General features: G+C 39.6%; 3 protein-coding genes across 6 annotated transcripts in view; all 3 read left to right on the top strand.

The window, feature by feature from the left end:
- ssuh2rs1 (ssu-2 homolog, related sequence 1) overlaps window positions 1-6,011 on the top strand; it is a 9,903-nt gene extending 3,892 nt beyond the window's left edge. For all 4 annotated transcript variants that reach the window (XM_016676564.1, XM_007562235.2, XM_007562236.2 and 1 more), the window contains 10 exons: window positions 1,049-1,124; window positions 1,246-1,375; window positions 1,504-1,564; window positions 1,946-2,067; window positions 2,620-2,682; window positions 2,776-2,858; window positions 2,959-3,051; window positions 3,305-3,410; window positions 4,747-4,854; window positions 4,953-6,011. In XM_016676564.1, coding sequence (XP_016532050.1) covers window positions 1,049-1,124; window positions 1,246-1,375; window positions 1,504-1,564; window positions 1,946-2,067; window positions 2,620-2,682; window positions 2,776-2,858; window positions 2,959-3,051; window positions 3,305-3,410; window positions 4,747-4,854; window positions 4,953-5,093 — 983 coding nt within the window. In that variant the 3' untranslated portion in view covers window positions 5,094-6,011. The remainder of the gene's footprint in view (window positions 1-1,048; window positions 1,125-1,245; window positions 1,376-1,503; window positions 1,565-1,945; window positions 2,068-2,619; window positions 2,683-2,775; window positions 2,859-2,958; window positions 3,052-3,304; window positions 3,411-4,746; window positions 4,855-4,952) is intronic.
- Window positions 6,012-6,488: 477 nt separating this feature from the next.
- dcaf1 (ddb1 and cul4 associated factor 1) lies at window positions 6,489-22,224 on the top strand. Its single transcript, XM_007562233.2, has 25 exons — window positions 6,489-6,715; window positions 8,098-8,221; window positions 8,324-8,400; window positions 8,494-8,567; window positions 8,676-8,789; window positions 10,360-10,497; window positions 10,652-11,248; window positions 11,663-11,764; window positions 11,850-12,008; window positions 12,381-12,560; window positions 12,720-12,929; window positions 13,051-13,220; window positions 13,297-13,421; window positions 13,678-13,913; window positions 14,469-15,553; window positions 15,631-15,829; window positions 16,958-17,040; window positions 17,465-17,549; window positions 17,657-17,890; window positions 18,585-18,678; window positions 19,109-19,213; window positions 19,423-19,496; window positions 19,581-19,676; window positions 19,765-20,056; window positions 21,172-22,224. The coding sequence occupies exons 2-25, from the start codon at window positions 8,109-8,111 to the stop codon at window positions 21,225-21,227; spliced, it is 4,698 nt and encodes a 1,565-aa protein (XP_007562295.1). The 5' UTR covers window positions 6,489-6,715; window positions 8,098-8,108; the 3' UTR covers window positions 21,228-22,224.
- Window positions 22,225-25,346: 3,122 nt separating this feature from the next.
- Window positions 25,347-70,307, top strand: LOC103145106 (dedicator of cytokinesis protein 3-like). Its single transcript, XM_007562383.2, has 40 exons — window positions 25,347-26,100; window positions 34,367-34,450; window positions 37,626-37,666; window positions 39,713-39,768; window positions 42,663-42,759; window positions 45,070-45,218; window positions 46,093-46,177; window positions 47,451-47,492; window positions 49,356-49,510; window positions 49,690-49,771; window positions 50,408-50,468; window positions 50,555-50,702; window positions 51,706-51,794; window positions 52,807-52,932; window positions 54,864-54,988; window positions 55,087-55,249; window positions 55,362-55,468; window positions 56,640-56,811; window positions 56,894-56,991; window positions 58,044-58,127; window positions 58,230-58,330; window positions 58,449-58,530; window positions 58,958-59,128; window positions 60,433-60,625; window positions 60,743-60,870; window positions 61,656-61,802; window positions 61,919-62,017; window positions 62,160-62,254; window positions 62,431-62,506; window positions 62,635-62,735; window positions 62,860-62,918; window positions 63,608-63,756; window positions 63,860-63,945; window positions 64,052-64,078; window positions 64,172-64,267; window positions 64,341-64,401; window positions 64,496-64,589; window positions 67,984-68,132; window positions 69,766-69,852; window positions 70,116-70,307. The coding sequence occupies exons 1-40, from the start codon at window positions 26,064-26,066 to the stop codon at window positions 70,290-70,292; spliced, it is 4,179 nt and encodes a 1,392-aa protein (XP_007562445.2). The 5' UTR covers window positions 25,347-26,063; the 3' UTR covers window positions 70,293-70,307.
- The last annotated feature ends 718 nt before the right edge of the window (window positions 70,308-71,025 follow it).

Raw genomic sequence — 71,025 nt, 5'->3', positions numbered from 1 at the left:
GTCAAATAAGAGTAATGCTGTTTGGCTTTGCTGTTTTGTTACTGCGACAGAGTACAACTGTGTCGGCATTAGACAAGATGAGACCCTAACCATCCATGCATACCATTGCTCAAGATTAAGATGCTTTAATTCTTTTTCTGGAGGTTAATGCCAACACTTTTTACTTAAGTTAAGGTACAATTATTTATTAGTCTCCCAAAGGAGAAATTTGTTTAGGAAGCAATGGCTAAACTGCAATACGACAATGAAAACAGCACACCCAAAAAGGACAATAGTCATAAATACATAAAAACAAACAAACAAAAAACAACAACAACAAAACAAACACACAAAAAAAGAAAAAAAACAACAACATAAAAACACAAATGTCAGATTGGCAGTACATCCCCATCACCATCTAATTTCCATTCACAATACAATACATTTTTTACAAGAAGATCTATTATCTATTATCTTTATCTTATCCTATCTTATCTTATCCCCCCCTCCTTATCTCTCCTTAAGATAAGATAAAGACAGTAGCAACTGTTTGTAACTGTATGCACACTGGAGGGAGCAGTCCAAAACTTTCTTGATGAATACCATGGAGGAACTGAGGCTTATCCTGCCAACTTCACACATTAATAATTGCAAAAAAAAAAAAAAAATAAATAAATAAAAAAATAGGATATGTTACTGCTTTTTCAACTGTTTGCCTTTTTGGTGGTGACTCATAAAAAATAAGCAATCTGCAGACAGTCTATTAATACAATGTGACCCGATTATTGAATTTACTGGTAGTTAAATGTATTCAGCAATGAAAGTCTTAGATATTACTTGAAGTGAAATAACACCAAAGAGTAATGGTTGATTCACAATTATGTGAATAAGCATATCCGTTTATGCTTATTCACAAACACTTTTGGAGATTTAGAAACAGTAATACAGTCCAGGTAGATGAAAACTGTTCCTTTACAAGAGGCTTTGGACAATAACATCTGAGATCAAATATTCTTTTCCCGAATAAAGTAAGAAACCTCACTGAAAGGACTTTTAATTTTTGTTACAGGTGGGTTTCTTCCACCTCCCATGCCTTCTCAACCAGTCCCCCAGCCTTCACCTGGACCTGAACAACCACACTGGAAGTAATGCTGACACCATGCCCCTTCTTTTAATTAGGATTAGGATATTTAAGACAGCTGTTAGTTAATTTGTAGATATTCCAATATGTGTGACATGTTGCATATTATTGCTTCTTGCTTGCAGTATCCCGTCTATAAGTGAAGATACTGCCAGGGATGCCTTTAGCCTGTATGTTTCCAGCAAATGTTGCTACAGTTCTGCGCCAGTAAAGGACGGTGTTATCATCAACATGGAGTCATTCAATACTTACAGGGTAAGAGAGTTTGTGATTTAGAAATGTTTTGAAAAAAGCTGTGAGAACTGAATAAAAGTGAACGGTTGTGGCTCATTAGATTGATTTTTCCTACTCTTTTTTTTATTTTTTATTTTTTTTTATTGCAGTATCGCCTGGAAACATTTACTGAATCCAGGTCTACAGAGTGGAGCCATGAGCCATTCCACGGTGTGTTTCTGCTAATGTCTAATGTCTTCAAAAAAAATAATAGGGTGACTGTGACAGTTGGACCAACGGCCTACACCTAAACCACCACCACCACACAAACTCAACACAAAAGTGGTACACGTACACAGGAAACAGGAAGAAGCCTTTTTGCCCAACCACACGTGGTCAACCACAAGTTTCCATTGGAGCTCTGGGGAATGCATAGATGCTTGTCACTATTCCTGCTGTGGGTTCTTGCAGCTCACAATGTGGCATTCTGCCATGTTAATGTAATAAGTGTAAAAGTGTACAGATTATTAATTAAATACTCGGGGCTGTTTATTTTGTTAATTCATAATGTTTTGACCCATATGACAGTTTATATTTGTTAATATTGATCAGGCCAGCCAGTGGACGCCTATGTTCAGCAACCTCCAGGACCGTGGGACCTTCCGGCCAAAGTACCCACTTTTTTTGTGGACGGCGAACAGAAAATGAAGGTTCCCTACACCTCTTCTATGAAGGTAAGCTACACAAATCATGCATGATGGGGGGAAAAAAAAAGTTTTCCCTGTAAACATCATTACACATGTATTTTTATACAATTCTTTATGTTTGGATTCTTTCTTTAGTCTTATGGTAACGAAGGCTTCAGTTTTTTTTTTTTTTTCTTCTTTAGCAAAACTTCTTTGAACTGGGTTTTGGCTGAGGGCAATAGGTATTCCTTTGTAAGAAGCCTGAGAAAAAGATTCCCTGAGATGAGGGGGCTGGATCAGAGCTGCTGTGTATGTGACTGAAGAAGATATTAAAGAGAATTGTGTTAAGTTTAACTTCTTCCTCTCCTTCCTTCCCTAAACTCTCTCTAGCCTGCTCTCTGAGGATACATGATTTTGCTGTTAATCTGATTGTCTAAATAAATACCTAACAGACAAATGCACGTTTCTCTGATTGACTCGGTGTTTCACTAATTATCAAAAGAATATTTTATTACACAACCTAGCTTCATTCTGAATATACTCTACCTGGTGTATGTTTCTAAATGACAAACAAGTGTGTTGCTTATTCTGTTGTTCTAGCCTTGCCATGATTGTGTAGGAATGGGGAGGAAACCATGCAAAGACTGTGCAGGCTCTGGTAATGTAAGTATTTTCTACTCAGTTAGGAAATATTGGAAGTTCTTTAGTGTGATAAAATCAAAAGTGTCTCTCTTCCCTTTTTTTTTTCTTCAACAGAAAGTGTGTTGGGTGTGTAATGGATCTGGTTTTCGTCATGGAGATGATCGATGCCATCACTGCAGCGGAAGAGGGAGGGAAAAGTATGCATTTTATTCCTAAAGACTTTACGACAATGGGGAATATTTAAAGAACTCTGCTGAATGCTGTATTTGTATTTTGAAAGTTTCTCTTTTGTTTCAGTTGTGCACAATGTCATGGGCAAGGATCAACGCAATGTACCACATGTCGAGGAAAACAGCAGCTTTTGGTCTTCATCTGCCTCACTGTGAAATGGTAGAGTATTGTTAACCATGTTTATCTACCAAAGCTCTTGATTTCCTGATCCATTTTTATTCTAACCCTCACAGGGAGCAGGGAGCAGAACCAAAAACATGAGATTCTATGTAGAAGCTGCTTTGTAAGGTGACCAAGCTCAGCCTTGGTGATGGGGGCCGACAGAATGCTCCTCTATATTAAAAGGAGTTTGCTGAGGTGGTTCCAGTGTCTGAAGATGCTGTAAAATGATCAGTTGTGTTTGTGCTTGCAGGACAAACAACTCTGACAATTATGTTGTTGAACAATCGAGCGGTCTTCAGGTGTCAAACCTTAGTCAAGTGTCAGGCAAGGAGCTCTTCAGGGACTCTCAGTACTTGGTAAATTCTCCTTTTTATTTTGTTTTTGTAAAAAAAAAAATATGGCAACATTATATATTTAGGTCTTTAGAAAGAGGTGAAATTGTTGCCTGATATAAATGAATCTTTTCATGGATGGATGTTGTTATAGTACTATTAAAACGTATTAATTCCCTGTGCTTTCAAGACAATTTAACTTTCCCTCTATACAAGATTAACTACCATTATTAGCATTTGTTTACTTTTATCTGTCTGTCTGTTTGTCTATCTATTTTCCTGGAGGTCCCCTCTGTTTCTCTTTCCTTGTTACATGCTTGTGTACATAACTAACTCGATGGAAATGGCAATACTGACATGGTTAAGTTGGTTAAAGTTGAAAAGCATGTAGTGGTTATTTTATCTTATTTACTATATATATATACATATACACACACATATATATTCACCTCTGAATGGCTAAAAGAAAATTGATGTTTTAGAGTGGCCTAGTCCAAGTCCAGACTTATTTCCAATTGTGTTTCTGTGACATGACCTTACAGTTTGCTCATCCTCAAAAATCCTGCAAAAACTGGCTAAATGAAAATAGTTCTACATTAATGGGTGTGTCAAAATGCCTTCGCAGCAATGTAAAATAAATACAAATGCATTGCAGCAATTGTGCATTTTGTATTTTCTCTTTTTTTGTTTTTGTTTTTACTGATAACATTAGTTTGCTCTAGTACAGGGGTGGGCAATCCTGGTCCTCGAGGGCCTGTGTCCTGCAACTCTTAGATGTCTCCCTGGTCCAATGCACTTGAATCCAACTGCTGAATCACCTCCTAAGTGCAGTCCAGTTCTCCAGAGTCCTGCTAACAACCTCATTATTTGACTCAGGTGTGTTGAAGTAGAGACACATCTAAAAGTTAAAGGTGTCCGGCCTTCGAGGCCTGGAGTTGCCCATCCCTGCTCTAGAACCTGGAAGTCTGTTAACAGGCAAAAGCAGAATAAACAAAGTGAGGCAAATACGTTTTTCACTGTAGACACCACAGTGCACTATTTATTTTTATCTTAACCATATGTCTATAGGGTAAACCAACAAAATTTTAAATATTAGACACAGACTGTACCCTTTTAGAGCTAAGGCCATGTAAGTCACGTATTTTTTACATGCAGCAATTGTGCCAAAACTGTGAAAAACAAGTTGTCAAACAGCTTCTCGCAACGAGACTGACTGCATCCTGTGTGAGAGAGATGGAAACCACCAGGAGCTCTTGAAGCATAACTGAATGCATTTCCTTCACTTACATTGACAAATGTCTGTGCATGCCCCTTAAACAGTGACACCACTTCAAAAATATTTATTTAATACCCTCTACAGGTGTATCCAGTCATGGGCTTCCCAGACCCTATGATAGTGCAGGCTGCACAGCGCCTTGTTGGGGATCATCAGGGCAAGTTCTCACGGACATCACGTATTCTACAACAGGTATTCAAAGATGTTATCACATAATGGAGGTTTGTTGCCATACAAAAGGTTCACATTTGTTTTTTTGTTTTGTTTTGTTTTTTCTTTTTTGTCTGCAGCGTCAAACCATTGAATTGATCCCCGTCACAAAGGTCACCTACACATGGAAAGGAAAAACATATGTCTACTTTGTGTACGGAAATGAGTTCAAAGTTCATACGGATGACTATCCTGCTACCTGCTGCTGCTCTGTAATGTAACTGAGATGAACATAGCATTCTGATTATATAAACAAAAATAAGAAATCAACTATTTACAAAATCTTTTAAAACGTAGATGAGACATTTTTGAATAGGGAGTCAAATTACTGTTGTCAACTAAATAATTTGGAAAAAGAGTCAACTGAGGCAGCAGTTGTGGACCAGCTGCATCACCTCGTCAAAGTTTATCAAAGTTGAAATTAGGCAATCTGGTCATTTAACAAGTCCATAATTTTGTGTCTTTGTTAGAAATTGACAAAATATATTTGCTTCCAGGTTAAAGGGACCATTTTGTTATCTGCGCACCATGCAGAAGACAGTATTAATGTTGATACAAATGTGTGATGACACTATTACTCTTAATGATATCTACGAGTTTAAAGGTTTTGAAACCACCTGCGCTGACATTACAAAGTGAGGCAATTTAAGAAAAAGACCACTATGAAGTGCACTGACACAATTTAAAAACTAAAGACTGGGAAAGTATCTGTTTTGTCTTTTTTTCCACCCCAGCAAAGTACAAATTCATGGAGATATTACATGTTAATCTTTATGTTGTCCGTGTTTTGTTGTTTGGATGGATTTAACAGATTGTCTTCTACTTTTGTTTATGATAGAATTTGTTGTAAAATAAATGAAGAACACCGCTTTATTGGAGAAAAAATAAGATTTAATCTGCATTACTTTGCATTTATGTAAATCGATGGATCTTTATGAAGCAATTCACATATAATATCCATTTCAATTTAGTCTGTAACAGTAACTGGCACATGTATTCTAAATGTAGAGATTTCCATTAAACATTATGCAAGTATTTTACAACAATGTATTTCATGTAACATGAAAATTCTGTTTGTAAGAAAATATTGTGACGCTTATATTAAAATTCTTGCATTAAAATAAAGGCTATTTTTGCAACATTGTGTCGACATTAGTGATGGGGTCGGTCGTGAACGTTTCGGCTATTAGAGCCGGCTCTTCACTGAGAGCCGTTATTCATTATGAGGGGCGGGGTTGCAAACACACCAGTGCAATGAACAGCACACCATAGGCGAAGTGGAGAGAGAGAATGAAAGAGAAAAAAATAATGTTACTATTATGGGTCTTTGGTAGATGTGTTTGCAATGTTCATTTGTTTTTGATTAAAATATACCAAAGTAATAATGTGTACTTTTGTAGCAGAACAAATGCATAATATCAAGGAAGTATAAGGCTTCATTGAATGTAAAAAGGATTTGTCATGCAAAACATCTCTATTTCCCAAGTTATACTGAAATACGAGGCTGGCGATGATAAAGAGCCGTTTGGGAGCCGAAAGAACACCCGGTCTTCTTTGGGAGACGAGCCACTAGAGCCGGCTCTCGGAAAAGAGCAGAAATTCCCATCACTATTCGTCATTAACGGTGGACAGTCGCCTGTGATATGACGCGAAGAACGTGTTCGCTATCATGCTAACAAACCGTGCACTCAAAGCTACAGTAAAAATATATAAAGCAGTGCCTGAGAGACGGCTGTCGATGCGCTGAGATTTGGCAAACCATAATTAAGTTGGGGCTTGTGTCGGTGGATTTAAGTCTCGGTGTAACTTTGCAAACGAAGCAAGAACAGAGAGGAAAAACGAGGTAAAGTTAGCATGCTGGCTAAATAGCCAGGTTTTTGCTAGTACCTTGTAATGCCGTGTGTGTGCCATTGCAGGCAGATTTGACCGGTCCTTATATTCTGTAGATTCTGTGAAATAAGCTGCACGTTCCGAGGAGTCACAGAGCTGTGACGGAATGCTAAAGTTGTGATTTGAAAGTGTGGTTGTAACAATAATGAGGTTAGCTCTCTTGTTTAGCCACTTTTCAAGTAGCCAAACATCGCAGTAGTGAGCGGCGTTTCCAGCTGCCTGCTGCGTTGTAAGTAAACAGTACCTCGTTAAACAATACACAGAGATACATGGCACGTATTCGGACTGTTGTTTCATAATTATTGTATAGTATAGTTCTTCTTCTTGATATTTTAAGAAAAGAGGCGAAATTGACAAAATTTGACGGTTGTGTTCCCAAGAGAACTGCCGCACCTGCAGCAGAAGAGCGGATCAGCTGCGTCTGTTTTTGGTTTGCAAACATCAGCTGGCAGAACTTCCTGTGAGACCGTCAACATGTTCTGTTGTGTTTATGTAACCTTCGCGTTTTCAGCATCAAATTGAGTAGCGCTGAGTAGAAACCTCCACCAAGATCACTGTTGGAGAACAGCAGATGAACTTTGAGCAGGTTATGTGAAAACAGTAATTCCTGATAAGAAATGTTCAGCTCTGGGACAACATGCATGACCAAAAACAGGAAGTGAGAGGAGATTTAAAAAAGCGTGTAAAAACACAAGTGCAGAGACCAAGAGTGGAGAGTGTCTCGACTGCCAAGCGGAAAAAGGGCATCTCAGTCCTTTATGGAAATTAAAGTAAGGGATAGTTGCACGGCAGATGAGCTACTGTGAAAGGGTATTTCTTGAAAATGTGAAAAGAACAGCAACCACAAGAAAGCTTGTCCGACATTTTCTGCTGGGTTACCTTTTCTCATTGTAATTTGCGCAGATCATTGAGCTGGTTATCTTTGAACCTCCCACTCTAGTTAGCCACTCATTAACTAACCCATGTTAGTTAATGAGTTTTCTTTATTTGTTCTAATGTGAGATTTTTCCATTACAGTGATAGTTATAAGGTAACTGGTTTTGAGGGCATCGGGTAGTAAGGAGAATCAGCATTTTCATTGTAGCTCAAATTAGCTCAATATTTAAATTTTACCATAGGCTGAATTATCAGTTGTAGGGAAGACTGTTTCTAAAAAGTTTGCATCAGTCCCTGGAATCTCAGTATGACCTGGAAACTTGTCCAAATGAACCAGCAAAGAGAATATAACATGGGAATAAAGTTCTTTCCTGTTCTCTGTTCTGCTGTAACGTACAATGCACTTTAAATGCATATTTCTGGTATTTTACATGTTTTGAGCACATTTTATCCTTGCAGGTTGCGTCACCATGGCGTCAGCATCTGCCTCCGTGGACTCAAAGGCAGAGCTGACTGCTCTGCTGGAACAGTGGGAGAGGGAGCAGCAAGGCAACACACAGGAGCTGGTCAACATCCTCACAAAGTAAGTAGTAGGCTTGTGTCTGTATGTGATGAGCTGTAATACTGTTAGAATGAATTAAAGGGTCTTTAAGAGTGTTTAAGGTGGACTTCTGTTGACCTTTAGAATCTCGGAGCTTGTTGAAAAGGAGACGGAAGAGTACCACAAAGCGGACCCTGACCCTTTTGATGATCGGCATCCTGGTATGAGAAAGAGGAAAACAGATTTCGTAACTGCAAGTCCTCCACGGATTTAAATATTCTGCATGTTTTTGACATGCCTCTCTTGGCCACTAGGGAGAGCTGATCCAGAAGGCATGTTGGGGCATCTTCTGAAGATCTTGTTCAAAAATGATGAATTCATGAATACAGTAAGCATTAATCAGTAGTTTTGAGTTGTCTTGGTGAGCCATATTTAACTGTATTTAGTTTCTTGGTTAGAAGTTAATTTAAAACAAAGTAAATGCTTCCTTTAATAGTTGGTGAACAGCTATGTGATGACCAGCAGAGAATTTGCTCTAAATGCTGCAGCTTGTCGCCTGCTGCAGAACATCATGCCTGGGCTGGAGACAGCCGTGGTCTTTCAAGAAAAGGTAAAGTACATCTACCCTCATTGTGTGTGTGTGTGCGCTTGTGTATGCGTATGTTTGTGGTGTATTTTTTTTCATATTTTGCTGAACTTTTAAACATTTCAGTTCACTCAAACTAACAACAAGTCTTTTTAATTGTGTTACTGCTCCATCAAACTGACAGTTGGAAACAGGAAGTAGCATAATACTGTGGCAGCTGTTATTGCCAATCAGTTCATGATTGCGTCGCTGACACTTCTCAGATTATTTCGGCTATCCAGAAAATGCAAAACCTCATGAAAAACAATCCTGTACTTATTTTTATACTGTTTTGGGTGTTTTTGCCTATTTTTAGATGGTGAGATTGAGAGCAATCAAAGTCAATACATTTTATGAATAATTTTTAGTGCTGGCCCTTCTGATTCTTTTAATTTATACTCTCTTAGTTGAATTCCAGGATTTGCCAGACCCAGGGATAATGTATTTTACTGCCTCTATTTTGCTTGAAAAGTTACATTTTGTAGAATTGTGACTGTTAAACCATTGCATTTCATTTCCCTTTTCCTTTTAACTTACTACCTCAACAAGTTAGGAAAATAAATTGACATAGAAGTCTTAAAAGCAGACATATAAAATAATTTAGCTGTATATTAGTGTCCGGAAGCTTTGCATTACTTCTTATTCCATTTATTGTGATTTGATTATTGTCTAGATTTGTGAATTTCTATGAAAAATTAAAGATTGTGATCTTGAGATCAAAGCAACCTCTTAATGTTAATTCAGTTTATTGGAGACCTAGTTAGAGAAAGTTATCTTAAATTGCTGGTTATCAAAGTTGGTACAAAACTGATGTCAGACTTTGTTTTTTAGTTTTTGCATCAAATATAGAATAAATGAAAATATAATTCACTGTCCCCATAGGAAATTATGTTGTGGATTGTACCCTGTGCATTTTGATACTTTTACATCAACACAAACTTGCAAGAGATGACATCATCTCACCTCACAGCAGTTTGCAATAAACACTGATTAAAAAAAACAACAACAAAAAAACAAGCAAATAACTGTATAATCAGCACTCCACTGTGTTCTTTAGGAACATCATGGCATGTTGGTTATCCAGTTTTTTGTTTTTTTTGCCATTCTTCATAAATGTGCCCCCATCTATTCCCCTTGTTTTCACCTTGGAGTTGTACACTGACCCCTCTTTCTGCAGTAAACATTAGAGGATCAGACATAAAATGTATTACACACACCCAATACACAAACACTTTGAGCTATTGCTGTTTGTATTTGATTTAAGCAGCTTTGTTTAAGAATTTGATGGAGACTCGTAAACTGCTTGCTTTGATGAGCTTCATGTCGTCTACAAGATTGCTGCATTCTGTGTAGAGAATATATGGAGGGTCATCCACTATCCTCTGTCGGGAGGGACTGCTATTCCTCTATCGCCGTTTAGTTATTTCACAAAAACACTTCAAACATCACATATACAATCAAACATAGTGCTTTGTATTTTCTCTGATTCATTCTGTTGATCTTCTTAAGTTTATGTATTATTCACCATATTGCGTGCGTCTTTTTTTTTTTTCAGGAGGGCATCGTTGAAAGACTTTTTAAGTGGGCTCAGGAGGCCGAACAGCCTCTACGAATCTATGCCACAGGCCTGTTGGCAGGCGCCATGGAGAACCAGGACATTGCTGCCAACTACAGAGAGGAGAACTCTGTTTTGGTCAGTAGGGGGTGTCCCCAGTCTCTTATGTCACTTTGTATTGATGCATAATTCAGAAGTTTATAGTGAAAGACAAATGATATTTTGCCCCACAGTTTGTTCATAAGGATTAGTAAGGGTCCATTTGGTTGTTATTTGTGCTTTACTTTTACAGGTGCCTTTGATGCTGCACAGGCTGCGTGAGCTTCAGGATAAGGATGCTGAGAACAAACGGGAAATCAAACGACCCAGCCCCAGGAAGATTCTCGGCGAGCCTTTGCTGCCTTTAGATGAGGAGGCTGTTGATGGAGGCTTTGAAGACAAGCCCTTCTCTCCATGTAAAAATGCAGACGAAAAGGAAGCACTGGGGCCGCAAGAAGACGCCGAAGTTCCCTTCTCAAGCGCCGAGCCTGAAAACGAGCTGTCGTTCCGTTTCAGCTCGCCTCACAGGACGAGCAGCCGTGCCAGCTCAGCTGTTAAAACCATGATGAAGCCCATGTCTGCCCCGGGTTCACTGACACACCCGGGCATGTCTGATGGCAGCGGCTACCTGCGGAGGAGGATGGAGAGAGACAATGCCAGAACCTCAAAACAGAAGCTGAATTTCTCTCTGCCAGAACCAGAAAGGAATTTAAGCGAGCTTTCCAACAGCAGCTGGTCGGAGATGAGTCCCTGGGTTATTGGCAACAACTACCATCTGGACCCTTTGACCCCAGAGATTGAGCAGAGGCTCATTCTGCAGTATCTCACCCCTCTGGGAGAGTATCAGGAGGTTGGTCTCATTCAAATATGAGCATAGGACTTTACAGCTTGTTCAAAACTATTTTGATCATGTTCTTCTTCACTTAACGTATAAATATCAGTGTTTGAAAGATGAGGTCATATTTGCATGCATGAATGGAAGCAAAATCACCTTTAATACATGTACTCTTTATGGTGGAGCGCAATTAAGTATTTTATATAAATCTAGTAAAAATAATTTTGTATAGACAAGAGAATGTATTGCTGTCATGCTGTAAAGTCACCAGTAGGTGTCAGCCTCCCACTTTGATAATTCAGATGAAAGAAATAATTTAAGCTACATAATTGTTTAGGTTCAAGGAATTAACTCTATGTTGTTTAAAACCATTTTGGACGTTTTTAAAGTGTGGTAAACTGTCGCTGTTTATTCCTTTATGGTTTGCAGCTTCTGGCAGTATTTATGCAGATGGGAGCCCGTGAGCTCCTCATGCACTATATGGACCTAAAGCAGACCAATGATGTGCAGCTGACCTTTGAGGCTCTGAAGGTAAATCTTAATTTCTTTCTCTGACTCTTCCTGTTACTCAAACAGCGTGATGTTCCTTAAGCTCATGCAGTTTCCCTTCTTACAGTATCTGGCTTCGCTACTATTGCACAAGAAGTTCGCTGCAGAGTTTGTTGCTCATGGAGGCGTTCAGAAATTGCTGGAAATCCCGAGACCTTCGATGGCTGCTACAGGAGTGTCACTGTGCCTCTATTACCTCGCCTATAACCAGGACGCAATGGAAAGGGTATGAAGGAGATTACCACACAATGCAACTCAGAAGTGATTCAAATTGAAGTAGCTTAATTTTGGAGTATTTCTGTGTCAATGCAGCATTTTGGCAGAGCGAGTCGGTAGCTTTTGAGAAGCTCAGTAATGTTTTTTTACTATACAGCCATACTCTTGTGGCTGATAGGAGCCAAACACAAAGTAGTTATATTTTGGTTGCTGTTAAAATTATTTTTGAACTGGTATTGTTTTCTTATATCGATCATATGTGTCAAAAATGCTACAGAGATCCAAACAGCACAGCGTTACTCAGTATTGCAGAGTTCAGTGTGTTATTTTTTTGTTGTTGCTGTCCTTATTTGTATTCAGGACTGTGCTCTCTCCACTCAAGGTGTGCATGTTGCCCCACTCCGTCTTGTCAGATGTGGTTGGTTACACGCTGTGGCTGTTGGAATGCTCGCATGCATCAGGCTGCTGCCACGCAACCATGTTCTTCTCCATCTCCTTTTCGTTCCGGGCCGTCCTCGAGCTTTTCGACAAGCAGGACGGACTTAGACGGCTCGTCAATCTGGTTAGTAAAAAAAAAAAAAAAAAAAAAAGCCCTCTGTCCTCATCGTAACTGTGTAAACCTACTCATCTGTGTCATGTGACGAAAATATTGACATCCGAACAGCCAATACAATGTCAAATTGAATAGATTTAAAGTTTGGAATGGATGAACTGCTTTCAGATCAGCACATTGGAGATCCTGAATCCGGAGGACCAGGGAGCGCTGCTGAGCGATGATGAGATTTTCTCCAGCAGGCAGAGAGCCAAGCACACCTGCATGGCTCTGCGCAGGTACTTCGAGGCCCATCTGGCAATCAAGGTGGAGCAGGTGAAGCAGTCTCTGCAGCGCACAGAGGGAGGTGCCCCCATTCACTCACAACCATATTACAAGGTAAACGGAGGATATATTTGTGCATCAGAATAAAAATAATTTTTTCGCATCTCCTTTTATTTGCTTTAGTTGTGAAGATGGTTTCTGATTTGGCATTCTGTGTGCTTGCCTCACTCGTCAGGCGGTCAGCTACAGCCGTGAACAGGTGGTGGAAATGATGGAGTTTCTGATCGAATACGGTCCACTCAGACTGTACTGGGAACCAGCAGAGGTCTTTCACAAGCTGTCTTGTGTCCAGCTTCTCCTGCAGCTCATTTCTATCGCTTGTGACTGGAGGACCTACTACGGCAGGTACTGACGAGTCCCGTTAAACGTTCGCTAAACTTATTTGAACGCAAGTCTTGAGTTGTGCTCTCTGCTGTTGTAGGAGTGATACAGTACGATACGCCCTCGACATCCTGAGTATCCTCACAGTCGTTCCAAAGACGCAGCTGTTGTTGTCTGAACCTGTTGCAGTGCTGGATGAGGGAGGATCCACTGTTTCTACTGTTGGTAAGTTTTCCTAGAGGATGATTTAATCTAAGCCGCTTAGTTATAACCTTGTTGCCAAAAAGGGTAGTTTTACTTTTGTGTTGCCAGTAATCTTAGTTTTGTTTTTTTTTTCTTTTAGATTTTCCTTACTCTGTTGGTTGCTAAGCAACTGTGTTTTGTATTATAGTAAGAAAATCAACTCTAGCCCTTTAACAAAAATCTCTTTATTTAAAAAAAAAAGTAGCAATGTGCATGAACATTTATTTTTTTGTCTTAGGCATGAGTATAGTCCTGGCTGTGGCGGAGGGAGAGGTCTTTGTAAACGATGCAGAGATCCAGAAGTCGGCTCTCCAGGTCGTCATCAACTGTGTGTGTGCGCCAGACAAACGCATGTCCAGCATTGGCAAATTTATCGCGGGGACTCCCCGTCGCCGCCTGCCGCAGCAGACGAAGGCCAACGAGAGCGTGCTCACCAAGATGTGGAATGTTGTGCAGTCCAACAACGGGATCAAGGTACACTTAAAGCTCACCTGACATCTATATTACTTTTTTTTTTTTAATGAATAAATGCTTTGTTAAAGTATTGACATATCTGATGTTTCCAGATTCTTATCATTACAATTACAAAGTTATTACAAAATAACTTAAAGAACAATATGAAAGCTGTACCCCTTTACCCTGACACCCCTAAAGAAAAACCAGTGTAATCAGTTGCATTAGGGGTCACTTAATTAGTAAATGAAATCTGTTGATGGGTCTCATTAGCATAAAAAAAAAACAAAAAAGATTTGCTTAATTAAATAAATTATCTTTGCATTTCCCAAATGGCAGAAGGTACAAATAAACACTTCAATAAAGTTGAAAGCGTTTATTTGCTTTTAATTAGTTTGTTCTCTGAGCTGTCAGATATAGAGCATGCTACCTTTCTAAGTGTTGATAAAGCTTATGATTTCTGCTACTATCTAACTCCTTTAAGCAGTATCCTTATGAGAAAGCACTTTCAGGCATGCCGTTTGCTTTGCAAGCCTTTTATTTTCTTTAAACTTACACTTTGTGTCTGTCCTCTAGGTGCTCCTGTCCCTGCTGACTGTCAAGATGCCCATTACAGATGCCGATCAGATCCGAGCTCTTGCCTGCAAAGCTCTGGTGGGGTTGTCTCGCTCCAGCTCTGTCAGACAAATCATCAGCAAGCTGCCTTTGTTCAGCAGCGGACACATCCAGCAGCTCATGAAGGAGCCCGTTCTCCAGGACAAACGCAGCGAACACGTCAAGTTCTGCAAGTTTGCAGCGGAACTGATGGAAAGGATCTCCGGGAAGCCGTTGTTGATCGGTACGGACGTGTCTCTGGCGTGGCTGCAGAGGGCCAACGTGGTTGCTCAGTCCAAGATCACCTTCCCCGAGAAGGAGCTGCTGCTTCTCATACGAAACCACCTCGTGGCCAAAGGCCTGCACGACACAGCAAACGCACTCACCAAAGAGGCAGATCTGCCCATGACATGCCTTTCACATTCATCTCACTGTTCACATTCAGCCTCCTCTTTCCCTGCTGTTGCTCCTCCCCCTGCTGCCTCCCCCGTTACTACGCTCCCCCGCACCCCAAGGCTGGCCAACGGTGTGGGCTCACGACACGGAAGCCATCCCTCACACTCATCCACCGCGCCGTCCAACCATCCACAAGCGCGCCCCTCCACATCACAGTCGACTGGACCGCCTTCTAGCGCCATACCGTCGACGTCTGCCCCACACTGTAACAACGGCTCGCCGTTGATCGGCCGCATTGTTTTCTCTCGTGATCGGCAGACGCCGTGCGGAGCCATAAACTGCAAAAAGAACCGAGTGCTTCGACAGAAGTCTGATCATGGGGCTTTCAGCCAGAGTCCAGCCATGAAGAAGCAGTTTGACAGACACTTACCTTCTCCTCCTGCCTTGGACAGTATTATCACAGAGTATCTGAGGGAGCAGCACGCCCGCTGTAAAAACCCTGTTGCAACCTGCCCACCTTTCTCTCTTTTCACCCCCCACCAATGCCCTGAGCCCAAACAGAGACGGCAGGCGCCCATCAATTTCACATCGCGGCATTCTCGTAGAGTTATATACCCAAAATACGGAGGCGTGGACGGAGGATGCTTTGACAGACATCTCATATTCAGCAGGTTGGTGTCATTCCTCTTTCCTCGCTGACCCTCCTCCATGTCTGTTCTCGACATTCTCCGTTTCTGTGTTTGTGCAGGTTCCGTCCCATCTCCGTGTTCAGGGAGGCGGATGAGGACGAGAGCGGATTCACGTGTTGTGCCTTCTCAGCTCGTGAGCGGTTCCTGATGCTCGGGACCTGTACGGGCCAGCTCAAGCTCTACAACGTGTTTACAGGCCAGGAGGAAGCTAGCTACAGCTGTCACAGCTCCGCAATCACTCACCTGGAACCGTCACGGGTCTGTAGAGAAATCTGATGTCACACAGCTGTAGCTCAAGAAAGTAAAATATAATTGAAAAATTGATGTTTGTAGATCAGCTTGAAAAAAAAATCCAGTGTGAAATATTTGAAGTATTTATTTCTGTTAATTTGGTAGTTATGGCTTGCATATGAAAGAATTTAGAGAACATTGGATAAGACTTACAGTGTATGGACTGAGTCCATGGTCGAAGCTGCTTTTGCAGCCAACCGGTGGCTCTACTGAGGCCTTAAAGAATCTCATGGCACTAAAGCTGTGTTGGTACTTTTAGCACTTTGGGCAGGTGCCAAGTCCTCCTGGAAAACTAAATCAAATCTTCAGAAAGTTTATCAGCAGAAGGAAGCATGCAAGCATTCCCCTAAAGTTTCCTGGTAGATGACCAAGTTGACGTTGCACTTGATAAAACAGTGGACCAGTGGAAGTCATGGCTCCCAAAATCATGACTGGCTATAAAAATGCTACATTGGTCTGTAAGCAGCTTATCCATTGATCTCCCAGCTTATGGGAATTAGATTTTTCTTTTTTTTTTGCAAACGTAATGAGGTTACGTTGCATGAAACGGTAACCCCACCTGCAAAGCCATATATTTTCATCTCCTAGGCAACTACCAAGGCATAGAGATACAAGGGCATCATTAATAAGCCCCACCTGACAGTTCAGTCCTCCCACCCATCTGTTGACCCGTTCATCCAGCTCTGGACATCTTGCTTTCGGCCTGCGAGTAACTCCTTGGTCCATGTGTGTCAGTGTGAATCAACGTTTAACGCATCGGTCAAAAAAGCCTTCACAAAGAAGAAAAAATACATACAAGTCACACCCGATTATAAATCGTAGGAGTATAAAAACTATGAAAATTATGAATTATAGTCTGGAAATTACAATAATATAATTTTTGTTAAGAAATTGAATTTAGGATTTTAATTTGGTGTTAATGTTTAAAAGTGCACCACTTTGTATTTTAAGGGTATTCAATGTGTTTCACTTTCTGAATTGAATTAATGGGGGAAAAAAAAACACTTTTGAAGATTTTCTTATTTATTGAGATGCACACGTTTGTTCTATAAAAGTAATTATCAGTGAAATCTGATCATATTTTGCCCTTTTTAGGATGGTTCTCTGCTCTTGACCTCAGCCTCATGGAGTTACCCTCTTTCTGCACTGTGGGGCATGAAATCTGTGTTCATCATGAAGTAAGTCTATTTCCCAGCTCCGTGTGTTGAATATGCTCCTTGTAAAAAAGAACTTGCACTTTCATGGAGTTTAAAATTGCCCAAATCATTACCATATAATTAATGTCAGTCAGCAATTAACTTCCCTCTCTTTTATCCTGGTTCCTCTATTTCTGGATCCTCTCGACTCAGTGCAACAGCAGCTTTATTCTGTTAAAAGGAGCTAACAGACACACTACATGTTGTTTAATTATGCACACTAACAGCCCGAGAGCTACCGTCTTCAGTCCCTGAAACTCTTTCGCTTGGATTCATTTATTCAAACGGCTGAACTCTGATAAACCACTTCTTGCAGTCTGCAGTGACTTTATGGCACTACTTAATTTTTAGGTGCTCAGCCTTATTCTTTATGTTTTAGATTAAATGTTGCTCTCCTTGCATCCAGGCATTCCTTCCTGGGTGACCATTATGTGGAGTTCAGCAAGCTTTCACAAGACCGTGTCATAGGGACAAAAGAACACGTAGCACGCGTATGTATATTCCACGTATTATCAACATAGCCTCACAATATTAAAATAAAGACGTACATTACAAAGTTGAAGCGTCAATTTTCACTGCAAGTGTTCCTTTTTCCTAGATTTATGACATACAAACAGGTCAGGTTACTCTGACTCTCAACAACCCAGACCTGGCCAACAACTACAAGAGGAACTGCGCCACCTTCAACCCAACAGACGACCTGGTCCTGAACGACGGCGTGCTGTGGGACGTACGCACGGCTCAGGCCATCCACAAGTTTGACAAGTTCAACATGAACATCAGTGGGGTTTTTCATCCCAACGGCCAGGAGGTCATCATCAACACAGAAATTGTATCCTTCAGACACTGAATGACACGCATGAGGTGGAACTTTTTAACCACATTTAATTTCCCCCCCTCATATCTATTATTTATGCACTTTTCAGACGATGGTAAATGCTGATCTTCTCAGATCCTTTAACCTATATATGATCCTTTTTTTTAAAAATATCGCTGTGGGCAAAATACATCAATACTGATAAGAAGCTGTGGAAAAATCCTAATTTAAACAAGCTTTAAAAATATTGATACCCATGAATTCTTATAAAAATATGTACTTTTTGACATGAATCATTTCCCACTGTGAATAAATGCACTCTGTTAGGTTCATCAAAATGTTTTCCTTGTGACGATATGCTGCTGCAGTAAGACATATTTACACATTTTTTTTTTTTTTTTTTTAATAAAAAATTACAGGATTTGCAGCATTATCAGATCTCAATAACTGCCTGCTTTACACTGGAGACACTGGTGTGAACCCAACATTAAATAATTCCGTTGGTAATTGAATCTGAAGCTGTTCCAGTGATGAGTTGATGAATGAGGATTTATTTTACTGCTTAGCATTAAATATTTATCCCACTAAGAGTCTGTTATTTCCCAGTAGATGGTTACATAAAGAGGCACGTGATCGTTGTTTAGTGTAGCTGAACTTGTAGCAGATGCAGTTGAAGACAAACGGTATGTTTCTTAACCGCACGTCTCAGTGGGACCTGCGGACCTTCCACCTCCTCCACACGGTTCCTGCTCTGGACCAGTGCAGGATAGTCTTCAACAATAGCGGCACCGTCATTTACGGAGGTACATTCATGAGTTATTTAATGATGGAAGGGCAAAAAGCGTGTTTGGCATGAAGTGTACAACTCTGCTCCCAGTCCAAGTGTGAAATTGTTGAGGCTGTTTGAAAGTCTGGTAATTATCAAGCTAACCTAGACTGTGTGTATTTGTGGAAAGGTGTGAACAGAGCTCATAGAGGTGTGTGTGTGTGTGTGTGTGCGCATTTTGAAGCTCTTGTAAGTCTGACCCACGTAGGCAGACTACTCGATGTTGGCATCAAAAATAAGCACCTTTTCACAGGATAGCGGCCCCTCACTGGAAGAGGCGCAGGCATGCAGAGATGGAGCTGACTGCTGCCTGACCGTTTCAGGCACTCAGAAGCCAGAAATGTGGCTCGCCAGTGTTCTCTGTTCATTTATTTACCATCGCTCTCTGTGGCTCTTTGTGTTTGTAGCAATGTTGCAAGCAGATGATGAAGATGATATGATGGAAATGCAAATGAAAAGTCCATTTGGTTCATCGTTTAGGACCTTCAATGCCACAGATTACAAACCAATCGGTAAGATCTCTCTCTCTCTCTCTCTCTTTTTTTTTTAAACATCTGCTGATCTTTCCCAATTTTTAAAAATGTAATTGTTTTTTTTTTTAATGATCAAGCAGTTTTCCTGGTGAAACTTGTTGGTTTTACTCAATCACTGCAGTACAATGTTTATATTTTGGCCCTCTTGTAACATTTGTGGATATTTACATGCTCTTTTTCTTTTTCAGCCACAATTGATGTCAAGAAGAATATATTTGACCTTTGCACAGATACAAAAGACTGCTACCTCGCTGTGATTGAGGTAAATAATTGATGATTCATATTTTATTCATAAAACAGCTCAAGAAGTTACCATTTAAATAAATCTCATCCTCATGTCCTGCAGAACCAAGACTCTGTGAACACCGACACCGTGTGCCGACTTTACGAAGTCGGGCGGCAGCGACTTGCAGAGGAAGAGGAGGAAGATGAGGAAGACCAGGTTCTAACTATGTTGTAATCTTGAAGCAGCACCTCTTCTGCTTCTTCACGCAGTGGAAAAATGACCTTTTGTCTTTCTGTGTTTTCAGGAGGACGATGATCAGGAGGAAGACGACGACGATGACGACGACTCGGACGACGACGTCGACACGGATCCTCTCATCGGCGAGTTGGAGAACGATAATGGAGGTGAGGACGAAGATGATGACGATGGGAACGACGAGTTCTCTCCTTCGGATGAAGAGGTCGCGCGTCTTCTCGAAGATGACGGCGACGGCGGAGATGACGACGACGAAGATGGTGACGACGACGACGACGATGACGACGACAATGATGATGATGATGACTCCGATAATGATGTTGATCTAGACGGCGACAACGGTAAGCCACCTTTAAAGTTAACTGTTTCTAATCTCTGGTTCTAATTTTTCATTTTGATTTTATAAGTGGACAACGGCGAGGAACGATTGATACATACCGAAAGTCTGTTTTTCTTTGGATTTTGTCGTAGAATATTAGATGGGCAGCTTCTCTTGCTATTTGTAGTTTCTTTTAAAACCATTTCTTTTCCCAACTTTTAATTTTTATTTTATTGTTTCTGTTTTGGTTTCTCTGTCTTTGAAATGTTGGATAATTGTGCATCCCCTTTTTAATTTGTTTCATGTTTAAATTGGATTTTGATTTTGACGGAACAAAGAAGATGCAGAAACGCCGAAACGCAGAAACTCTGTTACTCTTCCCTTAATCTGAAAAAGTAGCATCTGCTTTATAATCCCTGTGCTGCTGCTGTAATGGTTGACAGTTAATTTGGATTAATTTAGGGGTTTTCAGGAAAAGCCTTCCTTCTGGTTCTTGAGGGCCCTCCATGAATTATATGGTTTAACAAGAAGTAAGAAAAAATGACCAATCTTGCTAGACAAATTAGCCTTAGTTTGTAAACCATCACTATTAAGATCTATTACAACCAACATATGCGGCAAACGGTTCAACAAGAAAGAAGCATTAATAAGCTTGGAGGATTTCCCCCATGTATTTCATGCTAATGAGGGGAAAAAAGCTTGATTTTTGGAGAATTACACATATTAGCCATTTACTTTAAGAGCCATAGTCCCGCATCACTAAGTTTTCATCTCAGAGGACTCACTTTAGGGTAACATAGTTGCGGAAATATTAAAATGACCTTACTATCCAACTTCAAAAGGCTTTTCTGGCTAGTTTATAATAATGTATGCAAAGTTTTAATTGAGGAAAACTAAAGTGCTCGTCGTTTCATTCCTCTCTGGTCAGCCTGAAGACTCCTGTTTTAGTAAGAGTTTATTCCAAAACTCAACAAAGTAAAGCAAAATTTGCAGAGGGAAACAAAAACCAAGATGTCATCTCGCTAAGCTGGCGTGTTTTTTGCCGTTTTGGCACTTTCTGCCCTCGCCCACTAACCTACTCAGCAGAAAATCTCTATTCCCAATTTCTGAATCTGTGTTTGTCTATCAAACAAACAGACAGCTCGGACAACTCTGACCTTGAGGATGACATCATCTTATCCCTGAACGAGTGAGGATGTGGGCCATCAGCATCTTAAGAGCAGAGATCCAGAGGAGATGTCACGGTTTCCTCCTCACAGACGTTTGATCTGCAACGGATCAGTCCCAAAAAGAGAAAACCAGCGGGTAATCTACTTGGAGCACTGCCAGCTTAAAACTGTACTGAACACAGTGAGTGTGTGGAAGAACAGAAATGCTTGTAAATGATATAATTTTCTATAGGGAAAAAAAAAACAACAACCTTGAGCTGCAGGGTGAGCGATGAGATCTGGGCGAGGAGGTGGTGAAAGAAAACATTAGCTCTCACTTTTATGGGCTTTTGATGAGCCTCAGCATTTCATATGAACTTCAACACTTTGTAAACATCTGTTTGGCCACAGGTAAGAGTTTATAGATGAAAGCGTTGAAATCCACAAGTCTAGGACTGTTCTTGGTTGCTTGTTTGGTCAGGCCGACTTAACTAATCACCAAAAAGTCGTGACGTTTTCCTCAAACCTTCAGGGTCCTGCCTTCAGCTTTTATTTTCAGCAAATCTGTACCATGCCACACACAACAGTGCCATTTCACATGAACTCTTGATGGTGTGAACACTGTAGTAAAATCATTTGTCATGCAAACACTTTTTTATATTATTTTTATTTGTTTCCAAACAGTATTTAGCACAGTGTCTGATTTTATTAAAAGACTGGTCTGAACTTAAATGGTTCTCCTAATTTTCTGGAGCATTTAAAATAATAAAATAAATCTGCTACACAATTTAGCAAAAGAAATGAATGTTGCTTTTCCTTTTACAGTAAAAGAAAAAATCTGTTATTTTGTGTATAAAAAGTAAAAAAAAAAGTCTGGCACATGCACACTTTTTGTGCAGTCATATTTTCCTCATGTTTTTGCTTTTAGTTTGGTTTTTAATTTTATTTTCCATTAGGAGACTTTTTGAGGTTCTTGAGATTTCCTGTACAGATTGTATGTATCGAAAGTATTTTTACTATAAATAAAGTTGCAGAATTTTCTCTTTTGTGTACTTATGTGACTTATCTGGTATGTTTTAACTTGTCTTCAATAGTCTAAGCTTGCAAGTTCATTAAGACTTGCAGTAGTCTTAATGAACAGGGAGTTTTAATTTTAGTTTAGCCAAATTTGGGCTATTAAACAAGACGTGTCAGAGTTTAAGAAACTGAGTTTAGATACGCAACATATGGCTCAAAACCTATTTTTAGCCATTCTGAGAAGAACTTGGTGCTGTGTGTTGTCCTGCTGCATATCAAAGTGCACATGATGAACTGAGATGATATTCTGGGCTCTTGAGCAACATCCTGGATACTGTTTGATATTTTGGGTAATGGTTCTCACTGTGATTCTCTTCTGTCCAACAGCCTTAGAAGTTGCTTTATAACCCTTTCCTGATTTGTTGTATTTTCAGATATTTTTGCATACTTGTTATGCAGGTTCTATGGAAGTAATTTCTATACTGAACTTGTATGTCAGTGATCAGGCCTGAGTGGGATTAGGGCAACTCTCAAAAAGTTGATGTATGATTTACCAGGAGAGGATCACATTTTCACCCTGGACCTGATTTGGTTTGGATAACTTTTTACCCTTGATAAATTTAAAACCTTTTTCCATTTATTTTGATTATAGTCAAAGTTTTATGATCTGAGGCTTTCAACTGAGACAAATATATATATATATATATATATATATATATATATATATTTGCTCTTTGTGCAAACCGTGTATTTATTCAGCTGCGATGGTTTTCAATTCCTTTAATCAATAAACCTGATACAGACGTTACCGACAGAGATTCTAAACTTAGCCGGAGACGTGACATTATGATTGAGGAATAAAAACTGACACAAATATAATATTCACCAATATTTACAGAATTGCATGCCGTCATAATGGGTGAGGTGAGAAGAGATGCTTTTTGGCACCTTTTCTGTTTGCTGTCCACTTGATTTGGGAGTGCTGAAACTGTCGAGCAGACCGTGCTTTCAGTGGGCAGAGAAGGGACTAAAATGTAGGAACGGCAAGTAAAAATATGCATTAATGTTCTTTGTGCCACATTTGTACCATCTGCACGCAGCAGTTTCACTATAGTCCATCCTCTGCACCCGTGATGGAAGCTAGTAATTTGTTATGTAATTTTAAACAAATGCTTATTGTCTGGGGTGCATATTTAGCTTATGGAATGCCCCCTTCTCCCCCCTGCTTTGTGTGTGTGATTGGGAAAACCGCCCACAATGTTCCACTTGAAGTAATAGACAGATGGGAGTCAGTCACAGCGTCTCTCTGATGGGGAGAAATTACCCAGCTGAATGCTGCCCTCCCTCCCACACTGCATCAGACTCACTGCACTACTCGGCGCTCGCCAGATCACCCTGTTTTCCCTGAGCCTTATCTATAGGACGAGCGTGCAGGGGTTTGCAACTTTTACAAGTCACGACTCCGCGGATTAATCAGGTTTCGTTTGAACTTCTCATCCCATGGAGCTGCCCACAAAAAACACAAATTGCAAACTGTTCCAGTGCAACTTTTATCAGAAGAGCAAGGTGAAGTAACTTATAGATAATTCCCCACTCTGGAAAAGGGCCAACTCTTGGCCTTTTGTATTATTTATTTATTCAAAATGCATATTTCTGTATTGCAAATACACACTGTCTCATTGCATAGTCATTAACACAGCCATGTTTTGCTAAAATCACAGCTGAAATCTTTGTGGATATGTTTATATCAGCTCGACACATCTAGAGGATAAATTTTGCGCATTCTTCTTTGTAAACTTTCACAAGCTCAGCCAGAGTGGACGGGCTGTATGAAGAACATCAAGGCTTGCCACTGATCCTCATTTGGATTTGTGTCTTGACTTTGAATGTGCCATTTTAACAAATATATGTGCTTTGACCTAAACCCGCGCCATTGTAGCTCTTTAAGTTTCAGTTCAGTCCAGCTGGAAGATGCCCTAATATCAAGTCTTTTGCAACCTTATAACAGGTTTTCTTCCAAGATTGCCTTTTTTCCCCCTTTTTAAATCTCCATTCAACTGAGCAGCTTTCCTGTCTTTGCTGAAGAAAGAGATTCCCTCAGCATGATACCACTACCACCATGTTTCACCAGGGGAAAGTTTTATTTAGTGTTAGCGTTTAGTCATAAAACTTTCAATTGTGGTTTCATCTTTCTTTCACTTATTTGCTGTGTCATATACTTGGCTTGTGGCAAACTGCAAGCTATCCCTCACAGCTATCTCTCTCAACACTCTCAATACATTGGTACTAAAATGGCATTGGCCTCTCCTTGGCAGATTTGACTCTTACTCTTAATTTTTTTCTTCCCTGAATACCACATGTGATATCAGACACCGATGTTGGATGAGAAGGTCCAGCTTGCAGTCTGTGTTCGGATTTGTCCTGATGGTATTCCTGTCGGTCTGAGGTCAGAATTTTTTGCAGACCTGTCCTTCTCCTGACTAATACCTTTGTACCGTGTGAGCTGTCTGAGCTAGTGTAGCGTCTACTGAAAACTATTAATTTGGTCTGAAAAATCTACTAATGATTTTTTATGATGATGATGATTATTTATTGTTATTTATGGAAGAAGCAACAACATTATTAGTTTTATCTAACATTGTATTTTTTAAGTTGAATTAAGCACATTTTATGCCTTTTGTTACATTTTTGGTTCTAAATGAGATGTAGTCCATCTTTTTTTTTTGCAACACCATAACCTGACATTTTAAAAGTGAAGTGTACATGTTGCACAAACGAAGACATTGAAAAGATATCTAATAATAAATGCTAATCGCTAATATGGATTATTTATTGTAAGTGGCACCTCAAGGATAAATGATGATGATGTTGTGAATAGTTTCGTGTAAAATTCATCCTCACAAATCATTAAACCAAACTTGTCCTTAGAAATGAGTTGCACCCCATCAGTGTGGTGGGGGATGACTGCACTATGACAAAGCATCGCTGCTATATAGTGGCTCTGCTTCTTGGAAATGACTCAACCAGGAGGTGTTTCCCCACATGGTGGTCTGGCCTGATGTGTAACACCGGGAGCTACTTTATGGCCAAGCAGCTGCCAAAGTAACAAGTCCAGTCAGTCACACAAAAGGCAGAATGCCAGCCAGTATCCCTCCCCGCTGGAAGAAAAAGCGGTTTGTGATGGATGGATAGAAGGGGCGCACGGGGAGGAAAAGAGGAGGCGCATACGTTTGCAAAAGCTTTGACACATCAGTGTTGACAAAACAAGTCATGTGACGACCATGAAGATGGCGCAGCTTATGGTATTTTTGCTGTTTTCTCAGTAATTTCCTGCCGCAGCTCTTCAGCTACATCCAATATGTTATAATTACCGAGCGATTAGGCCAATTGTCGCTGCGCGGAAGCCCCCAGCCGAGCAGCAGCCGAGGAGGAAGCGCGAAGAAGCGACGCGAAGAGGCTGCGAGGAGAGCCGAAACCCCTTAATACAGCGGCTGCAGTAACACCTTTTTTTTTTCTTTTTTTTTTTTTGTGGCAAACAGAAAAACGATCACCGTGTGCGTACGTGCGTGTGCGTGCCTGCGTGTCTCTGTGTGTGTCTGTGCGCGTTGCATGAGGTGGACAGGGAGACTGCATCAGACTGGAGACACACGCCGGGACATAATAGAGCAGAGACACTGAGCCTTTCAGCCTTTTCCCCAGCGCATATTCCGCTCGAAACATGTAGTCTGGACAACCACAGGATCAGCCGAGACTATTTCATTTGTAGCTGCTTCTTCTGTTTTTTTTTTTCTTTTTTTCCTAGCAGCATCATCTCACGATAACGACATAATGTGGCTTGTTCTACCAGAGGGGAAATAATCAAATATGTGGATACCAACAGAAGAGGAGAAAATCGGAGTTGGTGAGTTAATGGCACTTTTTCTTCGTCGTTATAGCTCATTAGATAGCTCTGGTTTTCTTTAAAGCTTCCCATATACGTCGCTCCGCCAGTTGTGGCAGAAAGAAGCGCATAATTTGCCCATTCTTATCTCGAACTGACCATGGAGCGCGTTATTTTCCATATTAGTAAGCCAATTACACCCAGTAATAATAATAATAATAATAATAATAATAATAATAATAAACCCACAGCCACTTATAATGGCTGATATACGCGGCAGTGACTGCATTGGAAGGGAAATTGCGTGGGATGATACAGCTTACAGACCCCACCACCTTAAAGATGCCGTCGCAGGCTGAAGGCAGCTTCAGGTGGGGCTCCACTCCTGTTTATTAGATTTTGTGATTTTGCAGTAAAAAAAAAAAAAAAAAAAAAAGAAAAGAAAGAAAGAAAGAAAGAAAAAGGCGTGAGCTTGGCATTTCAAACCTCCCCCACCACCACCACCACCTTCTTCTCTCAGACGAGTACAGTAGCGATGTGGAGGACGAGAGACGCGATTCGTGTTGAAACCACAAGGGGGCATCGTGACTGCGTCCCTCCAACAGGTGTAGGCAGGAGTGATGCTGGAGTCTACCTGTGGACTGAAGAAAAAAAAAAAAAAAAAAAAAAAAAAAAGCTGCTCTTTTCTGCTACTGCGGCTGCTGCGACATTGTTTTACAATCAACACGCACCAGGAAATGGATCTATAGGAGAACATGTATTCCTATAGATGAGCTGCTGGGCCTCACGTTTAAAAGGAAGATCTTAAATCCACCTATTTATAACTGACGATGCCTCCGTGTCTTTATAAATCGTCTGCTCGGCCTCGCTATCGCAGCAAAGCTGTGCAGAGCGTGTGATTACACTATAGAGGGTTTTCATTAGGAGAATGAGTCATGTCCAGATGCTCCACAGCTTGTTAGGGCTACTCACGCTGGCTCACACATGATACTCCCCCTTACATGCACACGCCCACGTATGAGCACTTTTTTATTTTTTTATTTTTTTTTATTTTCTTTTGGAGGCATCGCATTCGTCATGGGCGCTTTATAAAGAGCCTCCAAACACCACATAGAGTCGCCACTCCCGATCCTCCGTGTCATTTTATGTGTTCGTCCATCTGCCGCTGAGGCACTGCGGCTCATTTTCCCGAACGAAGATATATATTTACGTGGGCTTTATTGAAGCAAAAGACGGCAGCAGTGCGTGTTTGTGTCAACGTGTGGGGAGGGAAGCAACAGTTCGGCGCAGCCTCCGCATCAGTCTGCGCGGAGTGACCTGGCGCTCTCCGCGGTGCCGAAACCGTGGACGGAGATGACGCTGTCCGCGGTGCCGAAATGCGGGGAAGTGAAGCGAAGCCCGCCACGCAGAGAAGTACACACTGTACTTTGCTAAAGGCAGCACGAATCACCACCGAATTCCCCTCCTCTGCTCGGGTAACATGCGTGACACACGAGGATCAATATTTTCCCAGTACCACTGCAGAAGACAGCCCACACAGGTGGATGGGCAGCATGCGCCGGCACCGTCACCGGCCTGCTATCAGTTCCCTCTCCCACCTCACCTCTGATATCACTGGCACCATTCTGCACACCTCCACAGCTTATTTTGCTGATTTTGTCATTGCCTGTTTGTTGCCTTTCACACAAAACGCCCAGCACGGATAACCAACAGAGCCTTGGTTCAGTCAGCGGCCTTGCTAAAAAAAAAAATCCTTGTTCTCCTACTTTTTCCAGTATAGTCCCGCTTCTGAGTAAAAGAATCTACACTACGCTTTTGATTCTTCTCAGTTCATGGCGAAACATTTGACCAGGGGTCTGCAACCTGCTGCTCCAGACCCACATGTGGGTGTTTGGCTCTTCTTCTGTGGTTCTTCCAAATCCAAAAAGGACATGCTTTTGATTTTGGACGTTTTTGATTTAGGAGGGTTTTTATTTTTATTTTATTTTTTAATTTCCGTAAGTTCTTATGCAAAATCTGCATACTATATCCACAACAGGCTTTTAAAACCAACTAGCTTCAAACTATGCTACCTGTCTTTCTTCAGTTTCCACATTTCTAGAAATGGTTCACTTCATTGTACAAAGTTGTTCTCTTTTCCTCTTGTTTTAGACAATTTATTTTGTTCTAAAATCTAAAAGTAGAGATGGATTTTAGTACAATTTTCATAGTAAAACATTTGATTCTGTACATATTTATAAAATAGTTTTTTTTGCAGCTCTCGGCAAGTTTTATTTTTTGTAGCAGTGGGGATAAAAGTGGCTCTTTGAATGTAAAAGGTTGCTGACCCCTGGGATAGACTATCATCATCTTCACTTCATCTCATGGTTTGTGTTTTTATCTATCTGTTTCGCACTGATGAGACATAACATTTTGACCACTGACAGGTGAAGTGAGCAACACACTTCATCTTTTCATCGTGACACCGGTTAGTGGGTGAGATATTCCAGGCACACCTTAAGATTTTTTTTTTCCCTGCTTTTGCTTATTTGCTACATTAAGACAACAATAACCCGATGAATTACATAAAGTATCCGTGACAACCTGGAACGTTAAAATAAATAAATAAATAAAAACATAACTGCGCAACACTCTTGATGGAATCAACCACAACAAGCACTAGAGATAACAGGCAACGACTCTTTTGTATCGTAGTGGAGAAATTTTGACCCTCTGACTTTCTTGAGCATTGAGGTTTCATAGCTGCTCACCAGTCAGAGTGGAGGTGGAACGCCCTAATAGCTGTGGCCTCTTTCAAAAGAACAACGATGCAAAGCAAACTTGGTTAAGAAACGATTTGAGGAGCATGAAGTGAATTTCAGGTTTTGACTTGAGCTCCAAATTCCCCAGATCTCAATCCAATTGCGCCTCTACGGGATTCCTGGATAGAAGATCTAATCTATCTACTGTTACCTCACAATTTACAGGACTTAAAGGATCTTCTCCAAATATCTTGTTGCCAGACGCCACAGCGCACAGATGCCAGAGACTCCAGTGGAGCCCAGGCCTTGACACCACAGGGCTGCTTTGGCAGCTAAAATTGACACCCCATTAGTCAAGCGTTCATACTGTTATTCTTCATCCTTATGTTATTCATTTTAAAATTCAAATTCTTTGCCTCAACTGGGGTGGTTCAGTTTTTGATTCTGAACCACCTGTAAGCATCAACATTTCTTCCAGCTTGCATTAGATAAATAGTCGTCTTTAATTCAGCGGCCTCCCACATGAGAGACTGAAATGAATCAGATGACTCTGGCTTCTGCCACACAGATATCACTTGAGCAGCGTCATCACAAGCAATGCGGTCGATGCGGCATTTTATGAAATTAGCGAATCACAATAATGCCATTCTTGCACAAACTACGACACTGAAATACAAACTGTAGGTGCTGCTGAATATTTTTTCTTCTTAGAATTTGAAAAGAAAAAAAATAATCTTGCATTTTCTTCCACAACTTGTCAGTATTAATTGGCAGAGTCCTTTAGGTCAAAACCTCATATTTTTAACCATGTTGCAAATGTCACAAACAAAATGTATTAAAGACATGCAGCTCTGAGGGGACAGCAATGTGACAAGCATATAAAGATTTGATAGTTTATAATGTTGTGCTGGACTTAATAAATTGACCAAGATTGAATCAAGGTTAATGGATACATTTCTGACAACTTTTAATTGTGAAATTTCAAGAAAATAGTACTCAGTACTCTGACAGCAGTTTTTTTTAAAATTATTATTCACTTTGGTTTATTCAAAGATAGCTGCAGGTCCTACTTAAATTTCAGACCTGACATTATAGAAAACGAGGTGATTGGAGTGCAACCCCTGTCCCCCCTTTTCTTTTAAACATTTTTGGAAAGGTTTTTTTTTTCTTTTTTTTTTTTTACAAATAAATTTACTGAGAACAAATATTAGTAATCAGTTATACATGTCAGTAAATTTCTGTTCAGCACTGAAAAGATTGACGGGACAAGATTTGCACTGATCAGCTTTTAAAGGTTGAATAAGGACATGAGATTTAAGAAGGAATAATGTTTACCTTCAAATAATATTAAAATATAAAATGAATTCTCTTGGTAAACAAAAACGAGTGTCTCTGTCATGCTTATGTCCTGGGACACCGGACAGTTGTGGATTTTTAATTGTCTAATATGCAAAACGTTAATCAACTTAAAAAGCAAAACAGGAGTTAGTTACATAGATTTAAGAAAAGTTCCTAGAAATGCAAACAGCTGAGCAACTACTAGTTGCTCAGCTTAAAATAATGCTTGCTTATTTTAAGCAAGCAACATTTTAATGCTTGCTTAAAATAATTTAAGCAAGCATTAAATTATTTTCCTCAAATTAAAGATTGGATTTTTGTCTAGACTTTGATTTGAGATTATACCTCTGCAAACAAAGATAAATTAGTTTAAAACTTTTTTACACATCTTTATCAGGGGTGCCAAAGGATTTGTGTTCTTTAGGATGTTTGGTTGTAATTTCTACCAAGATGATTTCAGGAGATTTTTTTTATATTCTAAATGCTAATTTTAAACTTGAAAAGCTGCGCTAAAAATGCTTATATGCTGTGATGACTTTCATTTAATATTTAAGAGAAAAATTGTTTCAAAATGAAATAATTCCTCTTGTTTTGCTCTCGAAAACATCACTTTACAATTATTAGATGCTCTCCAGCTTTTATGTTTAACAGAGAAGGAAAACTTGGATTGACAGATATCTTCTGTCAACCCAATTTTTTTCACGGCCACTGCTATTTTCCAAAATTTAGGGCCAATATTCAGCACCCTGTATTTGGCAGATCATTTTCTTAAAAAAAAAATAAATAAAAAAAGATTTCTTTCCAAGAGTGAAATCTGGGATCAGAATTTTGCCATCTTCTCCTGTCATTAAACATTGCTTAGATGCAGAAATAATCTGACTGAAGCAGTAGCTTCTTCCTCCTTCTCTGCCTCTACAGAGGTCTGGTAGTGGAGATATTTAAGGTGACTTATGTGAATCACACTGGCACATCAGCCCTGTTTGCACACAGTCAAAAAAGAGAGGTTTCTGCATGCAAAGCACTTTATTTTACTGTTTTGTTGCTCTAAGACAGTTTTTTTCATCACTTTTTTTTCCTCCAATATGCACCAGATGGATAAGCAGTGCTGCAAATCTTATTCTAAGCTCCAGCTTCAGTGACAATAAAGACAGCAAATTTTGTGCTACTTCCAACTGGAACTTGCATAAAAAAAAAAAAATAAATAAAAATAAAAAATTGGTGCCTTGCACTTTTGCTTTCTCCTACATGGGAGCAGCAATAAAGTCATACTCATAGTTAGATGTTTTTAACAAATCAAAATTTATTTATATATCACCTAATGACGCCTCACATCGACCAAAGTGCTTTGCAAAAATAAAAATAAAAACTACAAAACACTATGAAACAGAAATAGTGCTAAATAAAAGTAAAAAAAAATGCAACCATGTTAAAAGAAGGGAAGGAAATACAAATATACTAAAAGTTAAACAACAAAAACATTTTAAATAAATGGGTCTTAATGTTGGCTTTAAACCAAACAAATCAGGGGTGGCCTGCAGCCTATTCCAGGCTGTTGGACCAGCAACAAAATAAGACCGCTCCCCCCCCCAACCTAGACTGAAGCAGTTCCAGCATATAGTGACTGGCCTCTACAGTAAACCTTTTGCTGCTGCTGGTGCGAGGCCACCGAGGGCTGTACAGGCAAACAGCAACAGCCTAAACCGTAAACAGGGAACCTAGACATCCTCCCTCCCTAGCAACATCCAGTTCATCCTGAGGCTTCCCAAGTGCTTCCTAGACCAGACATGATATATCAGCCCTTCAGCAAGTTCTGGGTCTTCCCCGGCATCTGCACCCAGTGGGACCTTCTAAGGGAAGCGGCTTTAAGAGGCTTCCTGATCAGATTTACATTTAGATGGTTACAGTAAATCAGTGCAGATGTTCGCATACTTACCCCTGTTGATGGAGAGCCAGCCAGTGCCTTGCAAATGTTTTCATATTCCATAAGCCCAAAAAACAAAACAAAACAAAAAACAAAACAACAAAAAAAACCTGAAACATTTAGAGTTAATTTGTATTCAGTTTTTCTTTATCCTGATTAATAAATAAAAACTAAACCTAGCAACTGCTAATTATTTATTTAATAGAGGCTACCTATGAGTAAGTAGTGAACAAATACCTCATAAAGAGCAAGACACATCACAGACAGGTCAAGTATAAAGTGGTAGACAGGTTGAAAGCAGAGTTTAGTTTGCACTGTTCCATCCATCACCTGAAAACATTAATATATCTACAAACCTACCGAGAGTTCAGCTAAGTACACCATACTGTCAGTGGAACATGGTGCTGGCAGCATCATGCTGTGGGGTTATCAGAGACAGAGAAGCTGGACTGCAGTCAGAGTTACGACGGACTGGTTTAGATTAAAACACATTCATGTGTTTGAATGGCCTAGTCGAAGTCCAGACCTGCATCCATCTGAGAACCTGTGGAAAGACCCATAACTTTCAAACTACAACATGACTACTATTCCCACTGTCACCACAGTTTTTCATCCACCTCTCTGTCCATCCATTATCTTCTGCTTATAAAACAAAACAAAACAAAACAAAACAGAAAACTCCATGGATATTAATACTTTGCATGACAACATTTCGTGATGGCCACTGAGGGAGCAGTTGAGCGCAGGAGGTTCCTCCTTCTGCTCACTTCAGTCAGTTGCCGGTTACACAACAGTAGCCATCGGATCCCATGTGACCGTCGAATTCAGCTAAATGCAGATACAGTCTGGACTGAAACGCTGTTGCTCGGTAGAAATGTTTGCTTTTGCCAACATTTTTTTTTTTAACTCCATGTCCCATCAGTCCGTCCAACATCCTACGTTCAACATGTTGAAGTCTAATGAAGAAATTTGTTTGGTTTTTGTAAATCTCCACAGGCAAAATTAGCTGTGTGTGTGTGTGTGTGTGTGTGTCTGTGTGCTTGTACACAAATTGAAGTGATGAAAACACGAAGCCCATATGGTGTTTGAAAGCTCTCTTAAATGTCTCATCTTCTCCTGGTGTGACCTGTGCCAGAGAGTGTTCAGATGGTGAGCGCGAAGGTTTGCAGTTCAAATGAAATAAAGGTCACTGAAGAGCAGGGCGCTCAAATAGGAGCTATTCAGTCATGGCTGGAAAAAGGGCTGGTGCAGAACGGAAAAGGTGACAAGAGTCTTCTTGAGGACATTTTTACCTCTCTCCCTTTAACACATGCCCGTCTAAAGTCAGCGTTCGTAAGCTTGCTGATTTGTAAAATGCCCAGATCCCCGCAGCAGTTACAGTGAAGAAAGCCCTCCAGTTTGTGGACGATCTGTTCCCATAGTTACCCGAGCGCAGGAACTGAACACTCGTTTCCCTCCAACAAGCAAACAGAGCCGAGGACAAGCCCCTCCTTTCTCTCCTCCCCCTCACTAAGTCCCCTGGCTAGTTCGTTACCATAATGATTCACACCAAACTCTCCTTTAAGGGCCTCCATTTGTAGGTTTTTTTTTCTTTTTTTTTTTTAAATCATCAGTGGGGCAGCATCCTTGTCAAACACGTCTGTCTTTACTGAGGCTTCTGTGGCGTTTTGTTGCGTAGCTCATGTTTCCCGAGCCGCAGTGCTGCACAGATAAAGGCAGACTCCAGAGGCAGTGCAGTTGTCAAGGCCTTTACTGTAGCATATACCCTCTGAAGAATAATCATGTCATCAGCGTTTGAGTCACAGGATGCTTCTTTGTATGGTCAGAGGCTGCGGGATCCCACAAAAACGAAGGTGTCATGGAGGATTTATGCTAATACCATCCTGTGAATAATCGCCGTTAAGCCTGATAATCTAGCACTTTGTGTGGGCTCTATTCTGGGAGGTAGTTAATTTGACGTAACATTGCTCAAAATCAGGTTGCTTAACAATTAATTACCTCGTAGAGTGGCAGTTTGTTCACCGGGCACTGGCTTCAGTGTGGCGCCGTGTGTGTTTATATTTTTGGATGAATCGGTTTAATAAAAAGCTGCACCGACTGCATTCCTGCAATTAAAAAAATAAAATAAAATCTCTGTGGAGACAAAGTTATTTCTCAGTTAAGCTAAAAAGGAAGATTTAGTCTATTACCAGTAGAGTTACTGATAACGGCTGCACAAAGTTTTCTTACCGGTTTTGTCTGTCCTGTTCAACACCTCCTGACCCCCCCCCTTTTCTACTCTGCACAGTGATCTGCAACTTCCGGTCACCAATATGTCAGGCTCTCGTCCTGGAGCTGGGAGAAACCGTCCAGATTCTGGAGAAGTTTGACGGTAAAAGCACTCAAATATTCAGTGAAAGCATTTGAGTTTATGAGATGATTTAACTCTGACTGTGGGCACTAATAAACAGCTGAGTGAATTATCGTATCCCCCTTGACATTTTTCACGTTCTGTCGTAAGTAAAAACACCACTTAGTTTGTGCTGATGGAACAGCACAAAGTGTAATCACGAAGAAAAAATATACAGGTTTGGCATGCGTTTATATTCAGCCGCCTCTAATTTAACGCCAGTGCAACCAACTGTATTCAGACATTATCTGGTTAGTGAACAGGATCAATCTGTGTGTGATTATAAATATATCCATCCTGCGAAGGCCTCACATGTTCTGTGGAGAGCATTTGTAAACAAAATGTTCTCTTGTGTGCAGTTTGCTACATGCCAGCAAATATGGGGAAAAATGGTGCAAAGGCCAGGTGAGACCAAAACATTATTTAAGGTAGAAAACAAAAATCTGAACGCCACCCTAAACGCACTTTCCCCGCAGTGAAACATGGTGGTTGGCAGCGGCATTATGTTGTGTGGACACAAATCAAAAAGTAGGGAGTCACTCTTTAGATTTTGAATTGCCGAAAACTTTCAAAATGCATCATTTTCCTTCCTCTTCAATAATTATGTGCTGCTTGATATTGGCCCGTCACATAAAATATAAGTTATGAACATATAAAAAACAAAAAAAATTATTAATAGCAATAGCATAATTTCTTCTCACTGCACTTGTTGTTTGATCAGTAGAAGATGTTACCAAAACTGGCCAAGTTGAGAAGTCAAACCAGAAAACAAACTAATACATCCGACAAACACTTACGGATTTGATAGCGCCATAATATTCTATCAATGAACAACGATCAAAACGTTTCTCATCAGAAAACTTTGAGTGTTTGTTTACATAATGGTTGTGGTTTTTGACCAGGTGGTCCAACAGTAACAACGTGTGACAGAATCATAGTGAGGATGTATATCATAGCTGCTGGTTTGTCCATGTCATTACTTGTGAATTGGAGGCCTCAGAAAATAAATCTGACTAAATTGCTAAGCTAACCTTTTTACTTGATGTTTATATATTAAAAGTGTATGCCTCAATATTTACGAGTATTATTTTCATAAGTCTAAGGACCAGCTTTAGTCTGGACAGTTAGACACTGCTTATGTCACATGAATGGGATTATGTGTCAAAATTTTGCACTTGTACCCAGATCAAGTTTACTCTGTGCATTCAACTCAGCTTCCAGGGACTATTCTCAGTTCCTTTCAACCAAATTACTAATACATTTACTTCAGGGTCTAATTTCCAAATAGGATTTTCTTTTAGAAGCTTATCATTTAGCAATAAAAAGATAATGACCTTTATTAAAAATATGTCTTCTTTTGCTTGTTTGGTGTGCTTAGTGCTGGTCCAAATAAGCCAGTTCACTGTAGGTAGTATCACACAAGTCATGATGACTAACCGAAAGTCATTCTCTTTTTGTCCCAACTCTGCCAATGTTTCAAATGATGCACAGAGGTTGCTTCTTCTTCTTCTTCTTTTTTTTTTTTTTACAGTAAACTGGAAGCACTGCTCTCTAGTGATGAGTCACCTTTTGGCAGGAACAGCAATTACATGGAAGAATCAGACACTACTGGGAAAACAGAATCACTTCTTTCAAGGAACAGGACAAAAGACATGCTGGCCCACATAGTGGCCACTCAGATTCATGCATATCAAACCCTTAAAACCTTGTTTAATTAAGTCATTCCTCGGTCAGACACGGACCAGCACAGCTCAACACAGCAGAGTCGGGTTATGGGTTTGACCCAGCTCGAAGAAAAACAACAAAAACATTCTCAAAGAAAATTGCAAAGAAATATAAAGACAATAAAAATAGTCGGTTTATATTGACGTTACATCAATATTTTGGTCAAAGTAAATGTTTGACATAACTAGCACTGTGTTGTGCTTATAGTAGGTAAAATGCTAATGCTAATGAACAAACACATTCTCTATTGTCATCTAAAGTCATTCACACAACTGACTCACATTAACGTTACGCAGCTTTCTGTGGAAAAGATCCACTAAAGTTTCACCAGCTTGTTGGTGGTCATCGTTCAGGATGACCACCTGAGAAGTCGAATGAAACTCCTTTTAATTTCTCCTCCAGCCCAGCAAACTGAGTCACAGCTTTTGACCCAATGTTTCATTAATACACCTTATGTTCCAGCCTCATTTGGATTAAAGAAATTATATAAATGTTAAGCGTATGAGCTAAGGGAATAAGTTTCCAAAACTTGACCACCTTATTTCCGTTAGTTATAAACACAACAAGTTGCAGCTGTTTCATGCATCTGTTTAATTCCACACAAAACTGCAAACTCCAACTTACTACTGTGGTCGAATTATTTTTATGTGTGTAAATAATAGTGCAAAGTTCTTGTAAATTACAATATATGGGTCAAGTAAAAAAAATGCCTTTGAAGACATGTGGAACCTTGAGTCAAGTTCTCTTTGTCAGTCTGGAAGAAAAAATAAAACTACATTTGATGGCACAACTCAAAGCAGACAAATGTTGCAGTATTAAAAAGAACTAATGGAGCAGGCTTAAAAAACCAGGGCTGTCAAGTCTCACACATTTCACACTTTTTACACTCTGTCACTTCTCACATCCATTTTCTCCCACGGTGAAGAACAAATTCACGACCAAAAACATTTTGTGGGATTTAAAAGAAGAGACTGACACTACTTTCTACCCAACAACTGCGAGCCATCCGGCAATGGCAACACATCAACTAAATAGCTCAAAAACAAAGAACAGAAGTCAAAACATTAATAGTCCCACTTTAATGCTGCTGAAATGCTACACAACTAGAATATGAAGACATGCACGCTGATAATGGCTGTGTTTTAGATACGGCAGATTTAAGTGTGAAACTGCAAGAAGCATCCAGAAAGCTATTACATTTAATGAAGCTTTGCTAACAGATGACCTAGCATATGTTAAAGATCTGTCTGTTCTGTCTATGCTTTAAGAAAACTTAGCCGCTTGCAGAAAAAAGTACAATAATATGACCTTTATCTTCCAAGAAATAAACTTTTTCTTTCACTGTGAACAAAAAAAAAAAATCGGAAGAATATTTTCAGTTTCATTTTCCTCTCAACAATCTTGCTTCATGTTTGTCCTGCCTTTTCTCTAGGTTGGTACAGAGGCTTTTCCACCAAGAAGCCATCCATCAAGGTAAACTGCAATCTGTTTTAAATTTCAATTTCAACTAGATTTTGCAAATAATAATGAAATGTTTAATCATTTCTAATTATAAAGGCTCGGTTTCTCTGCTTAGGCTGGTGCTCCTATGACACGATCCCAGATTAAGTGGAAGATAATGATTGGATTGATGGAAATATTGCTCATTTACACTTATTGTGTTTAGATTGTCAGCAGCAGCAATAGTCGTTGGACCAATGATTTTGTGGAAAGCATTTATTTCTTAAAGTAGGGTTTTGTTTTTCTTGTCTGCTACATAAAATTTGAGCTCAAGTGTCGAATTTTCTAAAAAAAAATGCAGACATTATAGTTCTGCAATAAAAGATAATTTATTTAGAAATAGTTTTTTCTGCACTTTCAAGGGGGTTGCAAGTAAATGTCGGAGACTTTGTATCATAAAAAATATTAATAATCCTCACTTTACTTAGTAGAATGTATTTTCCTTCTGTGACACTGTGATGTAGGGACTTGAAGCACAGAAATAAATCTGTCTTTGCCACAGAGACCTTGTGACCAGACAAATTACACTGTAAAAAAATGTCTCTGCATTTCCCGCAGCTGTGGTTGCCAGAATTTTACTGTACGAATATGGTAAAATTTTGTCATATTTATGCGGTAAAATTCTAGCAACCACAACTGTATTTTACTGAAAATTGGAGAGAATTTTTTTTTTTTTTTACAGTGCAAAGAACGTAGCTTTCATTTGACAAAAATAGAAGTTTCCTAAACCACACTTCAAAAGTTGCATTTACAAAACCATAATTTTAATCACCAGCCTTTGATGTTATATTTCAATGCAAATAGCAAATTTCTTTTTCATATTGGGGTAGATTAAGAGAAAAAAAAAAAAAAAGCTTACTTTAGGAAGAATAAAAAAAAACAGACATTTTAGCATATTTTTCTGGTGCTAACATGAGCTGTCGTGGGGGGGAAATACTTACCTCTGAAACTTGAAATTGTACCACAGAATTGGTTTGATAGGGGAGGAAAAAAAAAGAACAAGAATGAGCATCTTTTCCTTAGTGACTGTTGCAATCCAGATGTAACAATACCTCTTGCATTGTCATGTCTTTGATCAAGCAAAAATAATGTTTGAAGACAAAGGAGCCCACATTCAATTCTTGTAGTTCTCTTATTGTGTATATAATAGTTTGACAGAGGCAGAGCAGTTTGGTACTTTAATGTTCAATATGAAGATATTGATAAAGAGTTTAATGTGAAACCCAAATAGCAGAGTTTTTTTTTTTTTAATCCATCGAAGGGCTGTATACATTTTTTTCTGTCTGTACATACTTGGTTTGAGTCTAAAGTATTAGAGGCTGAGCTGTTCTATTATGTGCTGGACTGTTTTAAAGACAGCATAAAAACTGTCAGGTCCTGGTAAATGTAGGTGTTAGCAGCCACATGCTGTCCTTCTTTACTCCCATCAGCTATTTACAGTTCTCACCAACACCCCTCCATTTTGTTATGTAGTCTGCCCACATCCATTCGCCTGTGCAGTTTCACTGTGCTGAGAGAATTTTTCCTCCTTTTTCTTTTTGTTCTCGCTTTGGCCAATTCTTCACATCTGGCAGATTAGAATACAAAAAAATAAAGGCATGAACTTCAGCGTCTGCAGCTGGGAACACTCAATCTCTGAGGCCTTTCCCCTGCTAAGCTGAACCACAATAGGAATCCTGCAGGCCGCTGTGCCTCCTGTTTCTGCGATTTGTAAAAGCAGTTTGAGCTTTTCATGTTGTTTCCTTTTGTGCAGAAAATGTAAACAGGCAAGAGAAAATGTCAAAATATGAAAAAAAGAAAAGAAAGAGCTGGAAATCTGAACTCTTCGTGTATGTTTTGGGTCATTAGCTAAAATGAAAAAAAAAAAAAAATCCATTATTATTTCTTTTTACCAGTGCAGCACAAAGCACATTAAGCTGCGACTCTAACATAATAAATGACTATTTTGGTTTTATAAAGCAGGGGCATTAATATAGGCCTGTCACTCTATAACAGCTCTGCTCTTTTATCCATCCACAGGGTATTTTTCCTGTCAGCTATGTCCACTTAAAGAAATCTACAGTGACAAATAGAGGGTAAGTCGCTTCATTCATATAAATCTTTAGAAGAGGGCATGCAAACGACAATCCTCTTGGTTTTTGTTTTGTTTTCCCTTTTTGGTCAAAACTGCTTGTTAAAAGTTATCGAGCTTTTTCCTGCTAACCAAAAAAAAGAAAGGTCAGACTTCCAGGTTTTCAGATTCTCAATGTATCATGTGACTAAATCTACACAATAAAATATGTCTCAAAATATTAATCTGAAAAGCACAAAAGTGCAGTTTTGGACAGAGGATGAAAATTGAACTCCAACATCAAGAAGAACCGGACCAGCTTCTGATAGTGAGTGTGGATGGATCATGTTTCCGGTTTGTTTTGCTTCTAAAGACACATGGGGCATTTTATGGGTTCCACCAATCAGAGTTAAGCAAAAAGTAAATATAATGTGTTGTACGTCAAACTGAGATTAGTAATCCACTTTAATCATAGGGAACCATATCTTTGTTATCTATTCTTGAGTATCATTATGAGGAAAGTCACTGGTTTGCAGATAATTTTAGTCATTTAACACTTCAGAGACCAAATGCAGTTCATTTTATTTGAATAGCACCATTGTCAATTGGACTCAATTGTCACACATACAATCGATTCCAGTTGAACAGAACAGCAGCTTGCAGTTCCACCAGTGTCAGCTCATTGATGTTGACATCACTATGGGCAGAAATTATTTGGCCACAGTTGCACTGATCAGAGTACGAACAGGAACAAAAAATTAGCAGGCCTTTTCACTCTTTGACTTAATTTGACATCACTCAACAGTCTGAGGCTGGCTGTTCTCTGGGACATTTGATTTTGTAGAAGTTTCACGTCACCTTGAAGGAGTATCCACACGCTTTGTTCAAGGGGTAAGAACACTTTACAAGGCACTGTAACTTTGTCCTCTAATTGTGCTGCAAGAAAGGAAGGCTTCTCACTCAAACAAGTAAAAGTGCAGACTTTCAGATACACATTATTATACTTCCTCGCTGCGGGAGCAGTTCTTTGGGAAATCTGCTCTTTGGGAAATTTGCTTCACTGTTTAATGAAGTTAATGAGGTGACACACCTACTGCATCTGCGTAGTTTTCCCAAAGCATCCCTGCCAAAGACAATCAGCCACCCACACTGTGTTACAGATGGAGATGCTCGCCTGGTACTATAAACTTTATGCAGTGCTACATTTAATTCTCTGCAGCACACTCAAGAGCTTTGCGAGCAAAGTGCAAAGCACCACAAGAGATCTGACCTTTACTGATGTGTTTCCTGTTACCAAATTACTCATACTTTCTAGAAAATAAATGAATCAAACATTTGGAGAGGCCTCCTCTTTGTCACATAATCGTATCAGAAAAGTGATGCAAGCTATGGACGAATAATGCTAAATGTTTGCTGTGGTCAGTATAACATTCTGAGCGACCACATAATGAATGTGGAAACACGGAAGGAATATCTGTTTTTTTTTTTTTTAATTTAGCGCATTGTTAAATATTCTGTCTATAACCAGACTAATTCATATTTCTGTCTAGAAATATAATAATGTTTTGCTGCATTTGTGTTGGAATACTGGGTTTCATTGGTTGATAGGTTACACAGAAAAGCCTGTTTTAGTTTTCTTGCGACCAGAGTTGGAGCCCTGGTTCAGAAAGAAGAGCAGCTAGTGCTGTAATAAAAATGATTTAGGGATCTCTCGCCTTCTTAATCTGCATGTTAACATTTCAGGCAATGGTGAACTCCACAATTTCATGATCTCTGTGTGTGCATATGTTAGAAATTATACCATAAATTTGGAGGTTGAGACGTAAATCACGTAAATCGGCAATTTATGCAGGGTCAAGTTTAGATTTTTTTCTCTTTTAACAATAAACACCTTCATTTAGGAACTGCATTTTGTGTACTTATGTTGTCTTTTAGGTACATTTGAAATGGTGTGAAAATGTGATGTCACCTTTTGACATCACTCCATGTTTTAGCTTAATGACTGGACTGTAGCTCTGGCTGTATGTTTAGCATAATTGTCCTTAAGGAAGGTAAACATTTTAATATGGCAGATTAATATGGCAGTTGGTCAAACCCTACGAGGCATTAGCAGTGCTTCGGTAGATAGCTTATACAACAATGTAACCACTGGAGAGTAATCAGTGTTGATTAAAAAAAAAATGTTTAAGCAAGATTGTGCCCATTTATTACAATAACACATCTTTAAGTCAAATTGTCTCAGAAGTACCTGAATGTAGCACAGATAGCTGTGAGGAAAATCTCTTTTCCTCTAAGTTGCATTTTATGTCATGTTTGGATGCTACAGGTAGAAAATCTGTCATCAGCTCATTTCTTTCCTGTGCCAGAGATGTTTGTTGATGTTGTTTGAGGTTCGTAATTCAGTTAAGTGGAGAGCGAGCTATATACCTTAGAGCTGAGAATCCGCCCTGTATTGTTATCACTTCATAAGGTTGTACTTTAGAGTGTTTCCCACATAAACAAACGTACTGAAGTTTGTACTGTGGCAACAGTGGAGAAGCTTATGGACTATAACTTGGAGGTTACTGTATCTCGACACACACGCACACACACACCAAAGGGCAATTCACAGTCTAAAACATTCATGGTTTTAGACTGTGGGAGGCAGCCGAAATCCTTGGAGAAAATCTACTTGGGGAGAACATGCAAACTCCATGCAGAAAGATCCCAGGGTCTCGGTCCTGGGGATTTGAACCCAGGACATTCTTGCTGCAAAGCAACATTTCTACCAGCTGCTCCACTGTGCAGCCCTATTTCTTCACCAATTATTACCATTTATGTCTATGTTATTGGAACACTTGGAGTCATAACACGCAACATGTGAAAAGCAATGTGTAATTTAAACATATATTTTTTTCTTCTTCTCCATTTTCACTCCAGGCTGTGTGAGACAGTGGTGCCTCTGGAGGATCCCATCATCACAGAGACCACCTCAACGCTGCAGGAATGGGGCATTCTGTGGAAGCAGCTCTATGTGGTCAGTAGCTATGTGTTACAGCACATTTTGCAAAAGAAAGCACATAAAACAATAACAGCGAGTACGGTTTTAACTCTACTCAGATATCCAAGGGAGCTAAAACATCAAGGGCAAGGAAACTGCATAAATTGTTGTGTAATTTGCATTTCTAGGCAGGATAGGGGGTTCTGATGGAGGCGTTTTGCTTTACCTAAACTGCAGAACTAGGTATTTACATAAAATATTACAGTGGAAGTCCCTTAAGTTTCTGTCTCACAGCATATTGATCTGACCAATGGGCTGAACTTTCTTTACAATAAATATTTGAAAACTATGTATCTATATTTACAACATGGGACTAGAGCTCGTGTTTGGGCAGATAAAGGCCGCCGTGTCCTATTTCATGGTGCGTCTTTCCGGCATTGATTGATCCTGGGCTGCTTCATGCAGCTACTGCATCCTCTTAAGATCCACTGACTCTAGTCAGGCTTTACTTGTTTGGGGGAAAAAGTGATTACTGGGAAACCAAAGCATCTTTAATCCCACTAAGTGTCGAGGGGGCAGGCAGACGTGGTTGGTGGGGTTTAGAGATTGGAGCTGAGTGGCTACGTTGCAGAGCTGGCTCTGAGTTTTTACATAACCTTTCACTGAGGACTGCTCATGCTCTGAGCAGCTAAGCAGCCGGAGGCATTGGTGTGATGATGTAACTTCCACTGAAGCTTGACTAATGTGAAGCCTTGATTTAACTGTGCTCGTTTTGTGCCCACCCCCTGAGTGGAATGGGCCGTGTTGCTATCCATAATAATAGGATGTTGCACTGGGTAGATGTTTGTAGGTTTCACCTCACTGTTGCCTATTAGGTTTGATGGTGTTACTTCAGGGAGCAATGACCTAAGCATAACTGTGTATTTCTTACAATGTGCGTAATTAGCCCTACAGAAGCGAGGCCCCAAAGGACTCATCAACCCTGACAATTTTCTTTGTTTTCACCAGCCAGCAGCCTATGAGAACATGCGGTGTTTATCCTCATTAAACTTACATGGCCATTGTGGAGCACTTAATCTTTGCATTTATGTAAACAAACCTGGGTGCTAATGTGGCTTGACGTACCATTAGGGAAAGCAGAACATAGAGAAATTAAAAGTGTTGTCCTTGGTTTATGAGAAATGATGATGAAATTATGTTGAGGTCAGAGCAGACATGTAAGGGAAGTTTGTTCTGCTTAATTAGTTCATTAACAAAACCTGTGGGCTCAAAACACAGTTATACGACTTATAGGACTTACATATGCTGGCAGACGAGTGGATCAGAGCATCTTAAACGAGGCTTTATTGTCTTGATTGTGGACACAGACCTACTTAGATGCAGACATGTTGCCAGTATCAGCTTCATTCATACATGCAAAACAGGACTCTTCCCATCTACTTAGAAGCTATCACCTATAAGCTAAACAACAGAGACCTAACTATGGATATACAGTGTCTTTAAATATGGCACCCTATGGAACAAAAAAACTTTAAATACTTGACAAAAGTTTGATTTTGTGTTTGTTGAGTACTTTTGGTGTCGGTTTGCACATGTGAATTAATATTCAGCAGCATTAAATGTTTGCTGCTGCAAAATATCTGTCTCATCTGAACAAAACATATGATTACAGTATAAATCCCACTTTCAGCAAACTCAACAGGTTGCAGTTTGTGATATTTTGACAAAAGGTAATTTATTTCTAGCATGCCTTCCCAATTGCTGAAAAACTATCTGATGTGACTCAAACAATTTAGCAAATGACTGTGGGCTACGTTCTTCCAAAGCGACGTGAAAAGGATGCCATTTGCGCAGGTTATCTTGGTCTAACGCATTGTTTGACGGTCTAGAGCACATGTTTCAAAATCAAGGTTCAGGGTCCACATCCAGCCCGCCATCCAGTTTTTCTGTGGCCTTTAGTCTCAAGAGAGCCACATAAATAGAAATTTCAAGATTATAGTTTAGTGCTTAAATACTATCCAAATTACATCAATATTAAAAGATGTTCAATTTTAAAATGTACTCATCAGATGCAGAGTAGTCTATTAATATTTTAACAATTTGCTTTTAACAATACATTCTGTCCTTTGAGGACATTCGTGATCTTGACATGGCCCAAAAACAAAATTAATTTGGCACCTCTGGTCGAAAGCATTTGAGTGGCCAAAAAGTAAAAACGTCTTTGGGTGAATTTATATTATATAGTGATCCTGCTGCTGTTACATAATTATAGTTTTCCTGCTACCATTCTTTAGCTTAGTTAACCTGTTTATGTCTTAACCGAGCCGTCTTCGGCTTCTTTAATAGAAACACAAGGTGGATCTGTTTCATAAACTGCGCCATGTGATGAACGAGCTCATCGACCTGCGTCGGCAGCTCATCCAGGGCCACCTCGCTCAGGACCAGACTCGTGAGATCAAGAGGCACATCACCGTACGGCTGGACTGGGGAAACGAGTGAGTAATAATTTGACAACTGTGTTTAATCAAGTGAGTGTGGCAAATTGACGGCATCCTCGACTGTAAACATTTGTTCCTAATTGTTGGCTCCAGAAGAATCAGTTTTTATATTTTGGCAGCAGGGTGATGTACAGCGCAGGATGTGGGTGTGCGGCGGTACCTCACTGATGGAATTTCATGGTCATTTAGAAGATCAGTGACTCTGAAGCTGCTTATAGTCAATGCAAATCCGCCTGCAGGAACTTTACAGTCATCTTCTTCAAACTCCAGCTGAGCTTTCTCAGGGATCTGTAAGAGAGAAAAAAAAAAAAGATATGAGGGATTCAGCTCAGGAGCATTAGTTTGAATAAGATTGTACATTAATACACTCTTTTGTCCAACTGAAGTGCCTGAAAGAGCAGAAAAAGTCACAGAGTCTGTGATGTGTCATACTTTGCTTGTAGCATCGCTAAAGTATGCAATGAGCAGGGATCAGAGACTAGTTCTGATCTGATTTTATGGTTAAAAAAGGGTAATGTCTACATAGATATTATTTAAGCCTTTGAAGCTACAGGATCTTGCCTACTTTAGGAAATTCATTATGCTGTATAAACGTAGACTGTATATGAATGTTAATGCACCAATAAATTTACATACTGTTCCAGGTTTATTTCCATGAAGTCTTAAGTTGTTCACTTCACCAGACACTACAGCACACTTCTTGGATGTTAGTCTAGCTTTTACTGTAAAAGAGGGACTAACACACAATTAGCCTGGTGGTCACAATGTCATGCCCGATCAGTGAACATGTCTAACACCTGTAATGTGCTTTCTCTCTCTCTCTCTCTCTGTCTCTCTCTTTGTTTTATTCCCATTGATTATTTTCTATCAGGCACCTCGGCCTCGACCTCGTTCCCAGAAAAGAGTTTGAAATGGTGGATCCGGATCAGATCAGCGTGTCGGAGTTATACAAACTGGTAAAAAAAAATTACTGCTCATCTTTCACATGTTTCAAATACATGTCCGCTTCTTGGACTGTGAAATGGTGATAAAGTGTCCCTGCAGCTTGCATTAAGTGTATTTATAGCAATGACTAAGTGACTAGCACACTATGAGCTCTTGTACCTACAGTGTACCTTTGTGCTATTGCACCACTGGGATTTTCAGACAGGAAAGTGTTGTTGGATGTCTAGGGATGTGTGAATGTACTGATTATCAAACCATCCATAAGAAGATGACTCAAAAACAAAACAAAACAAAAAAAAAACAGTGAGTGAGAGAGCACGATTTTGCCTTCGGAGCCATCTCATGTTCTGTCAGCTTGTGCCTTTATTGCATGCATGTGATTCTCGCAAGTTTGATGGTTTGCTGTGAATGCAAACATAATGCAAAGTGACAGCCCCTAGTGGAGCTATAGGAAAGCCCACACATAAACATTTTTAAACATAAATTACATATTTTCCAAGCCAAAAGCCACTTGAGAGACACGCTTCTATAAATAAATAATGGCTCCAATGTAGTTTAGTTGTAGTGATGTGGGACTTCCAAACCTATACACAACCAGGGAGAGAGAGAGAGAGAGAAGACTTACTGAAGCAGATCCAATTTTAGAAACATTACAGCACAGATGTTATGAAATCTAATGTAATTCTGCTAGAGACTGTTATCTAGGAGGGAGATCCTTTCTGGTCAGTAGCTGCAGCTCCATATGCTGGTGAAAACATTGTCCAACTGCCCTGCAGCCTCCCATTATCCCATTGCCATGTTTCTCAGCTTTACACGCAGAATGTTTGTGCACTAAATGCTCTGTGCAGAAACAACAGTGTAGCTGCTCGTTGCCAGAAAGCCTCCTGACTCTGGTGATGAAAGTGAGCTTGTCTTTGGCAGGGCACAAGGCCTTGGCACCTCTTCGGATATGGGTGTTCTCTCAGGCTGCCGAGCAGAGAGCGCTTCGCCTGTGAGTGTATGTGTGGGGGCGATGCCGGCTTTGTCCTATTCCCCTGCCCACATGCTCACGTTTTGCCTCGTGTGGGCTTCTCTTTGCTCTGCAGGAACACTAGTGTAGCCGTTGTGCAGCATACGTAGGTGAAATCTTGTCAGATTTGAAGAATCGAGAGAGGCATCATCAGGCCCTTATAGTGCTTCTGAGGCTGCTGTAATGTAAATAAGTTCAGGGCTGTGTGGGATGTGTAAAAACTGAATAGAGGGATCTAACACTTCTTTCCTTTGAAATGTACTTTTTTTTTTTAGCATGTATCCAGCAGACACTGTGGTCAGCAAAGCACAAACCAGGTACAGTTGTTTTTAACGCTCTTTATTTATCAAATTGTCACACTTTTTATCCTCTTCATCTCTTCTCAACTCCCATTTTAAATCTGTTTTCCGAAAGAATATGTAACAAAAGAATATCCATATCACTTCTAGACTTCAGTTTTGGTTTTCCTGCAGCATGTTACTGGTGGCCTCTGAGTTACTCAGACCAAAGGGTGAGGGGCATTGATTCCCACTGGGATCACATATGCCCCAGTTCATGCCCCCAACTGAGAATACTTTGTCCACTAAATTTTTCTGGTGTGTGAGCATTCTGTGGCAATATGCAGCTTTGTGATCTCAGTTTTCTGTTTTTGCTACATGTTTTGTGTATGCAAGTCAAACGTGGTGCAATATTTTAAGCTGTTAGGTGTTTTTTCTTAAATCTACCTTATACTGTGAAACGAAAGTAAAATTAAGAAAGCTTTATCGTTTATGATTGTTGTCGTTTGTAAAAATCAAAGTAATACAGAAAACAAAACTGGAGATGCACCAGTCAGCCTTGTCCATCAATTTTCAACTTTAATAGGTTTAAATTTTCTTTTAAAGTTATGTATACATGGAAAAAGATGTTTCATTTTAATTATTAAATGTAACAAACACTGATGATAAAAAGTAAAATTAGATGCTCCAGGTTCTTTAGTTCATTAGCATTTTGCAAAATGCTAATTAAAATGCCCCAAAGAATAAGCCGTTTCTTGATAAATAAAAATATATATATAGTTCTTTATAATCAGATAGCATCCCTAAAGTTAAAGTTGCACCAATTAGTGCTTTCCGGAAATAATTTCCAATTTTCTTTTAGGTCTGACCAGTAAATTCTGATTTTTGTCCATTTGATTTTCTTTCTTGTGCTTGAATAGGAAGCATCACCTTCTTACATATTTTACACTGCAGCAAATACAATTTGAACCCCAGCAAAGTCAAGGTACCACAGCTTTTTTGGGGATTTTTTAAAAACCCTGTGGTGCAAGTATCACAGCTATGTTACATGACATACATCACACATAATGTGCCAGTACAGAATCGATGCAAGAACTCACCCCAGGATGTCAAAAGCTCAGAGCAGCTCAATTTGATGAACTCTGACCTATTTTCTGATTTGCACTTGGAGGCAATCATGTGCGTAGGACTTTAAATCTTCACGTCTATATCTTTCCAGTCTGGAAAATGGAAAGATTATGATGTCATTACATACAGTATGTAATTTCATACTGTATGTATGAATCTCAATGCGTAAAAACTTAACAAAAACAGTTAGCTTAACAAAAGCAATGCATTCTTCAAAAACAGAGCAGGGCTTATTGTTGCACAAAATGTTCTTTTTTCCATATTTAGACCCATATCTGTTGTTTTGTGTTCTTTAAGAAGGACAAACTAACTTGTAAAATGAAAAAAAGAAACTGCCTGGTTATCACCACTTATTCATCAAAGCATGTTTTTCTAACCTTCAAATGGTTTTTACTGATCTCAAATCAAAGCGAACCAAAGAACAAGGAGTTTGATGATGCATGTACAAACCATATGAGGTTGAATTTTTCCGTTCTTATGCATTTATTTAGCAGTAAAAAGAGACTGATTGTTCCATCAGGAATAGCTGCTCAAGGGAAAACTTTCTGACTGATTGGTGCATTGCTGCTCAAAGAAGTCCTTAATCAGAGCGTATCATGTTTCCATGAGTAGCTGCTTAATTAAATGGCTAATTTGGGCAAAACTCACTGTACAGTATGGCAGAAAAGAAAATACACATGTATTTATTTATTTCATCATATAAAAAGGACAAATGTTTGACTGTCTTTGGCATAAACTTGACTTGTTAGCGGTCACTTTCCTCTTAATTACCAGGGTGACAGCATGAGGCAGCGCCATGGCGATGGTTGTCGCATCCCTGTGTCACACCACCTCTTCATCAATCTGAAGAGCTTCACCTACAACAGCATCAGTGAAGACGCAGATGTCTTCTTCTCTCTATATGACTCTCGTGAAGCCAAACAAATCAGGTACACATACCAATCCCAATGCTAATAGAGCAGCCTCCATTGGCCCCACAGTACATACTGTATGTGTGCATAAGCTGACAGACACAGTTAGACACACACGCTGTCTCAGTCCAGCAGATTGACTTAGGCACTTTGTGGCTGACAGACTCTCTGAAACTGTGAATTGGCTTCTCTTGCAGTGAGAAGTTCATGGTGAAACTGAATAAAAATGGAGGACCAAAGAATCCAGAGAAAGTTGATCGCCTTTGTGCACTCTTTACGGTGAGAAACTTTCTATTTTGACATTTGATGCCTTGTGAAAATGTTCCCAGACCTTGAAAATGATCGTATTTTGTCATGATATATTTACACGCCATATATATATATATTTTTTTTACATTCAAAAGGTGGCTGAGGAGATAAGTGAACCTGTGTATTTAGGGCCTCCAGACCAGTAGAGGGCCTCAGAGCTCTTAATTTTTTAGACAATATTGTATCTCAGAATTTTGAGCTAAAGTTAGCAAGAATGAGCAAATTTTGACTTTAAATTAACGTTAACTTGTACAGCATGTTGAAAACATGGTTCACTGGGTATGACTACAACATTAAATGAGTAAATGGGAAATAACCCAATCCTTACAATACATTTTCAACTTTTACCGTCGAAACACATCGCTAAACAGGCTATATAGGGAATTCATTGTTGGCCTACTTGTTAAATCTATAGATAATATTTGCAGGTGGGTCCTCCAAATCAAATTATGTTGAGGATTCTGCCCTGTCAACATTTGGCCGGCTTCTGCATTAGTCTCATAAAATGTATTGAAGTTTGATTTTGTAATGTGATAAAATGTGAGGAATATTTTACCATTTCTTATTCTAATAATCCAATATATTATATTATTTTTTCTTCCATAGGACCTAAGCAGTAAAGACTTGAAGAGAGACCTGTACATTGTTGCACATGTAATAAGAACTGGTAAACACAAAGAACAAACTCACTTTCTGGAGGATTAAGATCTTGTTGTATTCCTCTCAGGCACTGTCTCCTTGTTTTGTTTCCAGGTCGTATGCTGCTGAATGACTCAAAGAAAGGCCCGCCACACGTCCAGTATAGACGACCTTATGGATGTGCCGTGCTTGCCATGAGCGATGTTTTCCACACCATTACAGACCTCAAAGAGGAGAAGGACTTTGTACTCAAAGTTTACACGTGAGTATGCCGCTGAAGCTACTTGTCTGCTTTTATTTTTCTCTGATATCCCTGATGAAAATGTTGTTCCTCTCAAGTTTGCTTGGCTCACTTTGCAGTTTGGCTGTGTGTCCTTTCGGAAATAAAAGTTATAAACTCTCTGCAGTAATTAATGCATAAGTGTGGATTTTGTTTTGTACGTGTGTGAAAGCCTGTTTCTTCAGTGTTGGTGCTGGTGTGTTTTGACCGGAATGATAATGAAGTGTCCTTTGGAAAATCAATAGCTCCTCGCCCTGGGTTGGATATAGGGCACCTGGCATGTTGTGAATCTGGCTTCTGCTGTTAGGCTTCGCCACAGATAGCTGTTCCTTTCCACCGGCCAAGAAAGTGGAGGAGGGAGATGGAGAGGAAGAGGCAAAGAGATGGAGCGGGATGACAGAAAGATAATTGAGCAAAGTTAGAGGACAAAGCAACATAACACCAAGCTCAGCATATTTTCTCATCAGTCAACAGCTTAAATGTCACCTTGTTGCCTCCTCTGTGGGTCAGAGGTCATTCACGCACTTATTCCATTTAGTTGCATTAGGACAACACCACGGCACCGCGTGAAAGAAAGATTTCTTGAACAGAGAGCTTATGTCTTTATTGGATTTCTCTGGCAACGTGAAGAGCTCCTCCTTTTAAAAAAGTAAGCAGTGATTCAGTGCTGCTGCCTCCAAACTGTCGGCTCCTATAAGGCTCCAGTCTGTGCATTTCCTCGTGCCTTTCCCAGGGGCCTTTGGGCCCTCAGTAATGAAAAAGGCTGGTAGAGAGCTGGCTGTCAGGTTTGCTTAGTGAGCTGTGCATTTGGGCTAATGTGCTGCTTGATAGCAACTCCCCCTGCTGCTACCTTTTCTCCAGGAGGAAGTCTGCTCTGGGACGCATGCTGTTCATGTGGTCCCCGTGCACACAGTCCTAAAACCTCCATCTGGATTTAGAAGCGGGTGAGCTGTAAACAGCCCTGTCCGACTCTCTTTCTCCCCAGCTGCAACAACGAAAATGAGTGGTACCAGGTCCACGAGAACATCATCCGCAAGTCCAACACCAAGTACTCAGCTCCCAGCACCAATTATGGTAAACGTGTTTTCTGATCACAAACCTTCTAGGTTATTGTTAGGAAACATTTCTTGACTCGTCAGTTATGTACTGTGCACATTTTTCCACCGATAGGTTTAGTCTGAGATTATCACACTGTAAAAATACAGAAGAGATTAATATTGATTTAAATGTATTTATAGAGAACAAACTGAATCTGTACATTTGGGAAACTGTAAACCTTTTATTTTATTACAACCACCCTGACAACTACTAATGCAGCAGTTACTTAGAAAAACAGCTGTCCAACTAGTTTGGATATTTGCTGACATAGCAGATAGTTGATTAACAACCAAGTATCAACATTTAAAAACATAAAATCATAGAGTTTATGCTGTAGATGGACACAGTTGAGCTTTTTGAAGCCAGTGAAAGAGTTTGTTGACCCTGTGCTTTTTCTAATTACCAGCAGGGGGTTATAATACTGGTAGCAAAAAGAAGTCAGAGCACATCTGCTGCATTGGCATACCTTTAAATCACAAACCAGCTTGATATTACAAATAGTTGTGCCTATGTTTATTCTTTACATTACCATTTGTAAATTTTCTTTATAGGTGTAATTAATTTTCCCATTTAGAGTGAAAGTGGTAATTAAAGATTTGGTTTCCTTCTCTTTGACAAGTCGTTGCCATGTGTGCGTCGTGAAGACTATCTGGGATCAGTTGCAAATATTCAATGATTTCAAATTTTAATTAATATTTATATTTAAATTCTTTCTAAGAATATGGCAACAATTGATAATAACTTAACATTTTCCCCTCTCTTTGTTCGGGCTCTGATCGCATCTCTATGGCCATTTCTTCTCTATCCTGACAACATCCTGACTGTTGTCCTTTAAAAATCCCACCTCTTTCTTCTTTTCTGTTCTTGTTTAATCTTCCTCAATTTTTTTTACTTTCTTATCTTTATTTGTCCTCTTTCCTCAACCCTCCCATTCACCCTCCCACATCCACATGTGGCCACTAAAACCCCCCGCTGCCACTTTCTGCAGGCCTCATCATTTCCCTGCAGCTGCTGCGAGGTGAGCTGGAGCAGATCAGACGGGAGAACCAGGCTGTGTTCAACAGGGCGTTGGCGCTCACACGCAAACTGGGTTTCCCAGATATCATCTTGCCAGGTAAAGAGGCAAAGAGCAGCAGGGGGTAGGGGGTGCAGACAGGAGGGGGAGCCCAAAGGCCAGATGGCTCAGAGGAAAGGAAGGAGGGGAAGGTCACAGATGCTGGTAAACAGGAAGCACTTGAATGTCGAAGTGGATAGAGCAGGAGAGATGTAAGACAGAATTGGAGAAAACAGCAGGAAACAGAGGTCTGCAGAGAGGAACGTATAATTGGAAACAGTAACTTGTGTTGTTTGGTTTAGATTTATGGAGATTTTTTTCCAACAATGCATGAGATTAAAAGCTATAGCTCAGCTGCTAAGCTTATTTACAGAGCTGTGAAAAAGTATTTGATCCCTAAACCCAAAGATTGGTTGGTGTAACGACTGCCTTCAGGTCTTTACAATAAATCTTTCATCAGGCCCAGACCACCATACAACCACCACTATGTTAGACTGTAGATATGATATTGTGGGCTCTTTCTCTTGCTGTCTCCCATACTGTATCATCTCTCTTACTCTATCAGCTTCCTCCAGTGATGTTCTTTTTCTGAAGTGCTGTGCCAGATGTAACATTTTTAAAATGTTACACTTTCCTTGTTTTGTCCGTCGACATAATGGTATTTCCAAAGTCTTAAAAGGTCATCACAATATTTTTTTGGTAAATATTAGACAGAGACAAAGTCAAGGTTTTGACCTCTCTTATGGAGGCCATTTTTGTACAGTCTCCTCCTTGTTGTTGAGTCACGAACACTGACCTTAAATAATTGGAGCAGCTGCAGCCTCCAGTGCTTCAGATGTTCTTGGTTCTTTTGTGATATCCTGGATCAGTTGTCAATGCACTAATGTTGGTAGGTCAAACACTCCTGGGAAGGCTCTCCTCTTTTCTATGATTTCTCTTATTAGAATAATAGCCTTTTGTATCTTACAGCCTTCATAGCTTTGTGATCCTTTCCAGACTGATGGATTTTCATGACATTGTCATCTTTTCTTGACGTTCTTTAGACTGGGGCATGATGTCCTGTTGTTTTTAGATATTTTAGCCTACTTCATGTTGTCAGACAGGTTCTGTTTAGGTGAATAGTCATGCCTGAGTGTGGCTTGTGAAACTGGAGCTAGCTTAAATAAATGTGGTTTATCACAGTTAATTGATGAGGTAACATGGGTAAACTAACACTAATGTTTTGCAGATTTGCAGATTTACTCAGGTTATAAAATTATTTTGGTCTTCCAAAACATGTGTGACCAATAAATAGACAAAGGAAATCTGTAAAGAGGCACAAAGGGGACCAGTCCTCAAGCTCAAAGACAGTGAGGCTTGAGTTTATCTCGGAGTACAGCATTCGTTCACGATGTGGTTCTTTGTTTGTACTGACCATCTACAATTCGTTCCTCTCCTCTCCACTCCTGCTTCTCTCTGCTTCACTTGAAATACCTCCCCAATATCTCTCCTTGTGAGTCATCTGTCCCAAAGGAAATGGCTTTGATATAAATAACAATAATCAGATTTTATAAATAACAGCAATATCTTTCACCAGTGTTGCCTCTGATGTTTGTCTCAATAAACACTGACCTTACAAAAAGGTGCTGAGGCAGTCATGAGGCCGCGCGTGCTTCAACTCAGCAGGGTCATCTTGAATTAAAAAGAACAGTGGCGTAGAATGTGATTCACGAAGATTATTTATTCATGTTGACCAAGCGGAGTTCACGTGTGGAGCAGATGAAGGAGACATTTTCACGGTCTACTTTTTTGGGAGAGGTTCTACTTCCCTTATGTAGCTTTAATCCAGTTTACTTTTTAATTGTCTAAAAAAAAAAAAAAAAAAAAAAAAGAAAAGAACATCAGTTGTAGCTCCCTCTGGAGCTATAAGAGGCTCAATATTATGGGATGAATGTGTAAAATTAGTGCAGTTGCCTTTAAACAAAGCATCTCCAAACTTTTAATTGCCTCAGGTGATACACGCAATGACCTGTATCTGACCCTGGAACGAGGGGAGTTTGAGAGGGGTGGCAAGAGTGTCCAGAAGAACATTGAAGTCACCCTGTATGTTCTCTACGCTGACGGGGACACGCTCAAAGTATGACACACACGTGCATCACTTCTCATGTCCCATATCATCAGTATGTGAGTAAGAGCGAGCCTGACCTTCTTCCCATGCTTCTTTTCCCTCTGCAGGACTGCATCAGCTTGGGCACCGGCGAGCCGAGCGCCTCGGAGTATCGCTCGTTCGTTCTTTACCACAACAACAGCCCTCGCTGGAGCGAGATGGTCAAGCTGCCCATCCCTATCGACCGTTTCAGGGGGTCCCACCTTCGCTTTGAGTTCAGACACTGTTCAAGTGAGTCACAACTGTAGCTCTGTCACAATCAAACCCTCTGGGGAAAAGAAAAAGCAAAATCGGCGCTATCCAAACATGTGCATGAGGCATGATATCATGTTCTTCTTTTCAGCTAAAGACAAAGGAGAGAAAAAGTTGTTTGGTTTTGCCTTCACTCCTCTGATGAGAGAGGATGGGACCACACTCTCAGACGAGGTCCATGAGCTGTATGTGTACAAGGTGCGGCGATGCCATAACACTCACATTGGATGTATATTTAGCTTGAATTAACTTGTATCGTCTTCACATCTTATACTTTTTTTTAAATCACGCTTTGCAATGGAAAATATGAACTTTAAAAAAAAAAAAATCGACTTCAGATCCTTTCTGCTCTTCCCTCTATGAACTCAACAGCCATGTATGACTGATCCAAAAATATCTCACAACAAGCTTGGCCCAGGGCTGTTGTCTGTCATTTTCTTGTGTTATCTGTCTTCCCTTGTGCAGTTTGATCTCTCTCAACTCTGGACACTTTGTTCTCCAAAGAATGCTTAGAAAGACGGGCAGGTGCTAACATGCTAGCATGTATTGTAGCTCTAAGAAGTGGTTCAGAAACACGCTGAAGCAATAAAATAAATAATTGTATATCTATAGTAGTTGCTGTGTAATTACTAACACTATAAGAGTATTCAAGTGATTAACATCTACGTTTTAGATACCAAATAATTCCAGTTTGTTCTGTTTGCTTTTTTGGAATCCTAGTTGATAAATATTTAAACGGTGCACTTAATTGAAAATGTGTGCATTGCGAGGGTTATTACCTTTTTCTGCAGTTAGTCTGTGGTGTCCCACCAGTTTTCTGCAGAAATGATCTGCTTCATTGAATCAACTAAATGGTTTTGAACTCACATGCGACTCACAAAACAGGTTCATTGAGTTTATGGCCAAAACCAGAGAACCTGTTACTTAATAACTGCTAGAACTAAAGACGTCACGAACATTTACCTGCTTATTTTTATTTTTGTTTGTATAAATGAAAGTGAATTGTTGCTTCTATTTCTGAATTAATAATAGATAAAGTACAGGCTCTTGGTCTGTTGAGTGTAAGTATTCTCTGCACTCTTTCAATGTGTGCATATATTAGGATTTTAGATTAATATCTTTTGCTTCTTAAAAAATGTATTCTTTATTCAATTTATGTTTAAAATGTATTTCAGTGTCACATTTCAAATTAATAATTAATTGTCTTAGTTTTTCAGTGACACACTACTAATATGCTGAATTTGCCCTACAAGCAACTATGAAACACATCAATAAACCAAAACATTCATGAAGTTCCTATAAAGGTCGTTTTGCTGTGAAATGTTTTTCCAAACTTGAGCAGTCCTTTCCCATGTCCGTCCTTCATTAGTGTGATGAAAATGCCACATTCAGCAACCAGGGGCTGTACCTGAGCCTCCCCTGCTGCAAGGAGGACTTCAACAGCTGCCCCAACCTGCCAGCCAACCTGCCTTTCCAGAGGAGCCCTAAAGAAACATTCTGGGTCTCCACCATCCTCTGCTCCACAAAACTCACTCAGAACGGTAATTTACCAGCTAACACACCAGTCCTCCATATTTCATACTTGATTCAACTCATCAAATGTTGGTTTACTTTAATTTTTAGTGGACCTCCTGGCCCTCCTGAACTGGAAGGCCCATCCGGACAGGGTGTTGGACATCCTTGGTCGACTGCGACAGATCAGCGGCGAGGAGATTGTGAAGGTCATCACACCATTATTTCTGAGACGATGAGGAATGAATGGATTATTTACCTTCTTTCTTAACTTTATACAGCAATTCTCGCCATCACTGGCATTCCTGGTAAAAAATGTTACAACCTCGAGAAACACGTTTATCTGTTTTACTGTCAAACAATCTGAAACTGAAAAATAAAAAGAATAATTGAACCTTTGAGTACAGTGGGGAATTTTACATGAAATAAAATGCAGTACATAGAATTATTGACATTCTTGCTATTTATATGTTTTGAAATCTCCTTTTGTCGATAGAAGAGCACTTAGACTAATCTTTAACATTTCCCAAGAAAGTAATCGTTCACCTTTTTTCTTTGCACAATCTCTCAATCGATTATGCAGAGATTTTCTCTCATACTCTTTTTCTCTTCAGCTCTGCTCAGGTTTTCTATGAGATTTATATCTGGGGGCTGCGAAGCCTATTGAAGAAGGTTAATTTTGTGCCCGGTGAACCATTTGTGATCTGAAGTGGCCATATGATTTAGATCGTAATCCATCAGAAAGACACAATGAAGACCCATTTCCAGTTTTCAAGTAGAGTCGACCACATCTTTTATGTAACCAAGTCGTTTAACCCTCCAGCAGCCTTAGCGTGACACTCAGGAAGAGAGCGGAAAACGTCACGGTCAGACAGCGGGGAAGTGGGTGAGGAGGGAGGGGCTTGTCCCGTCAGACCGTCAATTTCCAAAACCACACCAAAAAAAATCTTGTAAATGCACAGGGTCACACAGGGTCAGTACGACGAATGGCTATGAGAAAGTTAACATCAACATTCAATGATTACTGATCGGAAACTCACAGACACTGATGAGATTAAAAAAAGTGTTTTCTACATCTTTCATATTCTGAATACATGGAAATGCATTTAAGACTGCTGTTAGGTCATATTATAATTTCAGAATAAATGAAAACGTGTTACATTTTAAACCGAAGGGGCTATAATTTTTTTTAGGTTCTTTTGATTCTGTTTTAGATCATGCCACAGTTGTTTTGACATTATTACTTTTTCCCCCATCGCAGTTCCTGAGAGATGTCCTGGATACACTTTTCTGTCTTTTAGACGACAACACGGACAAATACGGACCGCTCGTTTTCCAGTCTCTGGTAGGGGCATCCAAAGAACGCAGCTGGGATCACACATTAAATCATGTCTTGTGACTTTTCTGCAGAGGAGATGGGATGTAACGTGTATATCTGTGTTCGCAGGTGTTCATCATTAACCTGCTCAGGGACAGCCGGTTCTACCACTTCAGACCAGTAATAGACTCCTACATCCAAAACCACTTTGCCGGCGCTTTGGCGTACAAGTAAAGCAAATCTGACCCTATTCTTCTCTCAATCTGCAGCTTGTTTAAAACTTTTTTTTTTTTTTTTTTCATTTATGATGTCTGTGAAGTTTCTTAACTCCAGCTAATTTGTCTGCAGAGAATTGATTCGATGCCTGAAGTGGTACATGGACCGCTCGGCTGAGGTAGTCCGGCAGGACCACATACAGGAAGCGATGAGGGTAAAGTATCACACTCGCTTCCTCGTTCTTCCGATCAGGCTCCTTCAGTGGGGATTAATTAGCTCCGAAAGAGGAAATGGTCAAACAGAAACGGAGCTGATAAGAAGTAATGCAACACCACAGGAGGAACTCGGGGAGTAAATTCCCTGCACAATTTATTTGAAAGGAAGTCATTGTGAAGCTCTGCGGGTATTGATGGGAAGAGTGCGGCCTTTTCATGTGGCCTTTGTGACAAGATAATGGTAAAAGATATTTCACCGCACTGCCCGATTGCAATCATTTCTTTCATATATTGATTTTTAACCTTAAACTGATTTGGTGGTCAGGCCTGCTTCCTCTGCCAGGGATCTAAAAGTATGAGATGACATGTACGGTGGGTTATCTGATTGTTTGTCTCCGTCCGTATCCTGCACTTAATTCACCACAGGCACTGGAGTACCTGTTCAAGTTCATAGTCCAGTCTCGCATCCTGTACTCGAGGGCCACCTGTGGGATGGAGGAGGAGCAGTTCAGGGCCAGCATCCAGGAGCTTTTCCAGTCAATCCGCTTTGTCCTGAGTCTGGACAGCCGCAGCTCAGAGAATCTTGTCTTCACACAGGTTAGACAGATCCTGTCAAACGTTTTCACTGTTTGGGGTTCAAAATACACACGGTACAAATGTGTAACCGCTTCGGAGGTGACAATGCTATTACAAGCACGGTGGTACATTTCAAGTGTTTGCATTTCATGTTTCCGGCTGATTTATCGTTGAGTATCGCAAATAGAAACATATTCCTGTGAGGGTTGTTTTATTTATAGTAGCATCCAAATTGTCCAGATTAATTGGTCTATCATATTCCTCTTGACTGTGATCCTCATCTGAAAACTTGACTTTGGATCTCTGAGCATTAGTGTAGTCCTTTTTCTTCTTAGCTCAGGTACAATGTCTCTGACTTTGTCTCTAGTTCAGGAGTGGTTTGACATGAGGATGGTGACAATTGTGTCATACTTTTTCCTTCTAGTCAATTTTCCAACAAGATTTAGTAAAAAGGCAACATATTATCAATGGCATGTTGTTGCTTAGCCTCCTTGTGAAGAATCTCAAAGACTGTGAAGGAAGCACACTTCTCCATAATCATGTCGACCATAACATGACATTTCTGTTTAAATGCTTTTTATTGATATTCTAGTAAACTTTAGTTGTTTTTTTATTAGCTGTAAACCCTAATCAGCACTTAAAGTTTATCACTTTATGTGTAATAAGTCTTATAAAATTATTATTTTTTTCCTTCTCTACCGTAAATGATCTTTTCAGTGATATTCTAATTTCACAAAAAGTCCTTTTCCTCTTTTACCAGTTGTCATTTTGTTATATATTTCCTTTGGTTATGCTGTTGTTATTGAATGATTTTTGTTCATTTGTGTTTTGTCGTGTTAGTGTTGGTGTAATTTTTATTTTAGATATTATTTTAACTGAGGCTTCAGTGCCTTATTGTCACTGTTGCTCTGTCCATGGCTTGATCCTGGACACTTTAGAGGCGTGACCAGCTGCACGCTTTTCTGCGGTCATAATTCCTGACTCTCCTCCTTTTCAGTAAGTTACAGCGCCCCCATGTGTTGGATCCACAATGCAGCAGTTGATGTGAAGCCATCAGCCCTCTCCAACAGGATGTTTTTTTTTTTTTTCAGAAACTGGTTTTGTTTTAAACAATATAGATAAACTATAGTTTTAGCTTTTATTGAAGAAAAGTCTTGTAGAATCAGTAGCAATATGCTTGTTTTACTTATTTTAGGTATTATAATGTTGCTGTATATTTTATATCTTTTTAAATGTTAAGTGTCATTGTTAGGGTGTTCATGCGGACACTTTTTCATATGTGTGTGCTGTAAATGATTTCTTTGTGTCCCTCTCTGCCCCCATAGGCTGCACTGTTGAACAGTTTTCCAGACATCTTCGATGAGCTGCTGCAGATGTTCACCGTTCAGGAGGTAGCTGAATATGTCAGGGGCACACTAGGGAGCATGCCCAGCACAGTGGACATTGGTCAGTCCATGGACGTGGTCAAACTTCAGTCGATTGCTCGTACAGTTGAAAGCCGGCTCTTCTTCTTTCCTGGTGAGACAAACATGAAGGACTTAGGATCTTTTTTTTTGTTTGTTTTTTACCTCACAATAATCTTGCTTTTCGCCTCATCGCTCTCTGCTTGCTTTCCCCCACTGCTTGTTGCCTCAGAGTCCCGGAGTATTCTGCTGCCAGTCGTCCTGCATCACATCCATCTACATCTGCGCCAGCAGAGGGAGCTGCTCATTTGTTCTGGGATCCTGAGCAGCATCTTTTCAATAATCAAGACCAGCTCCATGGTGCAGTATACTTTACCAAGTCCATAATTACAGGGTTACTTAGTTCTACTAAGCTTAGTATTCCAGTGTGTGTAAGTACAGAGAACTATTGAACTTTATTTAAAGGTTTTCCAGGTCCAAATAATTATGACACATTAAAATAGAGATCAGAAACCCTTTTTTATTTCCATACGCTATTTTTCATCCTACTGCTACCCTTCCTTCTGTCCTTCTTTCGATCTTTTACTTCCATTTGTGGTACTAAATTGAATACGTAGTACATGCATACATAGTTTTCAAAGCATCTGCAGTCAGAACGATCATGTTGCATTTATCTGACCTTTACGTCATCTGACTGCATTTCCAAATAGACTAGTCTACAGAAGTTGACATCAGTGCTCCACGAAAGGCCATTGCTAGTAGTTATACTTTAATTTTTTCTCAGCTTTTTCCTTCTTTTTATGAAGAAGGAAAAACAACGTTGAGCTCAACGTTGGCTCAACGTTGAGCAACGTTGGCTCCCGTTGCTCAACAACTTTTAAATCGATCCATGAATGGATCAAATTAATCGATCCATTATTACTTTTGAGAATGCGGGTTGCTTTGGGGTCATAAACTGTTCACACAGAAGTGTGATTGCAGTAGTAATAAATCACTAGTCTGATTGCCCATCCAAAAAAAAAAAAAAAGGATGACACTGAAGACCCGCTGTGTGAATGTCGCCTAGGCGCCATACTTTATCAATCACATACTTCATGGTGGTTTAAAGTTTTCCTCATCCTCTTTTAATTTGACTGTCTTCTCAGGAGTCCTCTGTTCAAGAAGAAGTGGAAATGATGGTGGAGAGCCTTCTGGATGTGCTGTTGCAGACTCTGCTGTCCATCATGAGCAAATCTCATTCTGTGGAGACATCCAGAGGACAACGCTGTCCCCAGTGCACCGCGGAGATAACGGTAAGCCTTCACTCAATCTGCCCCTTTGAAGGATGATAACAAAACTCCGCAAACTTTAGTCATTATTTTGAGCAGGTTTATTTATGTGTTTTCGTACTTGTTCTCTCTCTCTGCAGGGGGAGTACGTTTCCTGCCTCCTTTCTCTCCTCAGACAGATGACAGAGATCCACTTCCACCACCTTCTCAACAGTTTCCATAGCAAGGAGGAACTAAAGGCGAGAGAGTCTAAAAGTCTGATAACGTCTTTGCTCAGTTCTCTCAGTTTCAGTCCTGAGCTGACATCAGGGAAAGTTTGTACTGCCGTCTGTTGGCTGCACACTTGGACTGAGCAGATTTTTGTTGCATCTTTTCCCGCAGGAGTTTCTGTTGAAGATTTTCTGTGTTTTTCGAAACCTGATGAAGCTGACTATCTTCCCCAGAGACTGGAGCGTCATGCGTCTCCTAACCAGCCAGTAAGTATTGCTTCTTTGCTTCTGTTGTACGGTTTTTATCCCGCAGATGGTGAGTGAAGAAAGCCAGCTTTCTAATCCAGAGACTCATCCGAAGGTGATGCTTGTGTTGTAAGTGTATAAATTCGCCTTTTGGCAGCCGGCTTGTTTTTACTTTACACTTTGTCGTATTTCTGCAGCGTCATCGTAGTGACGACTCAGTTTCTGTCTCCGGCGCTGCACAAAAACTTCTCCGAGGGAGATTTTGATTTCAAGGTGTGTCTGTGCATTTGCAAACGATGAAAACCCATAACTCCATAAAACCACTAGATATTTTATGCTTTTTATGTAATCATTTAAATGGTATTACTTGCTAATTATGTGGATTTCTCTTTGTATTTTAGGTGTGGAACTCCTTTTTCAGCCTCACTGTCCTCTACATCAACCAACCCAGTCTGCAGCTGGAAGCACTCCCTCCTGCCAAGAGAAAGAAAACCCTGGACAAGTAAAAGCCTCTCTCAAATTCTAAAAATAAGCATGTGCATTATTATTATTATTATTATTGTTATTTTTATCAGACTTCAAACAGTGTATCTTATTACTCACTTCTAAATCGTCTCCTTTTGTAGGCATGGGGATTTGAGAGTAATAATGGCATATGAGCTCTTCAGCATGTGGCAGAAATTAGGTGGGTCAACCGTCGCTCACTTCATCAATAATAATTTAAGTGAGGTATGTGTAGTACATTGCAAATGTATTATGATTTATTTTTAATATTTTGCTTCCAAAGTCAGGCTTAGTCACAAATGTGGAGAAACAATTCTTTATGTTTTTTTTGTATTTTTCACTACTTCATGCAGAAATAGGAGTCACTCAGCGGTTACAAAAGGCTAATGCAGTTAAAGAATGAAGCTGTTTCCTGTCAACACATAGAAATATTAATATGAAGAGAAACTTTAAGCAGCATCTTTAGGCATTTTGTTTGCAGCGGTCTTTGACAAAAGCACCATTTAAGACCAATTCTTTAGGAGCTTCCACATTGCTTCACAGCAGTATTTATTTCCCTATATCTTAGGCTTGACGTTTCTTCTTCTCTTATTTTGTGCTTTTGTTCTCCACCTATTTACATATTTAATTAAGCTTACCCATGTTGCACTGCATTCTGTTGCAGTCACAGTGAAATTATGACATTTTAAGGGATTTTCAAAACCCCTTAAAGATCTAAGGATCGGTATCATTTTACAAAGTCTTGAGGCCTCATAAGAACAGTTTAAAGAAATTCAGTGTGGCTTAAAACACCATTGTGTTTGTATTCTTTATATGTTTAGCAGAGTTGTTCAACAAACACCTCTGTCTGTATCAATCCATTTCAACTAGGTGACAACAAGCCACACTTCATCCCAGGAATGATGGGACCCTTCCTTGGTGTCACCTTAGTTCCTCAGACGGAGGTCCGGAATATTATGATCCCAATTTTTCATGATATGATGGACTGGGAGCAAAGGAAAAATGGGAATTTCAAACAAGTTAGTATAAAATTGATTTGTTGTGAAATCCAGAGTGTGTGCCCTGTCCTTACGTAGCTCTTTGTCACACAACGCACCTGTTCCTGGACGTTCGTAACTCCAGGTGGAGGCAGAGCTGATGGATAAGCTGGACAGCATGGTGTCGGATGGGAAAGGCGATGACAACCACAGAGAGCTCTTCAGCTTGTTGTGAGTTTCAAACAAATGCTTAGTGAGACTATGAAGGAAATATTCTGTTTCTTTAAGATCTTGCAAATTTTTTCCCTCTTGTTTTTTGTTTCTTTTATCACAACAGAACACAGCTGTTTGGTCCTTATCCAAGGTGAAGAATAATCTTTGCACTTCCATAAGCTGAACGATGCTGGCTTTTGCTTCCTGTACTTAATATCTGTGGTCAATGTGTGTTTTCCTCCAGCTTGCTGGAGAAGATTGAGCAGGAGACATGGAGGGAAACTGGCATCTCATTTGTGACATCAGTCACAAGACTTGTTGAGAGAATACTTGATTACAGGTATGCTAAAGTAAAGTTGCGTGCTATAATGATGTTGTTTTCAGGGCTTTAAAAAGGGAACTTGCACTTTCAGGGACTGCATGAAAGGGGACGAGATGGAGAACAAGAAGATCGGCGGTTCAGTCAACCTTATGGTGAGACATTCATTACACTTTCGATCTTATGTGATCATTTCGTAAAAGGGGAAAAGTGACCTGCTTTTTATTTCTTGTTCTACTGCAACATCAGAACTTCTACAAATCAGAGGTGAACAAGGAGGACATGTACATCCGCTACATCCACAAACTAAGTGACCTGCATCTTCAGGCAGAGGATTTCACAGGTAACCTTCAGACTGCAAGTACGTTTTTGTCACATAGTTTGGTACGACTCAACGCTCACTTTGATACTAGCTGCTGTAGAACCTTTTAGCAGCTGATTTTTTATGGTACAACTACGTAATTTCATTTTGATTGAAGGCGAGCTCTGCTTTATTGACCCTAAAAATATTGTGTCTGTTGATATCAAGAGCACAATGGATGCAGCGTTCCTATTACACACAAAGGGAAAGGGAGTAATAACTAAGTGTGTCAGTCAAGTTTCAAATTGTGGCATTCAAAGTATGACATTTGCACTGGAGAAACGTGATCAGTGCTACTGAATCAGTGGTGCTAATCCTATTGATAACAGCACCTTACAAGTGTGGCCATTTACAAATAAGAGTGTTGGAAAAACATTAACTTGCCGATGGGAAACAAAATCCTCTTTGTAATTGAACTGTTGTATCAAACTGAGAGAGAAATTCATTAATATTAATAGATAATTATAAAATGCACAATTCTAATTTTGACCTTTGGCATTTAATAACAAAGCCAAAAACAAAAGCAAAATAAAGTAAAATAAAAACATTCTATGCAGGTGTAACTTTTTTTCACTTGAACTTGGATATCGAATAGATGTCTTTCTTTTTTTTTCTTCTTTCTTTGTCTTCTCTCTCTCTCTCTCTCTGTCTCTGTTTTTCCTCTCTCTCTCTCTCTTCATGCAAAAGGAAGATGGGGCATCAAATTATAAAACCTGGTTTCAAACCCCCATTTTATTATTTGCTCCCACGCAGATGAACATGTTAATAGATAGGAGACTTCCAACCTTAAAAAAATCAAACAAGAGTACAGAGACTCCCTTGATTAAATTCATGGCCTAAATGTCAGGTAGATAATTATGTGCTTCTGGCATTTACTCTTTCATTCTTGGATTTATTATTTATTATTACTTCTTAGAAAAAGATTTACTGTGCAGTTTGTATTTTATAATCCCCCCTTTCAGTCCTGTAAGCAGAAAATCAGGGGAACTTTGCAGCTTATATGCAACAGGCTGAGGACGTGGCATTAAAGAGTACTACTCACAAACTGTAGCTGCTTCATTAAGTATCCATATGAGTCATTAAAGACACGTCGATCCATTACACAGCTCAAATATTATCAACACTATACATGCTTGTTGGCAAATATAACATTATGACCTTGAATTTATTGATGCTTATTTTGTGAAATACAGTTATTATGGTGACATAATGAATGTTGTAATATTTTCCTATTTATTTCCGGAAATTAGCACATTTATATGTAAAGAATAGTAATTAGATGTAAACAGTGTAGTTATATTATGTCTTCTCTACTACAATTAAATAAATTTGTCCTTGACAGTTGCACAGGGTGCCATTAAAGTACTAGTAAGTTAGACATTTTGCATATATCAGTATAACAACCAATATTTAGCTATTTTTTAAAATCTGTTGTAACATTTAGAGCACAAACATTGATTAACTGTTACAAGTTTTGTTATTTTGATTTATTTTGAACTATAGTATAGTTTTCATTGATTAAAAAAAAGAAAAACTAAACCCGTGTTTGTACGGCAAGCCCTTTCTCACACAAATGGCATGACATCCTATTTGCTCTGATATAAAAACCCGTGACTGCTCACCGGATAAGAAAGGCTAAGAAAGACGTTGTGAGTCCTGTTATCTTTAATCAGCTGAAATTCATGTTGGCAGGTCGATTCTTACCAGAACCAACCACAAAATTCTGATTGCTCCATGTCTACCATGGATGTTGCTCTTCCTCCTCTCTCTTTTTTGCATGTGTTAGTTGTGGCTCTGCTGACTTGATATTTTGCTGCAATCTGCACTTCTGAGCTGCACTCTAATGGCGTGTGCTTTTACCTTGCGACTCTAAAGCTGTTCCAGAGTGCCTTACTTGATGTGTCAACACACTAAATGACACTCATGCAAGTTTTCCTCATGACTGGGCCTGATTTTCGTTTTCCGTGTCACTGCTTGAAACACACATCAAGGGGTCCGGGGCACAAACACAGCCAGAAGTAAGCCACATGGTGAACAGTAAGAGACACAATGGTGGGGGATGGGAGCTATTCTCTTAAGTGAACAGTGTGGGTCACGAAGGGTGGCTAACAAAACACATTCAAGGCTTGCAACACAACAGCACTGGAATATTTATAGCATGTTATATTTTTTATGACTGCGTATTTTATGCATTGAACCAATGACAAAGGCAAACCACAGTCTGTCACTCTGAACTTTTAAAACAACATGAGGGCTCTTCATCAGCTTGGTGTTAATTTGAACACAAAACATTTTGAATGTAAACTCTTTCAAACAGACGGCATTTAGTCACGTAATTCGCCAGAATAAAAACGTTGGTGGACTTTTTTTTTTTTTTCTTCCCATGAAATGCGGATCTACAGAATAGGCACGTTCTCAGATTAAAAATAGACCTTTGGTTCTAATTTAAGCACAAGCAGTTCTGTTGTGTTGAAACAGCTGAACAGACCTCCTCCCACCCGGGCGACAGAAGGGAAAGCTTCAATTGTGTGCCTTGATTGGTTCATTCAGATATTTCCTACAAGTAAAGGGGGCAAATGTTTATTTTTAGAGGCACCAAATTATGTCTGGTTTCATCTTTCAAGCCCTTAGTGTGTGCGTAGAGGAATGTTAACCGATATCTGTCTGTGCAGATGTACAGTGGTACAGTTGTTTTTGCTGTTGCTTTGCTTTGTTTGAATGTTCTTGGTTCATTTCTAAGCTTTTCAGGCTAAAGTTTGTATATTATCATTGCATGTATGTACTGGTTTCTTCATGTCAGGTGTTCATAGAAGCAAAAAGAAGCTTTTAAGACATAGGTAATGTGCATGCGATGCACTGCTACATTACACATAAAGGTACATAAAAATAAATAAATGGTAAAATATTAAATGAGGAAATACATTTCGTGTGAGGAAGCTAAAGCTTGGGTGGCATTGGACCTTTGGAACGCTACAGAAAATCTCTAGTCTTGGAAGAAGTGGTTATTGAGATCTTGTGTGCTAATGGAAATTTAAATGTCCATAAAAATAAAAAAAAAGTCTGATTTTGTTGTGTGTTTTGAAACATATTGTAATTTTAACAACTTTCTGATCCTGGAAATGAAATATTTAAACATCCTTAATGTTCTTTCCACCTCTACTTTCTGTCTTGCCAGCATACAGTCATGTTGCTCAGGCCATCTTGTGTATTTTTGCCACTGACTGTGTTTCAGGTCGTACACCATCTGTTGCTGAAAAAAAAATGCTGATTATAAATTTCTGCTTTTCTTTACTCTAAAAAAAACCCATCGTCCCTTCATGTTACTTTGCTGTATCAAACATAGTTATGCATTTGTTCACTTGTTATTCGTTAACAGAGGCAGCGTTCACTCTGCTGCTGTACTGGGAGCTGCTGCAGTGGGAGGACCGGCCTCTGAGGGATTTTCTCCACTACCCCTGTCAGAGCGAGTGGCAACGCAAAGAAAACCTGAGTCGTAAAATCCTTCACTACTTCAACAAGGGAAAGGTGAGTGACTTTTGTTTTGTTCTGTTTTCTGCAGCTGTGTCTTTTATATCTTACATTTCTTAATGATTTAATTGCTCTCCAGTCTGAGTCATTTTACTGTCTCTTACTGTGAGGAAAGGGAAAAAATTGCGGTGACGTAAATTTGATATTTTTTTTCAAACCAAACATGATTTGTGTTTGGTTTGAAACACAAACACAAATCAGTAGATGTGTGTGGTTAAATAGAAAGGAGAAGGTTGAAACTCAGGGGTGCCAAAGTCCAATCCTTGAGTGCTATCATCCCACTTCTCCAGCACCTGAATCAAATGAACTACTTGTTAGCAGAAACTCTGCAGAGCTGAATTACTGCTGGTGAGGGAATTCAGATATCTGACTCTGGTGTTTTTGGAGGAGGGAGGCAGGCTGGTAGGTCTCGAGGACTGGACTTGAGAACCCTTGTTGCTGGTGCTATTTCTGTTTAAGATTCTATGTCTCTTTTGTTGAAGGGCTGTTACATTTTCATCATGAACGTGCAGCTGATCATTAACTTTTTCATTTTTCCTCCTTGATCATTTGCCAAAGGCTTACATGTTACGAAAACAACATTTCTTAGTGGATTATATGCTGCAGAATTGCATTGTTCACACAAGTTTAAGTATCTTTTAAAGTAAGTCCAGTTTCTTAGTATGACACTTACAAATATCTAATCATATAAACAACTATTTAATGCTTGATTTTAATGTTTGAACAGGTCGATATGGAGCTAATTTCTGATGTATTTGTATATATTGTAGGGAGCTATGTAAATAACTCACATAAAAGTTTTTGCACAAATCCAGCGCTTCATACTGAGGAAGAGCAATCAGTTGAAATGTAATTTTCTTTCCCAAACCTCTCCTCCCTGGCCGGTGTTCATCCGCAAAATTAAATTAGTTGACCGGCCCGTATGCTCTGCAGAGGAAAATGCCCAGTGGACCCAGGTAGCAGCTGAAAAGAAATAAAACTGTCATCTTTCATTAACTTATTGCCTTCTCCTGCAGTTATTGCTATATATGAAGGGGAAAAAAAATTATAGAGACTCCTCAAGCAGTGAGTGTTAAAATTTTTTACTGGATAAAAATAGCTCAGTGTGTTGGTTAAAAAGCACCCAGCAAGTTGGTACCAGAAGGAATGTAAAGATTTGGAAATTAACCTTGCTGCTTTCCCTTGGTACAACTCAGAAACTGCTTTTTGATGAAATTAAGGAGAGCAAAGAGTTAAAACTCCAACATATAATTGGTTCTAGTATTTTTGTGAAAATACACCATCCACAGCCAACCCCAATGGAGGGTAGCGCAGTGTCAATTTACAATTTTAGAATATAAAATCTAATTACTTCCCTCTTTTGCCATGAACAAAGATGCTTCTTACATTGCCAGTTAAAACATGTTTGTTCTTCATTCAGTCAAGCTGCTAACAGTGGGTGGAGTATCCAGAAATTTTTCTCAAGTAAAAGCTTCTGTTTGATCAAAACCATCTTCCTCAATCCTTACACGCAACAGACAAATATAATGACAACATTGATCATTTTAATGGTGTTTTTTTATTTTTATTTTTTATTTTTTATTTTAGATTCATTTCTCATTCTTCCATTATCTCTTTTATATCTCCACAGTGCTGGGAATATGGGATCTCTCTCTGCCGGGAGCTGGCTTTCCAGTATGAGACTTTATATGATTATCAGAGTCTCAGCTGGATACGGGTAAGTAAAGTGCCTCACGCTACGCGTTTCTGCTGCTGCTGCTGCTGCTGCCATCAAACAAGCATCCTCTGTGATGCTGTAAGGAAAGATTTTCAGCTCCCTCTGTCACCGTGATGCTCGGTTGTGGGGTGTGAAGTGCAAACACAACGTCCCAATTACCTGAGCACGCCCACGCGCCTCTGGAAGAGCAGAGGATTCAGCAAAGTGTGTGATTAAATTATTATTCATCATGGCTCCGCTGCTTGTTTGTCTTTGTGTCACAGAAAATGGAGGCAGCGTATTATGACAACATCATCGAACAGCAGAGGATCGAGCCGGAGTTCTTTAAGATGGGCTTCTATGGGAGGAAGTTTCCTTTCTTCCTCAGGGTAAGAGACTGCAGTGGTCGGAAATCCGCATTACAGCAGGAAACCGTGTCTGTTATTCCCACATGTAACTAATGGGATAGTGGACATGTCTGCTTTCTTCTGATGTGTAGAAAAGATGATCTGCAACTTGTTTAAATCTAATGTTAAACTTGTTTGCAGCTGCTGCGCGGTTTTGGCAGGAACACATAAAAGAAAATCCTACAATTTGTTTTTAAGGTCTTAAACAGCCTCGCTCCGCCTTATTTAATACAGCTTCTCACCTGGTCACTTGGCTCTGCTGACCAGCTGCTTCTGGTCATTCCCAGTGGAAGCTTTGAGGGATGAAGACCTTCGATATCGAGACCCCTAAGTTAAAGAACGCTTATAAATTTGACAGGCCCTTTCACTGTCCAGTTTTAAAACTCGTCTAAAAATATTTTACTCATTTGCCTTTAACCCAAATGAGACTAGATTTTACTTTATTTTGATCAGTTTTACTGCTTTGTTTGTTCAGTAGAATTTTTAAAATTCATTTAATGTTTTCTTTTATCTTATCTATCTCTCATGTTCAGCACTTTGTTTCAGCTGCGGCTGGTGTTTATGCACTTTGCAAATTAAGTTGTTGATGTTTATGGTTGGGGTTTGGCTGCAGCCAGTTCATTGGAGGATTGAAAATAAGTAATTGTTTTAAATTTGGTGCGTGCAGTCATTAATAGCCGCTTCTTAACTGCTCTAGAGAAAAGGTTTTTCATTTTAAAACTACAACTTTAGTGTGAAATATATTATGTCAATGTATAATGTTGGCTGTTTTTCTTTTAATAGTAAA

Source organism: Poecilia formosa, unplaced genomic scaffold, assembly GCF_000485575.1.
Source record: "Poecilia formosa unplaced genomic scaffold, Poecilia_formosa-5.1.2 Scaffold135, whole genome shotgun sequence".
NCBI classification, from domain to species: Eukaryota; Metazoa; Chordata; class Actinopteri; order Cyprinodontiformes; family Poeciliidae; genus Poecilia; species Poecilia formosa.
This window is presented reverse-complemented; position numbering and strand designations above follow the sequence as displayed.

Excerpts from the sequence above, each read along its gene's own strand:
- dcaf1 (XM_007562233.2), top strand. The coding sequence starts at position 8,109 with ATGGCGTCAGCATCTGCCTCCGTGGACTCAAAGGCAGAGCTGACTGCT. Across the intron at positions 12,009-12,380 it reads ACCAGGACGCAATGGAAAGG|GTGTGCATGTTGCCCCACTC; the intron begins GTATGAAGGAGA and ends TCTCCACTCAAG. Across the intron at positions 17,550-17,656 it reads CAAAAGAACACGTAGCACGC|ATTTATGACATACAAACAGG; the intron begins GTATGTATATTC and ends CCTTTTTCCTAG.
- LOC103145106 (XM_007562383.2), top strand. The coding sequence starts at position 26,064 with ATGTGGATACCAACAGAAGAGGAGAAAATCGGAGTTG. Across the intron at positions 61,803-61,918 it reads AGTGCACCGCGGAGATAACG|GGGGAGTACGTTTCCTGCCT; the intron begins GTAAGCCTTCAC and ends CTCTCTCTGCAG. Across the intron at positions 64,079-64,171 it reads CTGTTTGGTCCTTATCCAAG|CTTGCTGGAGAAGATTGAGC; the intron begins GTGAAGAATAAT and ends GTTTTCCTCCAG.